Consider the following 72,089-nt stretch of genomic DNA (forward strand, 5'->3'; position numbering starts at 1 on the left):
GACTATACCTACTATTTATATTGGCTGAATTGGCAATACCACACAAGCTAATTAGACTCATTCATTAAAGCCACAATGGATGAAACTCACGGCAGGCATGTGTACGAATACAAAACCACCGGAGAGACTTTCAAAATCTAGCAGGGACTGAAGCAGGCAGATGGGCTAGCCCCAACATTATTTAACCTGGAACTGGAGTATGCGGTCAGGCAAATGCAAACTGGACGAGGAAACCTACTGACTAACAGAACGGTTCAACTGGAAACTTATACTGATAATATTAATATTAAGAGTAGATCATCAACAGGAGCACATGAAATATACGCAGAGTTAAAAACGCAAACGAAAAGACTAGGTCTGAAAATTAACACAAAAAAACAAAAATAATGATACAGACGAGAAGAAATATAGTCCCACAAAACATTATACATGAAGATGAGATTGAAACGGTTGGAAAGTTTACATACGTGGGAGTAGAAATATATGCCGACGGATCAGAAGATGGAGAAATATGGAAGAGAATAACCCAGGCAATCAGAGCTTATTTTGCCCTCTCCCATATATTTTGGTCTAAAAGTATCCACGGAAATACAAAGATGAGAATCTATAAAACCTTAATTCGACCAATAGCATGCTATGGCAATGAAGCATGGGCCCTGAAAGAAACATCCGAAAACAAACTCGACACATTCGAAAGGAAAGTACTGAAAAGAGTATACTAGAACTTGTGAAGGAAAACGGAATCTTCAGAATTCGATACCTACAACAACTAGCTTTATCAACTTTATAAGGAAACATACCTCTGTCAGACTTCATTAGAATACAAAGATTGCAATGGTCCGGATATATGATAAAAATGGGAGGATAATCTACCAAAAAGACCGCTAAACGATAGAATAAACAGGGAAAGAGGCCGGTTGGAAAGCCAAGAAAGCGCTGGGGAAACACAGTAAGCAACGATGCACAAGCACTTTAAGGAGTCCTTGTATGGCTATATAGGAGGCCTTGTTGTATATAGAAGAGTAGCCACAGACAAATAGGATGGAGGTAAAAATAAAGGAGGCCAAGGCTTATTTGGGCTGTAGTGCCGTAGAAGAAGAAGATACGGTAAGTATATACAGTAAAACCTCCATTAACCGAAACCTTTTTAACCGAAACATCGTTTAACCGAAAGGGCTGACAGTTTCAATACTTTCGTCAATAAAAAGTAAATTTTTATCGCAAAACGGAAACAATTCGATGTTAATTTGTCAACATCGCCAACATTGCTTTCATACAACTAAAGAAAGCAATTAAATATACAAGACATTATGAAATCACCCCACAGTATTTTTAATACCAAATTTGACCAAAAATACTACCTAAGTAATTTGATACACGAAGAATACAAAAAACAATATTATTTTTAACCAAAATTCTTGTTATCCGAAACAGCCTCCCCCCAATTATTTCGGTTAATGGAGGTTTTACTGTATAATATTAAGATATGTAGAATAATACCTACATAATTCGTCATGTGTAGGATTATTCTTATTTATAGCCCTTAATAAAGTTTAATTGATAATCTGTTTATTTTAATCAGCTTAATCAATTATATTTTTAGATCTTATCACAATAATACTTTCTCTTTATCTTGTAGAATTAATAGGAAATGTATTATCGAACTTATCGAAATAACTTAGACATTCTGCATTTATATAGGATATTCGAATTATTAAACTGATAAAAATATGTATTAGGATAGAAGAAAATGAATGAAGAAAAAATAAATACACTGGGTTCGGAATTACGATTCCGATGGTTGGAAACTTAGCCATTTCAAAATGATCCAAAAGAATATATTTGATTAACAACATTAATAGTTGTCTTTTTTTATACAATATAAATACTATGCGCTCTATTTCCGTCTAACCAAAAATAATTAAAACTCAGGTGAAAATACTGATTCGCAAAGTGATGGCACTGATTGCTGTACAGCTTTTCTCTGTCATTGTCATTTACACCGCGCTAAAAAGAGACAGCGCCAACATCGATTGACACACATAACGGACTCCTCCGATTAAAAGACCTCGCCAAATCGTCCACAGCAACACGCGGTACGCTACACAAATCTCTCGTTTTTTTTTATTAACCGAAAGAAAATCAACCCCAAACATGACGGATAAGGTAGAACAACCCAGGTGAGTCTTTACACAATATAATTTACGTTAGAAGAACGAACAATTTCGATAATTGGTATAATTTCATTGTCTTGGGCGGCAGCGTTTAGCGGCATAGAAAATGGCGGGAGAGAGAATTTACATTGTTTTAGTGCTTTTGTGTAGTTTTAAGTGTGTAATAAACTCGTCAGAGAAAGATTAATATTGGAATGTGTGGTTGACGTCTAGTGATCATAGTTTTTGATTAAAACAATGATACTTTTTTTCGATATCAGTGTGTTTCCATTGTTTCACTAATTATTAACATGTGGTTTCTCAAAGCAACTTTCTACTGTTTTAATTCTAGACCTACTTCATTAATTTACTGAGTCTTAATTTACTTTTAATAGTTAATGCTCCTTTCAACGTATATCATTTCGTAACGTAAAGAGAAAATCAAAAATATTTTTGAAAAAAGCCGGTTTGAAATGACCGATAGTTACGTCATTTCTTTATTTGTATTGACTCACAAGCAAGAATAGATGACAGGTAAGCAATTAATTCATATTTAATGTATCGTGTATTTAGGTTTCCTTTAACTTGCGGTTACGCGGTCTTTTTAGTCAATAAATTCTGTATGTAGAAAGCATTGTATGTTTTGGCCAGTGGCGTTTCGCTATAATAAAAGGGATATAAATTTGAAGTTTTATACGAGAGTATGAAGTGCAGAAAAGTTATCAGATACATGATTATAAATATACAGGGTCTTTTAGAAGTTAGTTCTTAATAGTTTTTAAATGTATAAGATGATAGGTTCTCATTTGGTACAATCTTCCTGCCTATACATGCATTCAAAAAATGAGTCTGGGTTTTTCTTCTCCGTTATAAAAGTGTTTTTCTTTTCAGTAAGCTATTTGATATTGAGAGGTAGTTATGAACTCCAATTATGCATGTCAAGTCTATGAAATTTGCAAAGTTCTTTAATACAGTTCTATAAACGTGTACATTGCTTCTCTCGTTGCTATTTCCTTGATAGGCTTATTCCTTATCTATCTTCCAATGTTTTTTATGGAAAATTTTAGTTATTCCATATTTTTCTTATTTTTTTCATTTGGTGATTTATCTCCTGCTCTTTTTACTATTTTGTTCTCCCATTCTAATTTTATCTTTTTCAAGATCTCAAAGATTTATCTCAATCAAACAACAAAGAAATCCGAAAAGTTATACTATGCATTAGCCCCAATACCGGGAAAAAGAACACTTCCAAGAGAGACAAGGATAAAACAACTGGACAATTCTGGAAAATCATAAGAACAGGATAAATGCAATGGAGATGAGACACTTAAAAAGGATAGTTGGAAAGGGAGTGTTCAAGTATTATGTAACATGGTTTTTGAAGATTTTTGACCCCCCTTCCCCTTATGTAACTCACCTTAATGGGGCGTTCATGTATTACGTAACGCAATTTTTGAAGATTTTTAACCCCCCCCCCTCGTTACGTAATACTTGAACGGCCCCAAAAACAAAATGGGATAAGCAACGAGACTATTAGGAGAATGAACCAACTAAGAACCATCATCATCATTCTCTTTGCCTTATCCCTATGTGGGATCGGCTTCCCTAATTGCATTTATCCACACAATTCTATCTTGGGTCATATCAATGTGAATCCCCTTTACCAATTACCAACATGTCCTCCTTATTGTCTCCCCCAGGTCTTCTTTGGCCTTCCTCTCCTACTCCTTCCAGGAATCTGCACTTCAGCTATTCTTCGTATTGGGTGATTAACGTCTCGACATTGAACATGACCAAACCATCTTAACCTCTGCTCCCTCATTTTGGCATCAATTGGTGCCACACCTAGACTTCCCCTAATATACTCATTTCTAATTTTATCCTTCTTTGTGACTCCACTCATCCATCTAAGCATTCTCATTTCTGCCACATGCATTCGTTGTTCCACTTCTTCACTGTCCAACATTCAGTTCCGTACATCATAGCAGTTTCGTACATCTTATGGCCGTTTTATAGAATTTTCCCTTCAGCTTCATTGGAATTTTTCTGTCACACAACACACCACTCACTTCTTTCCACTTCATCCATCCAGCCCTAATTCTACTGCCTGCATCTCTATCTATTTCTCCATTACTCTGTAATACCGATCCCAGGTACTTAAAACTATTGCTTTTTACAATCAGTTCACCATCCAAAGATACCATTTTATTTGTAGTAACTCCATCTTTAAATGAACATTCCAAATACTCTGTTTTTGTCCTACTAAGTTTTAAACCTTTTTCCTCCAGAGCTTGCCTCCACTGTTCCAGTTTTTGTTATAAGTCTCTCACTATTTCCTACTAACACATCATCAGCATACATTAAGCACCATGGAATGTTACCCTGTAGTTTTGCTGTAATTTCTTCCAAAACTAATGAGAATAAATACGGACTAAGCATAGAGCCTTGGTGCAATCCTACTTCACATGAAATTTATCAGTCTCTCCCACACCTGTCCTAACACTAGTTGTTACTCCCTCATACATATCCCTCACGATCTTTACATATTCACCAGGGACTCCTTTCTTATTGAGTGCCCACCACAGAATCTCTTGAGGGACTCTATCATATGCTTTCTCAAGATCAATGAGTACCATATGAGCGTTTGTTTCTTTATTTCTGTATTTTTCCATCAATTGCCTTATAATGAAAATTGCATCTGTTGATCTGCCCTGCATAAAGCCAAATTGATTCTCGGATATTTCGGTCTGTTCACATATCCATCTATCAATCCAACTAAGAACCAATAATGAATAAAATAGCAAAGAGGCATATGAACTGGTATGGGCATTTGATGAGGATGTAACCCAACATAATTCTAAGAAAAGTCCACGAGGCAAAGAACATCCTAAAAAGAAAAAGTGGCAGACCGAGAAAAAAATGGATACAGCAAGTAGTAGAGGTGGAAAAGCTGAAAAAAAAATAACTTGAGGAATTAAAAATAATTGCAGAAAATAGAAAAGAGTAAAATACCTAGCCTAAATCCAACACCCTGATAGGGTAAAAAAGGAAGTGGAGAAAGAAAGAAGGAATTGTGACTTTCGATTATGTTGTTCCATCCGTTGAAATGTTTAATTTTTTTTATTTCAGTAATATCTTCTTTTACTCTACCCAAATCTTTATCTTCTTTTTGTGTTGATGATCCAATTATCATGGCAATTTTGACTTTTGTTTACAGTTGCTTGAAACAGTTTTGTAAAACAGTTTTGTAATTGTCATCTTAAACCAAGTTCTTAGGCTACGGTCACATGAAATATATAATCTTCCGAACCTCTCTTACGAAACAATGTTTACATTTTTAGTCTTACTGGTCCTGTCCAGCAATCTCCCATTGTTCCACCCCCATCTTATGTAGATCACTTGTTATTGCATCTTCCATCTTCTTGAGCAACTAACTAACCTGCCATCTAGCCTTTCCCAGCTTGTATTCAGTACATGTCCTGCCCATCTTATGATTTTCCTTGCCTTTATGTACCATACTATGTTTTCGTCTCCACTCTCCTTATATCTCATTTTTAAAAGACCCAAATATTGCCTTTAGAATTCCGTTCTAAGACTAATATTTTATTATACTGTTGTTTTAGCTATCTTTGAGAGGAATTTTGATTTAAGTAGCTTCACCACTGAGTAATATGCTCTATTTCCTGACATGATTCATGCTGCTACATCTTTTTCATAACTTTTTTCAGATATTTAACTGCCCCCAAGTATTTCAATTCTTTGACCACTTTGGTAACACAATATACATGTATCCTCGTTGAACTTACGTGGTCTAACTTCAAAAAGGCTAAAAACTTTTTTCGCATCTGTGGTGGATTATGCAGTTGTGTTGATATCGTCAGCAAACACTAACAATACCTTCACTCTCTGGGCAGCGAAGCCGTTTGTTAATTCTGCTTGTGCTTTCCTACTGCATGTTCTAAAGCAAAGTTGAATAACAAAGGGAAAAGTTGATCACCTTGTCTTAGACCCGTTTCAATTTGATCGAGCAGTACATCATTTGATGTACCAATTTGCCAATTCTAATACAACTACATCAATCGTACACACACTTCTGGGCTAGTCCTACCAGCTTTCTGGGTATTCATATTTCCACCATTATCTCCACAGTGTATTCAGTGTTTACAGAGCCCCATACAATTGTTTAAAATTACAAAAATTTGATGTACAGCAGTTCTAAGTGATGTTATTTTTGGTTAAATATTTACCAGAGTCTACCACCTCATTATACATTTCGTTGTCTGGGCTGCAAAATATTTGTCAATCTTAATTTTTTAAGTAAACATACAATTTTCATGCACCAAAAAAATTATCTAGACATGTTTATTCATACACTTTCATTAGGTATGTAAATATAAAACGATTAACATATTTTTTTTATGGTTTTTACTTACGCAAATTTGTTATCTTACATTTTTGGCGGTAAAATTTTTTGGTTTTAAGATTTCGGACCCGGTCTTATACAGGGTGTCCAGAAACTACCGACAAACGAAGACAGAAGATTCTTCAGATAATTTTAAGACAATTTAACCCAATTCGCTTAGTCAGAAAATGCTTCCTTAAGGGTCGTTTAAACACAGCGATAAATCAAACAACTTATCAAGGTCAATCGAGTTGTTGCAACTTATCATTGTGTGTAAACGGTGCATCGCACAACTTATCAAAGTTGGAGTTGGGTTGAAGGTGGTATCGCATTGAATCGCAGCGTCTAAACAGTGTTTCAACTTGTCATCACAACTAGTTGCTGTGACTTATCGTTGTGTTTAAACGACGCTTAAGGGAGCTAGAGCTCTTTGAAGATGGCGTCTTGTAATAAGTTTTTCTTAAATACCTCCAGAACGCCTCTATTTAGAAAAACAAAAATTGGTACGCGTATTTATCTTCTAGAGATAACTCTATTACATTGATTGCGAATTTCTAGTACCGATCATAGGCGTCCGTTTTGGGTAGGGCAATGGTTATTTTATCGCCCAACTTATTTGTCTTTACTTTTTAAGCATTTTTGACTCTGAATTATTAAATTGTAAGGTATTCTAGTACTAAAAGCTATCTTGCTTTAAGTGGGTAGGGTGCACCGTTTTCTAGAAAAATCAATTTGAAAATTTTTCGTTTTTTGAATTTAAAAAAAAATTTCAAAAGAAAAACTATTTAGAAAGACGAAAACTGGTACATTTATTTATATTCCAGAGATAAATTGATTTCATTAATTGAGAATTTCTAGTACCGGTCATAGGCGTCCGTTTTGGGTAGGTCAACAGTTATTTTATTGCATACCTTTTTTGTCTTTAATTTTTAAGCATTTTTGGCACTAGAATATTGAGGTATTCGAGTACTAAAAGTTACTCTTGCTTCAAGTTGGTAAAATACATCGTTTCTTTTTGAAAACATTTTTCAATTTTTTTTCAAATTTCCAGAACGAAAAACTTTCAAATCGATTTTTCTAGAAAACGGTGCGTCCTACCGACTTAAAACAAGAGTACCTTTTAGTACTAGAATACCTCACGATTTAATAATCCAGTATCAAAAATGCTTAAAAGTTAAAAACAAAAAAGTTATGCGATAAAATAACCGTTGCACTACCCAAAACGGACGCCTATGACCGGTACTAGAAATTCGCAATGGATGAAATTCATTTCTGGAAAGTAAATATGCATACAGATTTTCGTTTTTCTAAATAGAAGCGTTCTGGAGGTATTTAAGAAAAACTAATTACATGACGCCATCTTCAAAGAGCTCTAGCTCCCTTAGGAAGCATTTTCGGACTAGGTGAATTGGGTTAAATTGTCTTTAAATTTTCTGAGGAATCTCCTCTCTTCGTTTGTCGGTAGAGTTTCTGGACACCCTGTATAGCCCAATAAACGACCGTTTTGGAGGGTCATTTTCAGGGACAACTCCTAATTGCATGAAAATTTGAATTTAGGTTCTACTTCCCCTTCACTTCAAAGTGGAATTTGTGCCGTTGGTTGCTTTTACTTGGGGGTGAGTCACCCCTTCACGGGGGGTGAGAAACGCGTGTTTAAAATAAGCCCGGAAATGGATAAATTGACAGATTATAAGCCAGTCTCGTTCTATAAAGTTTTTTACGTAAGTCAATACTTTTCGAGTTATTCGCGATTGAAAATGTTGATTTTTCGACAAAAAAACTAGGTTTTCAGACCGTTTTTCGCAAATAATTCAAAAAGTAAATATTTTATCGAAAAAAAATATTATTTCGCAAAAGTGTAGCTTATAAAAAAACGAAAAAATGGTGTATCAGTAAAGTCTAAATTGAGTAAAAGCAAAGTTGTAGCTCATGAAAAATACATTCTTATTCGTCTAATTCCAAATCGAATAATTCAACGCGAAATCACCGAAAAATTAAGCACTTTTCGGGAAAAGCTTATTAACATTTTTAAAGTATCTAAAAAAAGTTATATACACTAAGCGTCAAAATTAACGTACCACCTTAAAAATTGGACATTTTTAATGTCTCATATTTCCTAAACCTGTTGTCGGATTTTAGTGATTTTTTTAATATCTTATAATAGCTTTATTCTTCAAGATTCAAGGATATCGATGTAATAATATTGTTGCTAATGAGATAAGTGTCATTGTATACCGGGTGTAACAATGATAGTGTGTTTTTTCCTTAAAGTTTGGAACACCCTGTGGAAGATTCTAGCGTATATAAAATATTGAAATTAAAACTCAACTGTAGCCTTAGGCTTTCTTAACATTTCGCTTTTTGATTTATTTGATTATGTTGGATAATAAAAAAGTTAGATACTTTTCGCATCTTTTATTTCAGAGAGCAAGACAGTAGGTTCTCAAGGGGCATTTAGACGGGCTAGTTTTTAAAGCAATATGTTGCCGGCAATATATATTCGGTATGTTGCTGGCAACATTGCAGCATCTAATGAAAATATCGCCGTAGGGCCGAGCCACGTGGCCGAAATATTGCTGGTATTTGAACACTATTGCAGTTAGTGGCTGATGCGTTGCCGATAAGTTCCGACTGCTGTGGAAAATCTTGCATGTTGCTCGGCTATTCTGTAGAAATTTAATTTGGTTTTGTCAAAACATACAAAGAAAAAATGAAACGTGTTCAAATGAAAACACAATAAGTTTTATTAATGCAGTACATTTACGTCCAGAGTTGTGGGATGTAGAAAATATATCACACAGACAGAAATGCACAAGAATTCAATATAACACCACACGAAGCTTATAAAAAATTCAGAAGTTTCAGGACATGCGAAAAATGAACACAAAAAGGTAATTCAAAAGAAAAGTGGAAGTCAGTGTGGCAAAATTGTACATTGGTTTGCATATGAAGCAATTCAGTTTATTTTATCTCGGGATATACCAGAAACGGGTATTGATAGTGTAAACATTCGTCTCGTCAATACTTCAAGGGTATTTTTCGTCTAAAACGGATATATAATGCAACAAGCATGGCTGGAAATATTGCAGTAAATATTTTTTATTATTGTTGACAGGCCATACGTAAATATTTCTGTTTTTACAAATATCGCTGAGCTGAGCAATATTTCCACTAAATATTGCCGAAAATATGCAATTTTAGTGGCCCGTCTAAATGACCCTTAAGGTAGTCGGAGGGCCGTAGATTTGTTGTTAGGATCTCATTATTTTTATATAAATCGCTATTATAATTTTGCCACGTATCGCAACTTTCCTTTTGATCATGTTTTAAAGTTGTTCCTTTATACATCTCAATTAAATATGTCTTGTTGGAATATGAATAAACCACAAATTATAAATTTTATGTAGTGTTTTATGATGTATGCAATGTATTTTTGATTTTTCGTGACCCTGAAATTCGTAATACTCATAAAACTGCTCAATTGAATATAGGGACTGTTCAATAATCATGTGCAAAAGACGTTAGTTTTGTTTTTCAACAAAAACGATTTTTTAAATCTAATCAGCTGTTCAATTATATTCCAATGTCGTCATCGTAGGTCATTGAATCGAAATACTCAAAATAGCTATTGGCGTCAGTTGTAACTTTGGAACTAGTCTGGGGAATATATGGCAATAATTCAAAATCCAGTTTAGGAAACTTAGTAATTACAGTCACATACGTGTGCGCCAGTACATTACTCTGATAGAAAACAACTGTTTTCTTTATTAAATGAGGACCCCTTCTCTTTGATTTAGTCGCTAAGTTGTTGCTATAATTTTTTTTATATCTATACAAGGTCATCATCATCAATCAGCCAATCGCGTCCACTGCTGTACATAGTCTTCCTCAGTTCTTTCCAGTGTTCTCTACACTGGGCCGCTTGTAGCCAGTTTCTCGCTACTCTTTATATCGTCGCACAGTGGTTCAATATGCTGAAAACGTGGTCATGAGGCGAAAAAAAAGTCCCTATCTTGGGATTTTCATGTGTACAGTTGTTTTCTCAAACTATCGTAGAGTCGCAGGTAAAAGGATCCTACTAGATGTATTCTGGTTCATAGCTCAGGAACAAGTGAGCCATGTCCGAGGTTATTTTAGCCGGCAGAGAAAGTGAATACTAACGCGTATATTCAAAACGCTGTAAAACGTTTTGTACTTTATCAATTTTATCGCTGTAAAGCAGATTCTTCTTTTTTAAGTATGTATTAATGTAAGATGTAAATTAACTAAAGATTTAGTAACAATAAATGCCTTAAATTTGTTAATGCATAAATAGTGAAAATATACTTGAAATAATCAAAATTTTGTAAAGATACATTTAAAAAGTACAAAATTCTGCATAATTCTGCGACTAATGTTTATTAATCTTAAAATATATAGTAAGAAGATACAAAATCACTTTGGTTTAGCTGCCTATAACTGTCTATGCGTTGCTGGCAGTTGTTTGAATACAAAAGTGGGAAGTGACGCATATTACAGATTCTGGCGATTGTTGAGTATGTATGGGCGGTTGTACATAAGCAATAGGTTCTGAATATTGTATTTCATAAAGAAAATGTATTGGTAATCAACAATTTCAAAATTGCCTTGTAATATAAAATTTTAACCCTTAAGTACTAACACCTCCGACGCCCCTAAGGAGCATAAGGAGTTTCGAGAAAGAAGGAGAAGAAGTACTAACACCCCGTCTCTCAGACGGCATCGCTTGTCGAAAGTGGGATATTTCCCTTCCTAGAAAATTTTGAAGGTCACCCGTTTATGACTTTTCATTGAATTCGGCAATTTGCGGCAGGTTGTTATTCGAAAGATATTTAGGCTCAAAATGTGATTTCCGTCTAATAGACGGGGTGTTAGTGTTTGTGCCCAGTTCGTCATTACACATAATGTGCCCCAGTTCGCCAAAAAACATCAAATAAGGGAATAAAGACCCTGAGGAAACTCTTTTGAAATGGTTTGATGAGGTAGAAGATGATAGAAGACGACATAAGCGAAATGAAATCAATTTGTGATGAAAATGTTGCCACTGACTACCATTGCTACACTGTACTAACTATAGTACCTGTCAGTTTTTTTTGTTTTAACATTTTCTAAAAACCTTTTTATTTTCATTTTTCTTACTCTTTGTTTAACTCGATTATAAATTTTTAATAAGATTCTTTAATTTGTTTAATTTTTATCACACTTTTTTTCAGGAGTAAAAAGGTACAAAATCAATCCTTCCATTCTTGTTATAATGTTTTATATTTTAATAAATACAGAAAAACTAGGTCAATTACTGTGTTTTTTAGATAATCAATACTTTCAGTACGTCATCGAGATATGTTTTTGCATTAAAATATTTAACAAAAACTAAAATTACCACTAAAATGTTAAACCCGTCTGTCAGGCGGTTAGTTAGTGTTTACGTCATTGATTTAAGATGTTAGTACTTAAGGGTTAAACAAATTTGCGTTTAAAATAAAATTTTCGAATTTCTTTCGACCATATTGGATCCGCCATTTTATTAAAAAAAAGTAATGTTAGATTTGTAATCAGCGACCTTACCAAATTTGACAAAAAAATTTGCATTTTGATTGATATTTTCAATTTCTGACCGCTAGGTTGGATCCGCCATTTTGTTTTTCAGAAAAAATAATGTCGATTCATAATCAGCGATGCCAAAAACCCTTGAGAACGAAAGTAATTCCGAAATTTATAAACAATATACGCTTTTGAAGGTTCATGACCACGTTTTCGGCATTTGGAACCACTGTGCGTCGGTCCATCTAGTCGGTGGTCGTCCTCAGCTTCTTTTATAGTTTCTGGACCTCCATTCCATGATTCGTCTTATCCACCGTTCATCTTGTGTTCTAGCAAAGTGCCCTGTCCAGTTCCACTTAAGCGACGTAGCTCTTTCGATGACTTCTTGAACTCCTGATCATTGCCTGATTTGTTGGTTTGTTATGTGGTCTCGAAGGCTCACGTCCAGCATTGCACGTTCCACGGCTCGTTGTGTAACGAGTTAATTAGCTGATTTTTATATCAGTGTTGTTAAACGTCTCTGCTCCATAAGTTTGTACAGGCAAAACACATTGGTTATAAACCTTTCGCTTGATAGTCTAGTCCAGTGGTTCCCAACCTTTTATGTCTGGCGACCCACCTTCCGATGTTTTTTCATATTCGCGACCCATTCCTCACCCATGATGATATATATTATGTACGTTATTCAGCTACTGTAAGAGCCACGCCGCGACCCACCTGAAATCCGCCCGCGACCCACCGGTTGGGAAACGCTGGTCTAGTCGCATCATAGGGGGTCCCGTGGACACTTTTAGTTCGCCGCGATTTGATGGTAGTATTATAGGTTTTTTGGGTCGCTGAATCCAATGGAAGTGGTCTGGAAGCCCAAATGTGGTGCGTTTAATTGTTATCAACAGATTATGGCAAAATTAGGGGTTTTTCAGGAATTATTAGAAGCCCTGTAAATAAATTGATAGTGTTAAGGTCTTCTCTGGTGTATTTTTGGTCGCTGAATCGAATGCGACTAGTCGCGATTATTGAAAATATGTTCTTATTTTGTTAATAACAAAATAATAGTTTATTCGCTGAAAAGCTCAAAATGCGCTATCTACAGTAAGTTTGTAGTCTTTTTTATGGGGGTTTTGTTCCCTTAAACCCCCCCCCCCAAACTTTTATGTACGTTTCAATTAAATTATTATTGTGGTACCGTTAGTTAAACACAATGTTTTTGAAACTTTTTTGCCTCTTAGTATTTTTTAGATATACCAGTTTTAATCGAGATGCGGCTTCTTTTTTAATATGTTAACATAACAATTTTATGGAGATTTTCTGCCTTTACACCCCCCAAATGTTTGTGTACGTTTCAATTAAACTATTATTGCGGTACCATTAGTTGAAAACAGTGTCTTTAAAACTTTTTTGCCTCTTAGTATTTTTCCGATAAGGCACCTTTTATCGAGATGTGGCTTCTTTTTTAATATGGTTCAAAATATATTTATAAAATCTGTAATTTATAAATAAATTTTCATATTATTATAGGGTCTCTATAATCGTACTTAACAGTATACAAATATGTGGTGGAATTGACAAATATTCAAAATATTTCGATAAAAACTAGTTAAAAAAATTACTAAGAGGCAAAAAAGTTTTAAAAACATTGTGTTTAACTAATGGTACCACAATGATAATTTAATTGGAACGTACACAAAAGTTTGGCGGGTTTAAAGAAACAAAACCCCCATAAAATTTTTATGAGGTGCAGATTCTTTTTTTAAAGATTTTCCTGTCATAATAATGCCACATGTCCGTTTTCAATAAGAAAACTCAAAGAGTTTTCGATATATTGGAAAAAATCGATTTTTATTTTGTAACTTCAAAGGGCTGTAACTTTTTTTTGTGTGTATATTTGTATTTAGGGTAAGTTAGGTTCAATCGAACTATTTTTGGTTCCACAATATGTGATTTAATTTATGACCTGTATTTTTGTTACACCCTGTATTTTTAGAGTGTATTATCAAGACTTACTAAGTAACATTTTAAATTTTTTTTGTGTTTTGTGTACCACCGCAAGTAATGAATTGTACCACCAGTGGTACATGTACCACAGTTTGAGAATCGCTGGACTAGACTATTATAGTGCTATTGAGAGGTCTTTCAAATAAGTAAAAAAATTTGACGATGTCTCACATAGTTTGTTTTATTTAAATATAGAGATTGAAAGATGTTCATTAAAGACAACTAGAGGTTGTTTTTACCCAACAGTACTCTTTTTAGAGCTTTTCAGCGAATAAACAATTGTTTTGTTATTAAAATAAGAACACATTTTGAGTAATCGCGAATAGTCGCATTCGATTCAGCGACCAAAAATACACCAGAGAAGACCTTACACTATCAATTTATTTACAGGGCTTCTAATAAATCCTGAAAAACACCTAATTTTACCATAATTTGTTAATAACAATTAAACGCACCACATTTGGGCTTCCAAACCACTTCCATTGGATTCATCGACCCAAAAAACCTATAATATCACCATCAAATCGCGGCGAACTAAAAGTGTCCACGGGACCGGCGGGACCCCCTATATTGCGACTAGACTATGAGATACATGGGAATTAAACTTTTTAGAATATGGCTTATTTTGACAAATGCTGCTTATGTCAGACCTGTTCGCCTCTGTACCTCATGTGTTTGATTGTCTCTGCTTATTTTGATCTCGTGTCCCAGACGTTTGTAAGTGTCTGTTTGTTGTATGATATTGTCAATAGTTCGATTTGTCAATAGTTTAGTTTTCTCGAAAGTTTATTTTTTATCCTGCTCTTTCAGACAGTTTTAAACAAATGTATCATAGAAACTGCATTTGGCTGACACCTGGTTTCTACGCTCAGCAACATTTTTCGCACTTTTAATTATATTGGCCAATTATATTAGTCCGGGTTACTGGATAATTGTCAAGGCCATAGTCCAAAAAAATAATAAGAAAAATAATATTCAGGTTATGTTATTAAAACGTAAACAATAGCGTGTAGTAAATAAAATTAGTTATTAAAATGCAGTACTGCAAGCAATATAATACAATTATTTAAATTTACTTTTATATAATAATTGCTTATCATATCAATATTGTGGAGCAATATATAATTTTTCTTCTTCAATGACAGTAGGTATGCAATATACGTAAATTTGACAATATGAATTATTTAAGAAAGTTGCAATATTTCTCCGCTATTCGCGTACGATCGTTTCTCGTATCCCCTCCAAGTACTTTTGCACACCTCAAATATCACAAATTCAACACTGAAACTTCGCTGTTTGAGAATAGGTGTGCGTGGTATACCTACTATGTTTTTCAGTCTGAGACGTTTTGGGATTACTTGGGATCTTCTGTTTGTTGCTGTGTGTTGCCATGGAGAAATGCTATTTTTAATCTGTCTTAGTTTCGAATATCGCCATTCCCGGTTCCAGACAAAAACAGTGGTCAGTCATTGTTTTCTAAGTAGCTAACAAAGATAATTCCTTGGGATTCCAAAACAGAGTTGGCAGAGTTCTCTTTGGTAGACGATCCAGTGTCCAGTGTTTAAATTGTGTGAGGTTTCAAAGGCATAACCGTGGACCAACGTTTCATCTCTCGTTTTTTCATAATTTTTCAGTTAAAATTTTGTACACATTGTCCTTGGGGACAATTTTTATACAAATTGAATCTGCTATCGGACGTAATCTTGTCCGATGGTTATGAAATAAGATATGGTGGACCTTCAAGTATTAAATTCAAGTTTGATTCAACTTAGCTTTTTCCGTTATTCAATTACACAAAACGTTAATTTTGGCGTATTGTCAGAAATATAATAGACATAATAATTTAACGACGTTTTACACCTTCGGCAAAGAATTAAGGATTTGCATGAAATTTTAGTATGTTATAGTTTACTTAAAAAAACTAAGACTTGATTTTTTAAAAATTGTTTTACCGTGCCGTTTAATTACTATTAAGGGTCAAAGTTAAGTTTTAACACGGGCTCTTATGGGAATTCTTAAAAAGTTAATAACTTCTGACCCAAATTTACGATTTTTAATTATTTGTGCTTAAATTAAAGGTTTTTTTGTAAGGAATAATAACATATTAAAAAATGAGGATTGTTTACCGTACCATTTATTTTGAATTTATTTATTATAATTAATTCCGTAATTTAATCCATAATTTCCGTAATTTATTATAATTTATTTTTATAAAGTATTTAATACTGAAACATGATTTGAGCATTCTGCTATAAATGCATTGTTACCAACTTTCGCTTGCATATAAGTTTCCCCCCTTTCCTCTGAGAGGCATACCCCGCAACGAAGGTGTAGAACGTCGTTAAAAGGAAAACTTCAAATTCAGTTTATTTTATTAGGCCACATACATATTATAATGAATAACCTTACAATCTGTTGAGAAAATATCTTAAATTTATAATTTATGAATTTATATTTGAATCAAAACAACCTGTACCTATTACAATTTTAATTTGTTGGAAAGAAATGTCACTTCCTATAACATTTCCTGTCCCCCCCCCCCCCATTGTTGGTAGTGTATGATTTATTAATTATTTTGCAAGTGATTTACTTGAAATCGATTATTTACGTAGGAAACTAGTTACAAACAATGCATTGTTTGTGAGCAAATTTCCATGTGTGGAGGCCTTGTATTTCAAGTATGTATATTAGGAATTATCATCTACATGTATACGGGGTGTTTCAATTATTGATTGCAAAAAAGAAGTTTCTTTTTCTAATTACGTTACAACTCCGTGGGTCCATTGTTAAAATTATTAAATTATTAAATTTTTCAACAAACTTCCAGATAGTTTAAAGTGTCTTCCATTAAATCAATTTAAGAGTACAATTAAAGATATTTTGTTAGAAAATGTTTTTTATAGTAATGAGGAATTTCTTGCATTTAAATTTTAGGATTTTATGACTTTAAGCAATGTCCATTGTTAATGTAATCAAATTTAATGTGATTTTAATGTTAGTATTTAATGTTATTAATACTCTTAGTCGTATTGTGCATCTTTTTAATTTGTATTGCGTCCAAATCTTTGTGTAATTTTATTTGACATGTGTTAAACACTTGTGTTATTGACATGAATAAACGAATCTGAATCTGAAAATCTGGACATCACGGGATTTTTTTTATTAGTCCAGTCCTCGAGAGACGAAAATGCCAAAAAAGTTTGCCGCTTCAACCTCCGGGCTTCCCTATAGAAACCCTCTCGTAGGGGCACACGCCAACTCGTAACTTTTAATGACAAAAATTTTCAAATCAAAATGTACACCGGCCAATTCGTAACTTTTCTATTACATGACCTACCAACTCGAAACTTTCTTCAGGTGATTTCGAAACCATTGATTAAATCTAATACCTTAAATCTAAACCGAATGTTTTTGGTTTTTATCAAGTAATTGTAAATTCAATATTTAGATGTTTAGCAATGATAAATTATTTAAATCCATCTGATAATTTAAAAGCAAAGAGATTTTCCATATGTTTATTTCAAGTCTAAAAGATTATACCTTTATTTAGTTACGAATTCACCGGTAGTTGATTGGTTACCGAAAAATTACCTGAGGGTCTAGAGTTACCAATTGGCCTATAATTAGGATGGGGGGATTAAAATAGTTACGAATTCACCGGGACCCTAGTAGGACGGTAAATCAAACATCGACCTAGCAAGAATCTGTACGGTGTAGAAAATTTTTTGGAATTTTCTGCTGAATGACCTTTTTCGATGTTCCTTCCTTCGCTATCACTGTTCCTAGTTATTTAAATTCTTTGAATTTTTTTATATCTCTCATCGAGAGTTGTGGGTCTCTTTCTTTGTCCTTTATTCTATATTCCGTATTGTTAATGTTGATGGTGAGTCCCCAATTTTAGTATTCTTCGGTTAACTTTTGAATCACACAATCCATGCCTTCCTCATTGTTCGCCATAATTACTTAATCGTCGGCGAAAACAAGATTTGTTATGTACTTGCTCCAATCCCTATGCGTTTTCTTCAGTTGTTTAATGCTTCCTGAATATAGATTTTGAATAGAGTTGGAGATAAAGCGACACCCTTGCCTCAAGCCTTTTATGGCATGAAATGTGTCCTGATATTTTGTTCGCTATTTTAACGAAATTTTTGCATTTATGTACCGGGTGTCCCAATAAGAATGGCTCTCGGCCATATCTCAGGAACCGTTTATAGTAGAGCTTTGAAACAAAAAATTTTATAACAAAAGTTGCCTCAGGAAAAGCCTGGAAATTATTTTCATAATTGTGGGACCACCGCTAGAAGGCGTAATTGAATATCAAAAATTAAAAAATCTAAATTTTACAAAATTTTCCTAATGAAAGGGCACTGGAGATCCGATCGTTGTATTCCTCATAAAATTCTACGCATATTTGATTTGACAAGTTTAGGTCTACCTTTGAAAATAAGAGGTGGGGTGAGTGGGAACCTTGTTATGAAAAACTGGCTGTGAGTCCGGTTCTGCTTAATCAAATTTTGCAAACTTGGTCTTGTTGAAGACAGATCTTTTTCGTCAATGTACAAGTTATGATTTCGAACCAACTTACTTAGTAAAAAGCCAGCTAGAAGGCGTTATTTAATTTTTTTCAGAAATCTAGTGTTCCTTGGAAAATATTAAATACAAACATGCATTTTTAATACCATATTACAAAATTAGACAAAATTAGCAACAGAATAGCGAAAACCGCATGTTAATACCTTTTTTCTATCTCGAGATATCTTACAAAACGTGTAAATTTAAAAACATAACTTCCTGTCACCGGTAAACGAAATTCATTAAAAGTAGTGTGCTATGGAAACAACAAAGAAACATTTTCCAGCTATCAACGTATATTAGGTCTTTTCAACGCTTCTCATTTGTTTCGAGCCTCGTTCATATCTCGTATATTAATTTTATACACGGATTATAAGGCATATGACAGAGGCTCGAAACAAATGAGAAGCGTTGAAAAGCCCTATTACAAAGAAATAAAAACAACTATTTAGTGATGACATAAACGTTCAAATTTTTGCCCATCATTTTCGTTGCAAACATTTACTCTTTCAAGAGTAAATTGAACAGCAGTCTCAATTTCTGCTCTCGATATGCTTTGAATGGCGTTTAGTATTCTCTGGATAATGTATTCTAGAGTAGTGTATGATGGGCAACAATTTGAATATTTAGGTCGTCACTAAGTAGTTCTTTTTGTTCTGTGTTATGTTTAATTTTAATAGTATTGTTTCTCTTTATATTGTTGTTTTAATTAATTATATTTTTATACGTTGACATCAGGAAAATGTTATTTTGTTTTTTTCCACAGCACACTACTTTTCATTAACTTAGTTTACCGGTGATAGTAACAGTTATGTATAAAATTTACACGTTTCTCGAGATATCTTGAAATAGAAAAAAGGTATCGACATGCGGTTTTCGCTATTCTATTACTAATTTAATCTAATTTTATAAAGTATGACTAAAAATGCATAGTTGTATTTAATATTTTCCAAAGAAAACTAGATTTCTGAAAAAAATTAAATAACGCCTCCCAGCTGGCTTATTACTTATTAGGATGGTTCAAAATTATCACGCTTACATTGAAGAAAAAGATCTGTCTTCAACAAGACCCAGTTTTCAAAATTTGATTTAGCAGAACCGGACTTACAGCCATTTTTTCATAACAAGGTTCCCACTCACCCCCACCTCTTATTTGCAAAGCTAGAGTTAAACTTGTTAAATCAAATATGCGCAGAATTTGATGAAGAATACAATAATCGGATTTCCAGTGCCCCTTCATTAGGAAAATTTTGTAAAATTTAGATTTTTTTATTTTTGATATTTAATTACGCCTTCTAGCGGTGGACCCACGATTATGAAAATAATTTCCAGGCTTTTCCTGAGGCAACTTTTGTTATAAAATTTTTTATTTCAAAGCTCTACTATAAACGGTTCCTGAGATATGGCCGAGAGCCATTCTTATTGGGACACCCGGTACATGTTCCCCATGGCGTTTATGAAATACATTACTCAGGCCTGCCTTTGTCAACTTTGTACTTCGTCTATTGGATCTGTTCTAAAGTCTGTAATTTATTTTGCAATGTGTTATTGCTTCTGTCAATAGGGATTTGTAATATTCTTCCCACGAACATACTTACGGGGTATAATCTACCCTTTGTGATCTTTTCTGAGGTTTCGTATATACTCCTATGCTTCTGATACTCGAGTTCCTCCCATATATTTATGTATGTGTAATTCTTCATTCTTCACATGTTTTGTCCTACGTTTAGTTTTTTCCTTTGTCACAGTTGTCTTATCTTTCCTATTACAGTAAGTGTATGTTCTTCAGTCTTCTGGATTTTGTGTTTGTAGGTAGACAAACACAAAACCTAATAGCCAAACAATATAGCCAATTATATTTTTTTTGTGAGATGTCGATGATGACGACGATGGCAGTAATAAAATTGTGTGTAATAGCATAAAAATAAATATGTTATATTCGCAACCGTTATTTTTAGACATGTATTAACTTTTATTGTAATATTTTAATTTAATAGAATATTTATTAAATTTTAATAAATGTTAATACCTACTTCTTTTTCTAGTAGGTTGTCCATTTATAGTTGAACTGTTGTATATTACAAGCTGATCATTTAATTTACTGTAGGAAATAACCGTAAACATATTTTTATGAGGCAAGAGTTTTCATACGAAATATGTGTTTTAGTGGGTCGTCTATTTTAAATATAAGCTGGAGTACGTTCTAAATTCTAAATAATAACTGCATGATGATAATAACCTAAAAATGATTCCATGGTCACAAGAGCATTTCTTGCAGTTGCAGTCTTGCAGATTTTTCACTTGGTCATTTGTAATTTTTTGTTTTATTGACAAACTATCAGGATGATACAGGATATACACGTGTTTTATAATATTTAGTCAATATGATGACTACTTACATAGCATACGTTATCTAATAATAATATAAAAAACAAGTAAAATTCTTTATACAAGGTATATTTATTAACACGTTGACGGACTATGCGCCAAATTTATAAGCGAGTCTTGTGACACTATATGAATTTTGCAAGGTAGAATAGGGAAATCGCTGAATTTCTTTTAGCGCTTGTAGTTTATAGAAACAAATAAGTTTTTTAAGATTTTTTGTAAACATGTTGACGATGACCATGGATATCGTGTCACATTTCATATGCATCTGTAGATGTAATGTGACAAAAAATCTACCGACATTTTGTCACAACTCCTTATTTTAAAAATGTCGTCTATACACGTTGTGTCACATTACATCAATGGAAATCAGACGCCTATAGACGTTTTGTCCGCCAACGTGTTAAAATTCCCTAAAAAGGGCTACATCACAGAACTAGTTTTCGATCTGAATCATCATCAGTGCTGACATGCTAACCACCAAAAAGGAAATATTAGGGTAAAAACCCTTTGAACTTAGGGGGGGGGGTATGGTTTGAAATCAACATATCAAACACATTTTTGTGAATTTTTTTCGAAGCTATGGTAGAATTATTTTATTTTTAAATTAAATAAACATATTAAGTGCAATTCAAAGAACATTTAAGAAAAAATTTAATCCAAAGTATTGAAAAATAAGCCATTGGTGACAAATTTTGACAGGCAGCTAAAAAAATGGATTTTGCGGTGGACATCAGAACTCGTCACTGGATCATACGAAACAAAAAATTCAAAAATATTTAATTAGCTTATGAATTTTACGAGGTAACAACTTTTTGAGTTTTTTTTTATTTTTAATGATTTTTGAATTTTTGGTATCACAAAAGTCAAAAATACGAAATTTTTGGTAAAATTTTTGTGAAAATCAACAGATTTATTATTGTTAAACAAAAAATAAGCACAAAACGAAAAATATCTCGACGTTGTTACCTCAAGGAATATCTAAAGAAAATCTGTGCAAACTTGCATGTAGATCGGTCAAGTAGTTTTTCAGTTACAATGTCCACCGCATTTGAAAACGCAGTTGTGAGAAAAATGCGTTTAAAGTTTTGACAACTGCATCTTCATCTTCATATTTGTCTACCAAATCGTAAAGTGATTCACATTGGAATATGTTTTTTGAATCGCGGAGTAATCTACAAAAGAGACGGCGAACAGTTGTTTAACATTTCTCACTACGCTCAAGCGTGCTGGCACGAAGCCGCGGCAAAGCGAGTCGAAGGTAGGGATATTCAACACTCTGTATCTCGGGTAATTTTACTGCGACCAATCTGAAATTTCCAGAGAGTATTCTTGAAAGTATGAAAGTAAGTAAAAAATTAAATATTTCAAACCATACCTCCTCCCCCTTAATCAGTCATGGAAATATTGACTATTAATTATTAAATTAAACATGGATGCACAAGGACAAGATATCACATGTTGAAGGGTTGTTGGCAACTTGGAACGGGAGTTCCAACGATTTATGAAGTGCCGATTGACTATGTTGACTATGATTTAAAATATTGACTATACAATTGATGTATGTATAATGTATGTCTGAATTATCAATATGAACGAGTCGGGTAAAATTAAGTTTTAGAATTTATAAGTAGAAATCGAAAGGTCAAAATAAACTAATTTTAAAGTAAACTTCGGGCTTATTCCCAATAAAAATAGTAAATTGCATCAAGATGACACAAGAAAATAGCTTCAGAACATTTTTTAATAATATATTTTCCACTATTTCATAGATATATTTTTGTAGTATTTTGAAACTTTATTTTGTTGTCCCATTAAACTGTTTTCTCGTTTATTCGGAGGCACTTTGCCAAAATTTTAACGAATTTAATATTTTGGCAGTTTTTAATCGCAGATGAAATTAAGGTCCCTAATTTTTTTTGAATTAATTTATGAACATACTTGTGAAAATATATTTATTCAATGTGTTAGTACATAAAATTTGTTATAAATGTGTGTAGTCAGTCGCAAGGTGAGGCCTGGGGTCTGTATAAAATTAGGAAGTCAGTGGCAATCAAAATGTTTGGGCAATCAATTCTAAAACACTAGTTTTTCTCGGAATAAATAACTGGTTTGTGTTTAAAACTAACACTATAGGTCTTAGAGGCACTTGGCATGATTATCTAGACTAGTGTCTTTCAGTTTTCTGGTACTTCACTTGTTTTTTCGAGTCCCTTGTTCTCATTTCTTCTGCGTTTGGGTCTCTTATAATACATCTCCATTAGCTCCTGGTTTGTTTTTGTGCGCCATTCCTCGTTTGCCTCCTTTATACCACCAAAAACATTTCTCAAGATGTTCCTCTCCCAAATCTCAACTTTTTTTTCTTCTTTCTGATTCATTGGCCAAGTTTCCCATGCATACAACACTGTTGGTCTCACTATTGTTTCATAAGTCCGAACCTTGGTTGCCCTGGGCAGGTTTTTAGTCTTTAACTCGGCAGTGGTCGCTATATGAGATTTTCTCTCACGTTTTCAGAAAATTGCGCACAACTTTTTTTCTGGGAAATTATACGCGCTGTGGATCCTTCTAGTCTCATAACTATCCTCCCTCGACAATCTAATAGACTCGTCTGCTCAAATAGTGACTCAGTTGACTTAGTATCACCAGATTGGTGAGTCAGTGCGCTTCATGTGAGAGATTCTTTCATCGCGCGACCATCGGCGCCACCAACTGTGTATAAAAATTAATTTACTTTGGCACTTAAAACCTTATATAATATCCTTTTATAATGTAACAAAAGGCGCCGTGGATGTGGTCGACGAACTGAAAACCCTATATTCTATTTCACGGGTTAGTTGTAGATAGCCACTTCCATATAATATATTTTTCAATACAGTGAAACCTGCCATATCCGGATCAATGTGGCGACAGACCGATCCGGATATGAAAAAATATGGATATCAGGGCCACTACTTCTTTTATAGTCTCTGAAACGTTTTCTCCTTCATACATTTCAGTAATCAACGCCGTCAATAACTTTCGTCGATAGACACGTTTTATAGATTCTATAATACATTATTTAGCCATTTTTTAGTTCTTCTTTTAGTGCGTTGTCCAACAGCAGGACTGCCTTTCTCGGTAGATTTCGGTAGATCCGGACGGCGCAGAACCGTCCGGATATGGGGAGGTCCGGATATGGCAGGTTGTACTGTACTAAATATTGGCGGCATTTAGCGAAGCGCCGCACTCCACTTGCGATTTGTAGTCGTGCGATTGTTTTGTCGCGAAGATTGAACACATTGTTTCAAATATGAGTCAATCCATTTGCGACTAAATAATCGTGGATTGACTTGTATTTGAAACAATGTGTTCAATCTTCGCGACAAAACAATCGCGCGACTAGAAAATCGCAAGTGGAGTACGGCGCTAACAGTCACGTTGTATATAAAGGTAATAATAATAAAACATAAGTCGTGTCTTTTTAAAAGAATTTACTTTATCCTTGATGAAACTTCATCTTATAAATCGTTCGACAATTTCAAACTTAACTTAAGCCTTCGGAATTCTATTGCAAGAATTGCCAAAATAACATTACCGAACTCATCACAACCTGAACCATCGGGTATTCAGTTTTGTTCATTTTGCCCTCACCGCAAAAATAGAAAAGTAAAAGAACTAATTCTTGGCATCAACCAATTTGTCCAGAACATTCTTGTTATACTTTAGACCAGGGCGCATCTGTAAAAATATTAGTACATTTGGACGTTGAGAGGAAATTGCAGACGTTGCAGAAATTGCTTGAAAATAACTCACATAATAATATTTGAGTTATCCTCCCACTCAAAAAGGTCCGGAACATTGTTTGAATAATCAAAATGTCAAAAAATGAAGGAACAATTAGATTTTTTTTTCGTTTTTTGATTATAACTTTGAAAGTATATATTTCTGAGAAAAGTTGTACTGACATAAAAGTTGCGCAATTAAATTTCCTACAATATAGAATTCGTTAAAAATTTTAAAATTTGTCACCCTTGTTGCAAAATAGCAATAATTGCGAAAAAACGATAAAAAACAAGTACGAGCAAAAGTTTTACGTTTTTCACCATTTATACCACACTTAGGACCTTCGTATTTTACCAAGAAAAACTTTATGATATAAGAAAACAATACTGTGAATTTCATTAAGATCGGTTGAATAGATTTTGCAATCCAGCTTTCGCAAAAGAAATTAATTTTTTCAAAATCTTGCAGGACTGAATAGGTATAAAGCAGACAGCAAGTTTAATTTTTTTTACATATAGAAGAATACCGTACCTTTCATTTGCAATTTGCAAAATTAAAATCGGTTAACCATTACGGCGGCGTCAGGAATTTTTTTAAATACACATTTTTTTTGGTGCTTACGCGCATGACAGCGGATAGTTTGCTCTGATTGGGCATTCCAATGACCTTTGATAATGATTGACAAATTTTAATTTTTAGTACATTTCGATATAAATAAATAAATTTGTTTATTGCAAAATAAAAACACAAACTTTTTTGGCAAAAACTTTCTTTGTTCATATATTTTAAGTTAGAGAATAAAAGTTTATTATTTTTAAACATATGCAAATGTGTAAACAATATTTCACAAACAATAATCAAATTAGTTTGATTTTTGTGGAATTAAAATATTAAAATACAACAAAATATAGTGTAAGAAAATAATATATTAGATAAAGATTGGAAGAAATTTTGGTGGAAATCAACTTGTGTGAATCGAACACCGCTGTCCCGCGCGTAGCACCAAAAATTAATGTTTATTTAAAAGAATTTCTGACGCCGTGGTAGTTAATGGATTTTAATTTAAAAAATTGCAAATGAAAGGTGCGGTATTCTTCTATACGTAAAAAAATTCAACTTGCTATCTGATTTATTTTCAGTCCTGCAACATTTTGAAAAAATGAATTTTTTTGCGAAAGCTGGATTGCAAAACCTATTGCACCGGTATTAATGAAATTTACAGTATTGTTTCACTATATTATATAGTTTTTTTGGGTAAAATATGAAGGTCCTAAGTGTAGCATAAATGGTTGAAAAACGTAAAATGCAAATACTTGGTTTTTTATGGTTTTTTTCGCAATTATTGCTATTTTGCAACAAGGGTGACAATTTTTTACATTTGTAACCAATCCTATATTGTAGGAAATTTAATTACGCAACTTTTATATCAGTACTTTTCTCGAAAGTGAATACTTTGAAAGTTATAATCAAAAAACGAAGAAAATACTCGAATTTTTCCTTACTTTTCATTTTTTGACATTTTGATTATTTAAACAATGTTCCGGACATTTTTGAGTGGGAGGATAACCCAATTATTATTATAGGAGCTAATCCCAAGAAATTTCTGCAAAAACATATGCGTCACCTCTCAACGTCCACCTCAAAACAGATGCGCCCTGGACTACTTGTGTAAAGTGCGGTGCCGTAAATTATGAAGATACGGAGATTGATTAATATTAGTTCAATTCCGATCATTTTTTTGTATCTTATCATATTATTATCTACATTATGTTATATTATTATGTTCTTAGTATTAGGTAATAAAAAAAAGTTTTAAAAATTTTATTTTGTAGAAAAACGCAAATGTTAGATATGTGAGAGAAAACCTCACGCGCGACCACTCGCGTACTAACCTACCTAGCGACCAGTGCCGGGTTAACGGTGCATTTAATGATCCGCTACATTTCAACAATTGTTTATCTATTTGTCCCTCTCTCTCTCTCTTTCTCTCGTTGCCTCCTCTATTTTGTAACTGTTACTCCAAGGCACTCAAATTCTGTCAGCATCTTAAATTTATATTCTCTTTCATTTTTGTTCTTAAAACTCAGTTGTCGAAATTAGAGTAGTCTTCTACTTCTTATTCAATTGTGCCTTGTAATTTTGTTCCGATCTTTTTCTAAAACTTTTGGTTTTATAGCTTCTTTTTTATCGTTAAATCGTACCATATATTTATTATTAATTTGTTATGTTACGTAAATAAACTTCCTCTGTAGGTTTTTATACAATTAGTAAGAAACCTCTTTTTTGTAAATCTCACGTTTTAATGCGACCCAGCAACTAACCGTACAAATATGTTGCAAATCCAGCAAGTTTATAATATTATAGTGTAATGTTTATTTTAATTAGAATTTGTTAACTCATTATTATTCGTGTTGCAAATACATTTTAAAACAACGTAAGGATAGTTTTAAGAAGGCAGCAATAAGCACGTAATCAAAATTTTCGTTTTACCAGTTTCTTATTGCATCCGGAAATATTATCTACACATTTGTACCGTAAAATATTTCCTCTGTAATGTTTTTCCTAGAAAAAAGCTATGTAAGCTGTATGTACATATAAATGGCAACGGAAATGTGTTTTGAAATACGTGTATTGTATGTATCGGTTACTTAAATAAATTTACCTTTATCTGTAATCCCTGACAGGCCTTTTAGAGCGACCATATGTCTCACACGTAACCTATCAAACCAATTAAATTTTACTGATGGAATTTTACTTTAAATCACCCTGATGGAAAGCTGTTACTTTGTTTTATATACATAGTGTGTTTTGCCTTTTCGTCAACCATTTTTGTTGTAGCTATTGCTATTAGTCGATTTGCACCGATCCGTTTAACCCTGCTGTCCTGTTCGGGTCTATTTGACCCAAAAAATAATTTATTTCTTATTTTACAACTTATTACGCCGCGTAACGATTTGGTGTTTTGTGACTTTATTACCTAATATGAGGTCTTTCAATTGCTTATGAGATAAACAATCAACTTCCTGATTTTTTTGATAAAAATCAAATTGTTACCTAGGGTACGTTCGGGTCAATATGACCCGCGTATTTAAACCGTTAAAAATTATCTGTGTATGTGTGTTTAGTTGGGAGTATTCTATATTGGCAGTACCTGTGTGTTTGTCAGCCGGATAGGTCTGTAAATAAAAACAGGTTTCTGCAAGCTAGAACTTGTAAAATAAACTGTAGTTTAGCTGGACGATGTTTCAAACCAAATTATAAATATGACCAACATGGACGGTCTTTGGAACCAACTGGAAAGACATGAATAACGTTGGATTCCAAGCATACATTGGTCTTTTATTTTTAGCTCGAGTTTATAAGTCCCATGGTAAATCAACTAAAAGTTTGTGGAATGAAGAAACGGGTCGTAGTATATTTCAGTCAACAATGTCGCTTGATATATTTACAAAAAGTTTGCAAGTAATACGTTTTGATAACAAAACTACTAGACAGGATAAGAGACGTTTCGATGAACTTGCTGCAATACGTGAAATTTAGGAAACATAATGTTTTAACCCTGATGAAATGTTACCGTTAATAAGCAATTAGTTGCCTTTATGATACCGCTCTCCCTTCATATGGTATATTCCAAGCAAGCCAGCAAAATATGCACAAGGTTTGGGCTTTATGTAAATTATGAACAGTAAAACTTCTTATGCTCTAAAATTGCAGATCTATACAGGAATTCGTGCGATGTGTGACTTGATTAGTGATTTGGAAGGCCACAATATTACGTGTAATAACTTTTTTATATCGTAAAATTTAGGACAATTTCTTCTAAAACAAAGTAGATACAATGCCGGGGACTATAAGTAAAATAAACCGGAGCTTTCAGCAAAAATCGCGAATAAAGAAGTTCATAGCTCATCTTTTTTTGCTTTACGCAAGATACCACTGTTGTTGACAATATTCCTAAAAATAATAAAAGTGTTGTTCTTATGAGTACTTTACATCATGGATCTATGCATCATGCATCACTTTCATCACATGAAAAAGCCCCAAATTATTTTAGATTACAACTCCCATAAGGATGCAGTGAATACTCTAGATTAGCTTTTTGGCATGTATACATGTGAGAAGAGACAAATCGCTGACCAATGATTTTCAACGCGTTCGTGTTATGGACATCAATAAATATCCAATGGAATACCAATAAACTGGCAAAACAGCGAATTTTTCTTAAGGAATTGGGAAAAAACTAATGAAACCAGTCATCATTTCCAGAAAAAATATACCAATAACTAAAGGCTCTCACGAACTGGTAAAAAGGACACGAGCAGAAAAAAGATGGAAATGCTAGTGAGTCTATGGACAATCTAACTCCGCCTGCTAAATGAGCACGCTGTAAACTTGCCCTAAAAACGATAACAAGACTAATTATGTTGTATATATTATAAACATATGTGTAAAATCCATTCTTTTTATTACTGCCCCAGTTGTAAACTGAATTAAATTTTTGTAGATATTTGTTACCAGGTTTTTTGAACAAAAAATAGCTTTTATTTTTGTTAGTAAGGTTTTATTTATATTAACAACATAATTTTTGCTTAATTAACCATAATTTCTTGTTAATAAAGTTTTATTTATCACCATTAGCTTATTTTATTTCGACTAAGGAGCGTAAACCATAGTTGGGTCATATTGACCCGAACAGTACATTTGTGTAGTTGATTCGAACGGGACAGCAGGGTTAATGGATAAAAATTATTGGATATGTAATTTAGCATGTTAACAATTACAAAAAAGAAAGGGTTGCCCGATCTAATCTTGTTCTAACTATAATTAATTAATAATTAAAAAATGACATTTTTTTATGAATTTAAAAAAAATTGACCCGGGCAGATTTTATTTCAGATTGTTTAGGTCATTCTAAACAAAAAAGGTCTTTTGTAATTTTTCTCTGAAGTTGATCGTTTTCTAGTTATAAACAATTTAAAACTGAAAAAAGAACGAAAGATGACGATTTTCAAGGATCAAAAATAGAAGTATAAAATATCATTTTTGAAATTACGAAGTACCTAAATTCAAGTTATTCTTTAAGTTCTTGATAAGTCTTTTGGATTTATTTCATTCTGAAACCATTGTTGTTAATGCCCGTCTCCCCCCAAAAGAAACCTTCCTCACTAACAATTAAAAAAATATGTTTTAAAATAAAATATGACTAAAATTCTTATCGAGACCTAATAGAAAAAGGTTTAAACTTTAATTTATGTACTTGATGATTACAAAAATGATATATGATTACAAAAATGATATTTTTTACTTGTGTTTTTGAGCCTTGAAAATTGTCATCTTGTTCGTTTTTAGTTTTAAATTGTTTGTAACTTGAAAACGATCAACTTTAGAGAAGAATTACAAAAGACCTTTTTTGTTTAGAATGACCCAAAAAATCTGAAATAATATCTGCCTGGGTCAAATTTTTTTTTAATTCATAAAAAGTCATTTTTAATTATTAATTAATTATAGTTAGAACAAGATTAGATCCGGCAACCCTTGTTTTTTGTAATTGTTAACATGCTAAATTATCAGTGTTACAAGAACATGGTGAGCCAACCAAAAATTACAAAAGTCAAAGCCTTTCAAAAAACAGACAAGTCTTATATAAATGAATACATCGAAAAATCCAAAGGATGGATAAAATTCCTGAGGATACGGCCCTAGGGCAACATATGACTGCCACACGTTGTAAGTGGGTCAAAAGGTAACAAGGTCATTATGTTGATAAGAGGTGGCAGGCAACAACTTACAACGTGTGGGAGTCATATGTTGCCCTAGGGCCGTATCCTTAGGAATTTTATCCATCCTTTGGATTTTTCGATGTATTCATTTATAAGAATTTTGTCTGTTTTTTGAAAGGCTTTGACCTTTGTAATTTTTGGTTGGCTCACCATGTTCTTGTAACACTGATGATGCTCTTGTTACAGAGCGAAAACGTTTTGTTCATATGTTTGTAGCCCTTTAGGGCTTTTTAAACTAATATACCTTTTACCAATAAGAACATTTTTTATTAAATTTCACTTGTAATTAATGGTATACAGCCAACTACAGGAAGTTCTTCCTTGTGGATGCCAAATTACATATCCAATAATTTTTATCCATTAAACAGATCGGTGCAAATAGACCTTATATATTTATATCGGATCCTATTATTTGACTCATTACTATGATTTAGATTTATGTAAGTAATCCATCAACTACTATTAAGTTACATTTGGATATTTTTTTATATGGTGTACAGGCGCCAAATAGAGGCAGTAGCCAAATAGTAGCCTTACAATTCTGATGGGCAAACTCAACGGTTTCTTATGGAAAAAACAAACAAAATGGCGTTTACCGATCTTAAATTCAATAATAATTAGAACACAAGATGTTGTAAAATTAGTGCCTAATGCAAATTGCAAATTCCAAAAGTATTTTCGAAGCTTTTTCGATCGCAACTCAGCTTCTACGCACGCAAATGAGCTTTACAAAGTCCCATTTTGAAGCTTAATTCATAGACTTCCAAAGTTTGTTTAATTCCGTTATCTTTATGTGTGTTTAAGTAATACCCGTTTAAAGTTCTAATTTTCTTTAAAAATTGGTACATTAATTTGTTTATAAGGGTTTTAAGCAAATTTGCGCAATAAACATTTGTGGAGCTGCTACATGGAGCGGGGTTCACCCTCGTATGGTACGTACCTTTAGAAACCGATGAAAATACCACTTAGGAAGTGTCTTCAAATGTCTTACTTCTGAAACATTGCAATTATTAAGGCTAAGCTTATATTATACGCTACAATCTACAATGATCGTCTACACTCTACACTACAACGATGCAAAACATGGAGTGTTTTCACTTCTACTTACAAAATCAAATGTTGCAACAACATAACAAGCTTTTCTTCAGTACAGTCGAACCCGCTTATTGGATTAGCCTTCGTGCCAAGAAAAAGTATTCCTATAACCGGGATATTCTAATAACCGATCATTGGTGCTTAGCAAAACCGTTTTGGGCCCTCAAATTTCTATTACTTAATGCGGGATATTCCTATAGGAGGTATTCTAATAAGCGGGTTCGACTGTATATCTTAAACCACGTTGGGCATGGTGTCGTCTGGACGTTCACAGAAAGCATCGTTTGCTGTTAATTTCCTTTTTTATATTTCCTTTGTTTTCTTGAGTACTCTAGCAAATTTTTCTTATCATAATTTTCGCCTTTTAGTATATATTTTTTATTGATGTGACGCTTTTATAGAGACATCTTCACTTTTCTCTATAGTAAAATAGAAATCGTCACGACACGTGAAATATATGGAAGAGTCGATTTACTCAACAAGGGGAGTCCGTTATACAAAATGTAAAAATTTGATTTAATTATAAAACACAACTATATAATACAGCAACTTGGCGGTCATGCACTTTTTAAACACAATATTTAACTTGACATGCCAAATTTTTTTTAATGTTCATCAAAATTAACAAGGTCAGACAAACTGGAAAATAAATTATTGTTTTTATTCTTTCTTATCCTTTGTAATAGCAAATAGCGCGCTTATGATAAGATAGTAAGCATTTTCCGAGTAACCTTCTCCCTCGATTGTAACTTTCTCTTCTATATGATTACAGATTAGTGTTGTCTAGCCCATTATTATATTTTTTCGATTTCTATGTAGTGCGTGAATCGTCACCGATACTATACTCGATGTTTAACGAAATGGAGGTAGTAGGAGACAATATTTTATAATGTTGTACTTTCTCGCAACATAGCTTGTGAAGGATATATTATAAAATATTAGTTTATTTATAGGCCTGGATTCGGCGCACCAAAAAAAGTTGATTAATAACAAGCTGAAAATTTGTTAATAGCTTAACGGTGTCTAGTCGGACAAACTTTGATGTACGGGAACACTGGAACAGGGAAAGTTTTAATTGTGGAACAAGTTACAGGTTTCGAACGTCAGACTACGAAAACGTCCCATGTATTTTGTCGGACAGAACTTCCAATTGATTTGTTACCCTTTCATTAAACTCGTGCAAAAATCAGACTGCTATTTACTACCAACATAATTCCTGTCATTTTACATGTTCTACGTTTCGGACTTATTAAAATGCCCAACATATTTGTCGGACAACATTTTTCATATTATATTGTTTGCTATTGAATAAACTTAAAAACAATCTGCTATTTTTCACAATCATACACTTGTCAGGGTGACACGTTCCACAATTAAAACTTCCCCTCTTCCATTGTTCCCATGCATCAAAGTTTGTCCGACTAGACACCGTTAAGCTATTAACAAATTTTCAGCTTGCTGTAATTAAACTTTTTTCGGTACGCGGGATCCAGGCCTATTATACCAGAACTGGCATATTAGTATCATTGCAATTTCCTTTTCAGTAATTTTTTAGGCAACATTTACACGCAAACAAACCTATTATATTTTGTTTTTGTAGCATTTTGCCTTATATAACCTACGGAATATTTTAATTGAGTTATTTCAATATTGCTTAATAAATTATTAGAATGACATTGTCAGTCAATAAATAACTAAGAGAAACAATTTCGAAACGCCAATAAGATTGTGTAAATTTTAAGTACAAAAAACATGATATGCATACAGTTAAATCCTAAAAAAATAACTTAGAACATGGAGAAACTGGTCTAGATTTTACGAGTGTCTCTACAATAGAGTGTATTCACTTCTAATTTGTTTAAATTGATTTTAGACCATTGCTCAAAGTTTGTACTTCTTATGTGAAGCCCCAACATCACCTGTTGTGATGAACATCAGTTGATGACCCAACTTGAGTGATGGACATCAACTTCTAAGCCCCAACGATAGCTATACTATACCCCATTCCACGAATATACAACCCTCTTGGATTATCGCGACAACGAATATTTTACTGTGTAAAATATGAAGAACGAAAGTAAATTGCAAATTATATTGTTGTTTATTGGAGCAATTATTCTAGCAAAATACTTTCGTACTTCTTATGTTGCACACTAAAATATTCGTTGTCGCGATAATCCAAAACAGTCGTATATTCGTGGAATACACCATAATTCCCATTTTTTACGTTGAATCACCGTGATCGTCTCAACGAGGATCGTCTCTGTACGTTGTACTAGGCATAATCATGGTTATTGACGAAATTTGTTGTTTATAAATCTTTAAAAAAATCATATATTTCAACCTCCAAGATTTAAATGTTTATCTTTGCAAACAAAATCTCATGCCTGAAAGGGTTAAGACTTTATTTTTGTCAATTATTATTCGCCCAGTTGTTACATATGGAAGTAAAACATGGACTCTATATCAGCGGAAAATAAATAATCTGCTGGTACAGTAAAACCTCGATAGAACGGACCTCTATTTAACGGACTTCGAATATAACGGACAAAAAATAAGATCAAATGTAAAAAAAAATTAAATGCAAAAAATATGAAAAATTGAATTCTAGGAGGAAAAACAACAAGGAGAGGATCTCGGCACTGCTTTGTGCTAACGCCGATGGATCACATGGATTTATTACTATAATTGTTGGTAAATCTCGTAAACCTAGTGTTGTCAAAGATATCCACAAGAGAAGAAACTGGTAATACCGACTAAAGAGGTGAAATGTTTATTGATTTAAATTCCTGAAAGTATTCTAAATTCAGAATGTGGCAACTTTAATTGTATGTTTTGCCAAAAAATACATTGCTTATTCAATTCGTTTGTCAACCAAATGAGTATGCTGCAGAAAGTTTTTAGATGAAGTAGAAAAGTAAAAAAGTAGCGAACAAAACTTTATTCCTTTTTTAACTTACATATTTGTACACTGTATCTAAATACAGTGCCTACATAATTAAAAAAAAATTGATTGATTTTAAACCTATTTTTATACAACGGACTTTCGGCTTTAACGGACATCCCGTTCCCCCAATTAGTCCGTTATATCGAGGTTTTACTGTATTTGAAAGAAAGGTTCTCAGAATGATCTTTGCCATCAAAGAGATAAATTGATAGGAGAATGAAGAAGGCGCCTTAATGCTGAATTGGTGACTGTATGGTACTGAAAACATCTTCAGACATATGAAAGCTAACCGGATAAAATGGGCAGGTCATGTAGTAAGATCAGAGGAAGACAGGAGTGTTAATAAAGACAGTATTTTTTGAGAGACCAGTAGTAATTACACGAAAGCTCTAAAATTATCGATTTGTATTCCGAGTGACACTTTGACAGTTTTAAGTTCACGACTCGAAGGGGAGGGAAATTATGTCGAAAGTGCCACAAGGGCAAAACAAATCGGTAATTTTTAAGAGTTCGAGCGTAATTCGTTAGATTATTTAATGAATAAAACTACTGTTTTTTTAAATAATTTTAACTAATATTTTTTTGATATCTTCGCCTGAATATTTGCTAAAGCTGTTCATGGTGTTCTCTTTGACAAGTTGTAAAACATTAAGTGTCATTAATGTCACTAAATGTTCATTTTTGCGTAGCAACGAAGGACATCTGACGTAATACTTGACGACGAGAAATTATCGGCATTAATATCACAAGAGAGTGAGAATAAATTGACAATAATGCGACAAGTTTTCGAAAACTTGTTGTCTGGCAATAGACACGAGAGCCCGCAGGGCTGGAGTGGCTATTGCCCTATGACAACAAGTTTTAGAAAAAGTGAAGCATTATTTTCATATTTATTTTTACTGTCGTGTGATTTCGTAAGGTTATTTTTTAATACTTACATATAAAATTCAAGTATTTGTAGAAAAACATTTAGTGACATTGATCTCAATTAATGTGACACATTTTTCAACTTGTCAAAGTGAACAGCACAGTTTAGCAAATATTTAGACGAATATATTAATAAAATATTAGTTAAAATCTACTCTGCTCTAGAAGAGAAGATAACAGGACGAGAGAAATCACAATAGAAAACTACACTTTTGAAAGAGTCCAACAATTTAAATATTTGGGAGTAATAGTGAATGGCCAAAACAAGAGAAGTGAAGAAATAACGGAACGAATACTAGCAGGCAACAAAACATACTGGAGATATCATAGGCTTATGAAGGACAAGAACTTATCCAAAAGTACAAAACTGAAAATATACAGAGTTGCATTCAGACCAGTAGTTACGTACGCAGCTGAGACAATGTGCCTCACGGAAAAAGATGAAGAAAAATTGAGAATATTCGAAAAGAAAATCCTCAGATGGATTATGGGCCCGATAAGAATGGACAACGGAGAAATGAGAAGAAGAATGAACCATGAACTAAGAGACATAATGAAGGGAGAAGATATAGTTAGATTTATTAAAGCACAGAGGCTGAGATGGCTGGGACACATAGAGAGAAGGAAAAACGACCTACTGATTAAGATCACCAGATGGAAACCAGAAACTGAAAGACCAAGGGGAAGGCCCAGAGAGAGATGGGAGGACCAGGTCATGAGATATCAAAATTCTGGAAGTGAGAAACTGGAGGGAACTAGCACATATTGAAATAGTGGAAGAGAATGGTAACGATTCACCGCAATAAGCGAATCAGAGAGCTCTAAGTAAGAGCGCCAAACATTCCACCCGGAATGAAAAGCCCTGATGATGATGATTAGTTAAAATTATTTATAAATACAGTTTTATTCATGAAATAATCTTACCGAAGTAAATCGAGCGCTTAAATTTGCCGATTTGTGTTCTCGTGACAATTTGACATTATGCAGAACTAAAAGTTTATTATAGGCCCGTTCCAAGTGACATGAAAACCGCCCTTCTTACTGCCCTCGTCATGCGCATTATAAAAAATGCGTTCCAAGCGAACATGAACGATGATTCGTATCGTTAGTATCATGCACTGTGTTGTTCCAAGCGAGCGTTTCGAAATCGGTAACTGAACGGTCCTTTTGATACATGCCTTCAAGCAGAAACTATTTGTACTGACTTGCGCAGTTAGGATTGTTTTCATTTTTACTGGTCACTGCTATGTTATGAGGTCAGCTTATGATTCAATAATAGAATAATAATAGATTCAATAATAATCCACAATCCACGCTATTAGTACCGGTGAATCTTGATTTTCGTTTAAATAATTATTAATTCTTTTTTTTTTTCAAATTAATCTTAAAAGTATGGATAATTTATTATTTTTTTTTTTTCATAGAAGACAGCGATTTTATGTCAGATATCGATTCTGATTCTGAGGAAGATTTTGAAGTTAAAGTGATGTTTAATGAACATGTTAGAAATGATAATTTCTAACCATCTAGCAAACTACTAGTGATACTCGTACTGAAAATCACTCAGGCGCAACTCGAACTTGAAATGGTACACAAATACGTTCCAAGAGGGTCACGTACCGGTAATCGGTTCGGGATCGAAAGAAATCCGTTCAAGGGCGATTCTGCGCATTAAATCAGTCCAATCGATTTCGTGACGATTCAAGGGATCGTACAACGTCTTGGAACGAACCTTATGTATATATATTTTTTTTTAAATATGACAGTTGTTTTTCTTGAATGTGAGAGTTGTCAAAACTAGGAAACTGACTGCAATTAAACAGAAACAATCTACTTAAAAAAATTCCCACTGTAACTTTCTACAGTAGAAAATTACCAATGTAATAATAATCTGATTGGACAGAATTAAACACATGATAAAAATCTTACTATACGATTTGAAGTTAAAATCATTAAAAACTAACCACTGTAATTTTTATCCTAACTCTGTGAAGTGCACAAATGGTTTTCGTGTGAAAATGTATTTGTAAAATCCTTCCAAGCTTCATTTTTGTGCATTTTGATGCACAGAAATTTAAATTTAAACTGGACTTTGGCCGTTTCCATTTCGCGATAGACTTCTCCGAGATTCTAGGAAAAATATAAAGCGATTACCGTTGCAAATTAAACAGATCGCACCTTGTCGCAACCGAGCGTTAGAAACTCGATTTTTATTTCCTATGGGTATCAAAAATAACGTATTTTCTTATCAGTTTACTTCCTGTTCTTGATTCAGGTGGCAACCTGGAAACGAGCTAAAAATAGACTAGAACGTTGCCGGTTATGATCGGATTGCTATTGAGTTCACAGTTTAATTATAAAACCATACACCGAGTTTGTGTGGGCTAGTTAAAAAACTCAAAATTAATGACTGAATTTATTGTTCCAGATTAATTAAATTACACACTCTATAAAACGTATGAATAAATTACTAAAAAATATAATTAACTATAAAACTAAAAACAATTAATCGCTTACAGCTTACAATGTTCATGGACATTGCGCAAATATTACAGTTTTTTAATATATAATTTTAAACATGTGTGATAATCTAAATAAACTATTCAATATGGTATTGAAACTACAAACATTAAACAACTGTCAGTAAATTATTAACGAAACCTCTGTAAAGAAGAACTGAATAATTTAATTATTTTCAGTTCATTGGACAAATAAAATGGGAGCACTGGCAGAGCTTCTTAAAACAGATAGAATATGACTTCTATGGAACAGATCAGAGAATAAAGAACGACACAAACGAAACACATTCAGAAGGAAACATGGTCAAACTACTTTCGAACCCTATTTGCTAAAGGTGACGATAATGAACCACGAACACACTAGTGACGACAAACGAAGAAATATACATTGAGGGGGGAGAGGTAAAATCACCAGGAGAGGACAGAATATAGAATGAACTTTTAAAGTACGGAGGACAAGATCTGACCAAATAACTATTAAATAATAGAACAAAACAGAACACTACAAGAAGGGAGATCAAGAATCCTTATACCTCCCTTCAAAAAGGGGGACAAGTTGGACCCGGAGAATTACAGAGGAATTAACTTATTAAACACAACATTAAAATTAACAACCAAATGATCAACAAACAAACTGAATGCAATACTAATTATATTAGTAGAAGAACGGCAAGGTTTTAGGTCGGGAAGATCATATACCGATGCTATATTTATAATGAGGCAAATGCAAGAGAAATCATTAGAATACAACAAACCGCTTCCAGAGATCATGGAAGAAATATTAAAAAAGGTAATCTGAAAAGTAAACTAAACTTTTAGTAAACTAAAAGAAAGGTTGAAGTAATCTGTTATGCAGACCATGCAATACTAATATCTCAAAGTGAAGATGCTGCACCAATTTAATATACTAACTGCCAGAAAATTTAACATGTTCCCCAAAAAGGGCAAAATGCTTGGTTATATGTAACAGCAAATCTAATATCGATACCTAAGGGGCCGTTCAAGTATTACGTAACGCAGGTGCGGGGGGTCAAAAATTGCTTTACGCAATAGTTAAACGCCCATTAGAGTGCGTTACGTGGGGGGGGGGGGGTCAAAAATCGCGTTATGTAATACTTAAACACTCCCTAAACTCCAAAACCTTTCAACTGGTTTTATTCGGTTTTCACAATTTTGGTCTTTATATACAGTAAAACCAGGCAATAACGGTCACCAAAAATGACAGAACTATTGGCAGATATAAAGAGGTGGCCGCTAATACCAGGTTTTGTAGTCCACAAATTTTGGTTTGGGAACTTTTAAACTGGCCGGCTAGTTCAGGTGGCCGGTTTTGACAGGTGGCCATTAACACAGGTTTTACTGTATTATATAAAACAAGACCAAAATATGAAAACGAACAAAAACAGTTGAGAGGTTTTGGAGTTTAGGTATCGATATGTAAATTTGAGCTGGAGGCTCAGATAATATAAGAAGTGATGGAGGTGTATCTAGGCATCACACTATTTATCTAAGGAAAGCTGGAAACAGAAGCAGAAGGGTAAGATCAAGTAAATAGAGCAAACAGAGCCGCAGGTTGCCTGAATGAAACAATCAAAATTAAAATATCGAAAATTTTCTTACCAGAAATTCTAATTATAGAAATAGAAAATATAGTTGTCCCTACTAAAACATGAATTTATTACTTATAAATACTTCTACTTCAAACTCAATATAATGGACAAGCTGTACGAATAATATTACAAACTGGATAATTAAAAAATATTCCACTGAACTACAGTGGGTGTCATTTTATTAGAGCCACTTCAGAAAATTTTACTTTTGTTTAATAATGGTATGTAAGTTTTTTCTTTATACGGTGTCCATGTTTCTGTTGGAGTGATTAGTATTGAATATTAAAGTTTTTATTTCGGCTATTTTCCTTGGTGAGTCTTTGGATTTCCCATGATGCTCTGGTACCACTAGTGTAACGAACGCTCAATTTTTACTAGATTCATAAAAAATAGTATACTCGTAGGCCTGTCAGAATATCACTAGAGAGCAATGGAAACTAGCAAAGTTTATTATAACTCTAAACACCAAGAATACAAAATAATAGGCACACGAGTTGCAAGCTAGGCTGGGTAGCACTGACAAACAATGGCATCTGAGTCACACATTGCCACACATGCGTGTTGCCACTATTGTCAGACTATTTATTGCACTTTCATAAAGTGTAACAAGACAGCCAAATGGAAACAAATCTATATAGAGCTCAATTATATACCCTTCCTCTAAAACATTGAATTTTACTAGGTGGCTCTAATAATATGATCACCCACTGTATAATAAATCATTGAATTATTCCCTTAAAACAAAACTTGTTAAAATAGATTCCGGATTTACTAAGAATTTACAAATTTGTAGAAGTCAGCAGTAACAAAAAAAGTTATAATATACTAATACTATTGTGCTAAGTTTCCTCCATGTCAAATTCCTTACACTTATTTTCTTCACAAACTTAATATGTACATACAAATTTTGTATATGTTGCAAACATGGTTCTGTGATCCCTGTGAGGTATACTGTGATAAAACATAGCATCCTGAAGTTTTTTATTAGGTGTCAACATAAATTTTTAATTAATTAATTTCCTTAAGTAGCAATTTTTAATTATTGCATTGTTCACAGTGTTGAAGTCACTGAAGAAGAACCAAAAATCAAGGATGACAAAGCCTCCCCAGTGAAACCCGCAGAAAAGGTAGAAAATGGGGATGCCAAAGCAAATGAAGATGAGGAGAAAGAAAAATCATCCGAGAATGGTGCTGAAAAAACAGAAGAAAATGGAAGTTCAGAATCTGAAGGTATGTCACTTAAAAATATATTTTATAGGTTCTGTGCCAATCATAGTAATATGTACAACTGGTTCCTAAAAAAACTGATACGACTATTAGTAAGATTTGATCATTTTGAGCAGTGTATGATAGGTCTGACGTCTGACATTATATTATTTTTTTATGACAGACAAATTATAAAATAAACAAACAGCCATTTTTGAGGTTGAACAGAGTAAGTTATCTGACAAATTTTAAGATTTGACAGTGACAGCATGTAAATAATAAGTAGTTATCCTTCAAAATACACTGCTCAATTTTCTACAAAATACGCTTTGAGAGTTGTATCAGTTTTTTTTGGAACCCGCTGTACATGTACATTATATTATTAAATATTGTTGTACATATCTCTGTACCTCGGAAAGATACAACACTTTGTCCATTTTTTTTCAATTATGACATTTTTATACACTAATAATCTAGGAGTTTTAGGTACAGATCTATTAATATGGAAACATGCAATATTTTCTAATACTCATACTTTATGAACATTTTAAACAAGAATTCCTGTTCCTCCCGACTTATATTTTCACTAATTAAGTTTTTGACCTACTAATCTTTAGTCCTCCCTATCTCTCCTAACTCTTCTCCCATTTCTTTACTTTATACTTCTCCCAAATTTTCCTTGTGTGTGACATTAATTGCGCTCTATAGGTTTTCAGTTCTGAATGTAGTGTTTATCTACAGTGATACCATAATGCTCTTCCTTCATCCACAGGACATCCTTTCTTCCACATATGTACTACTCATCATTTGCCACAACACACCAATCCTTCCTGTCCTAGAACTGTGCCGTCAGGTCCTACTGCCATAACATTCTTCATCCTATTAGCTCAACAACCTCATATAATATATGAGTTCAATTACATTGAATATTCTAGTGATGGGATGTGATTTTACTCCCAGTGATTTAGTCAGGGTAATTGATGAATCACTGATAACTGTCGTTCCTGGAGACCTTCAATAACAGTGATCAGTGACCAGATATTTATATCCCTATCAGATATAAATTTCAGGGTCACTGTCTCACAAACTGTTTTTATATAATAAACATTATGCTATTTTCAGTGATTGTGATTTGTGGAACAGGGATTATTAACATCTGGGCATTTTCCAACACTGAATTTTTGTAAATTGTGAATTTATTAACCTTTTTGCCGATATACTCTAATCTGTTGTAGTGATGAAAATTTTGATATAGCCATTCAAAAAATTAATACTATTTTAGATATGGTTAACAAATACTTGATAATTAATAAACTTAAGTTGAATGTTACAAAAACAAAGGAAATGGTTTTCACTGCTAAACATAAATATAGCTTGCTCGATTCGGAGAACATGAATTTAAATATTAATAATGAAAAAATTGAAGTGGTTACAACAGCTACAGTAGGGAAAATGAAAGAATACCCATGAACGAATATATAAAACACGCTGTATTTTCCTGTCACCGTGTCACACAAAAAGTTGGCCAGCGCAAGTACATGTAATAATTATTGTTACATGTACTTGCACTGGACAATTTTCTTTGTGACACTATGACAGGAAAATACAGTGTGTTTTATATGTTCGTTCATGGGTATTCTTTCATTTTTCCGACTGTAAATATTTGGGATTCCAACTTGACAATATTTTGAATTTTGACAGTCATTTCGAGTATGTTCATAAAAAAAATATCAAAAAAACTATACTTTCTGAGCAGAATATCTCAAAATTTGTCAATGGAGTCAAAAATTACAGGATATAACACAATTATTCAACCTCATTTTGACTATAAGCTTCCTTAAGTTTAATCAGTTACCTGCAGCTGTAAAAAATGTACTAGTCTCAATAATTTCAAAATATTGCTTAAACAACATATCAAAAATTTATGGTGTATGTATTTTCTTTTCTTTATATTGTATGTATATTAGGTTTTTTTTATTTAAATAAAGATCTATATCTAATTTTAGGAACTGTGAAATATGAGGTATTTTATGTTATTGCAAATGTATTGACTATTTTTTCTTTCATAAAAACATTAGTAAAGTATATACAAACAATTTACTTAATATTTTAGTGTTATTTAGTGACTACATGTTACTGTACATAAAACAACGGCGATCGCGGTCACTGTTTAAAATCACCGTTATCTAAAAATCACGGTTCAGAACAACACTAAAAATCACGGTTATTTATCACGGCGTGATTTAATAATCACCACGTTCACCATCACTAGAATATTGCCCTCTTAATCTGAAACAGAAGTCCAGTTAACAATCTGTGATATGCAGACGACACAGCTGAATCGCTCTAAGACCTACAAGGCGCTTTTTAATGTAATTGTGAAAGCTAATGAAGAGTATGTTCTCTAAACTGTTCCATTATTTTCAGAAAAACCTGCCGTAAAGAGGAAATCTACAGGCGGTGGAGATGCAACAGACAGTGTGGACGTTGAGAGCGCCACACCAGAGAAAAAAGCCAAGCTGGATGAAAAAGAATCAGCGGAAGCGAAAGCAGATACAGAAGTAGAAGCCTAGGTTTCTCTTGAAAATATATTCGTGTTCAGAAGTTTCTTATGTTTTTATATATGTATGTAATTAAATAATGTAAAATGTAGGGGCAAACCTGTGTGAATATTTTGATCTAGCCCTAACATTCGACATATTTTATAACATAACACAAATAATTTTAGAAAAATCGCATTTAATTTTTAGTTAATGTTGCACTTAAAAGTAGTGAAAAATAAAGTGTCTGTTGGTCATTCTACAAAGTTTGGTTGATTTTAAACGGTAACAATAATCAATCTTGCCAAACATATCATTCTTCGGATATTGCAAATAACGTACTTTCGTTTTGATTTCACCGAATCTAAACTATTCGCGTTAAGTGTATTATCTGTTGATAATTTAACACTGCCTACTTTTAGTATTTGTTTTGGGGGCCACAAGGTTTGTACCTTTTCTAGAAAGTGTCCCATATTCTCAAATCAATTTTAGTGTAATATACATTGACCTATACCTGTTGTAATCAATATGTACAATAATAGTAGTACAAACGGCAATTCAATAAGTTTTATATTGTTTTTATTATAATTAATAAAAGTATTTATTTGTGCATATGTAGATAAATAGAATTTTTAAAGTTATACCTACCGATTGTGGCAAATAAATACGTTGAAACCCACACAGAAACAAATCCTGTATAGAAATATATTTTTATATTACAACGTTTTTTAAAACACACAAGGTCCTTATTAAAAGCCAAGACATTCTCAGAATAAATTAGTGACAATCTTCCACTTCTCAATCGCTAGACAAAATTGGCGTTTTGATTTTCCATTATGTTAAAATTTTCCTAAGACAGTTTAATGTGCAGATTTACTACATAAAATAGTAGACCCAGTTTTAACTGAACATAACGATCAAGAAACTGACATTCAAAATAAAGTTACTCCTGTTCGAAATGTCACTAATTCGTTCCGAAAGAGTCACCTGGCTTTTGCAACATGAACTATGCTTTGTAGAATGGCTAAAAATTTCCTTAGGTGTTGATGTGGGTGCCAAGGTTTCATGGTACGTTTTATGTACTTAAGTTTTCTATTTGTAGTAATGACTATTCATTTTTTCAATAAATACCACGTGTTGTGAATCACTGTAATATATAAATTACCATTGTGTTCTTTAAAATGTTACAGTAAATGGTGGCGTTTCAATTTGACTCTTTTTTATCCCAACTAATATTCACCATCCTATCCATCCGTCATATGGGCCAACCCATTGCAGTGATGGTTCGTGGAGAGTTAAAATGAACTATGCTATGAGCTGGATGAATTAATGCAGAGTGCAGATATTGTTAGATTTGTAAAGTCACAAAGACTAAACTGGCTTGGTCACTTACAAAGAATGCCAGATAATCGAGCTGTAAAAGTAATCCAGAGATTTTACTTTTATATTGGAGTTAGAAATTTTGTAATTTATGTTATTTTAAGATAAATTTTGAGGACTTAACAAAGCTAACCTCATTGTTGACACTGTTGAATGCTTGTGTTTACGTTCCGCCAAAGTGAATAAAATAACAAAAAGAAAATATGTTATTGAATTTTTTTATAAATTGTTTATTTATTTATTAATCAATGATAATAAAATAATTTATTAAGCTACTTCAAATGTAGCTGTAATGAGGCACCAAAATTTTAAAGCAAAACTTAAATTTGACATTCTATTTATTTGATAACGTTAAATTTTATAATAACCCGTGATCGGAATAATATCCATTTGCCGTTGCGTTCAGTAAATTTCCGACATTTCGTATGCTTTAAATGATGACGCACGGGTAAAGATTCGCGGACTCAACTGTATTTGTTCTGGGTTTATTTGCATTGATGTATCTTTTACTGCGTTTATTTTCTTTCGCTTTCCTCCTCATGTGTTGTATTGTCCAAAAGTTTCTATTATTTATTACACATCCTTGTAGTTCTTCTCCAAATTCTTTCCATGATTTGCTGTTGCATTAGTGATGTTGATTATAGTTACTTTCGAGTATTCTTTACAAATCGTTACTTTTGTATAAAGTAATCATTTAAAGTATTCGTTACTTTGATTATTTTTGTATTTGAGTACCGGTAATCATATCGAGAATCGCATTTCTCAGTATTTCGTATAAGTATAAGATCCGATATAATGACCTGCACCGATCTATTTAATGGATAGAAATTAAATGATATGTAATTTTTCTGTCATTGCTGCTCCACAATCTCAGTAATCTCGAGTAATCTGTTTGCATCAATTAAGTGCCAAAAACAAACCCTCGAAACTCTAGATGACGTACCTTAGCAGTAACCCTGGACACCCAGGTGCTTCGGAGGTCGGTTCTGATTGCAAATTTGTGTTCAGTGACCCCAAATACCCCGAAATAAGAAAATCTGGCCCATAATATACTGATTTTACCATGTTTATGCATTTTTCGATGCGTTTTATACACTTTAAAATGTAATAATGCATTTCTACCTACATATTTTTATATTGTAGACTTTTTTCCAGACGTCATCCTAATCCTAAATACAATGCAAAAAGTTGCAAGTCTCTATGTACCTACTATATTTAAAAATATATTTATTCCTGTGTTAAATGCCCTGCTCTAATAAAAACAATGCCATACCTACATGTAAAATTAAAGTTGATAATCATAGTCTAGAAATATTATCATTTCTACATATTTTACGGTCAATCTAAGCTATTTTTTTCTAGACCTGATAAGAATAGTGTGTATTTATTATTAAAATCTGATGTGTTGCATTTTTATTTTTAAAAGAACTAACATCTGAAATTCTGTGAATTATCTTCCTCGACAAATCGTATAAACATCTGTTTCTGGGTGCATACTTTGTTAAATGATATACCTCCCTCTGTTTCAGCTACTCAGAGCCCTGTAATCCTGTAAAACTTTTCATAGCCTTCGCCCTTCATAGATACAATTTTAGTTAACTGTACTGATTCTGAACACTCGTGGAATACCGGTCCGACTCCGATATCAACCGAGTAGATACAATACTCAAAATCAAAATAGATACTCGCTCCGATATGATTGGTACGAAGTAATCAAAGTAACGACTTACCTCTCTGTATAGTAATCGTTACTTTCGTAACGAGTACTTTGTAATGAATAGTTACTTTTTCAACATCACTATGTTGCATCTCTCTTTTTTACCCATCGTCTCTGCCTGCTATCTCCTAATCCCGTTTCGATGTATTTTACCATGCCATTTTCTTTTTTTATTTCTGCCTTCACTTCTTTATTCCACCACCGTGTCCTTTTCAATAATTGTATATTACTAAAAAAATTAATACTAATAATTACTATTACTTTTAATACTAATTTTTTAGTACAAATATTTTTGAATCCACATACTTCAGCTGCTGTTTTCTTTAATACTTCACTGTAAGTATCTCATCTTTTGTTTGTGGCTCTCTTGTCTCAATCTTTTGTTTCCTTCTTGTAAAGTTCTCGCACACTTTCTATCTCAAGTTTGTTTACTTTTACTTTCTTGTACTCTTTTTTTTTTTCATCCTTCAGTTTTGCAGTAACAAGCCTGTGTAGTGTGGACAGCTCCGGTTCCTTTTCCGTTAAGATGTTTTGGTTCTAAGTTTCTTGTATACAGGGTGAGTCATGAGGAACTGTACATACTCATACCTCGTATAGAGGCTCATATGGGGAATAACAAATTACCATTAAAAAGGGTCTACTCCCCTTGTTTAATAATATATAGGGCTTGTTTTGCATTTTGACAGAAATTTATAGTCATAATTTTTGAACGGTCAGATCGATGTGTCTTATTTTGGTCAATCGTTACACTATTACCACCTAATCAACTGATTTATTCAGACTAGAAAAAATCAGGTTCGGCTTCAAAAATTAGTTTGTTTGGGTCTTAACAGTGGTGTCATGGTGTGGGAACGCCGTTCCCACACTGGTTAAGAAAAGAAAAATAAATAGAGAATTTAGGTTTTGTAAACAAAAATTAGCAATGCGTTCCGGTACTGCTAATTTTGCCATGACACCACTGGGTCTTAGAAAAAATTTCACCCTGTATACGTTTTTTGAAATATGAATTTTACAAATTAGACAAATAGGCAATTAAAATGGCGTATTTATTTTTTCCCCACATGATTACTTAATTTTTTATAAAAAAAATCAAATTTGACTATGATAGTAATTAAAAGTTTGGTAAAGTGAACCATAGATTTAAAAAGATTAATTTTATTACAAAAATTAACTTTTTTTTAACAAATATTTAATTTATGTTACCACCCAATCAACTGATTTATTCAAATTAGAAAAAAATCAGGCCCGGATTTAAAAAATTATTTCGTTTTGGTCTTACAAAAAATTTCACTCTGTATACGCTTTTTGAAAACTCTAATATGAATTTTACAAATTAGACAAATCGGCAATTAAGAGGATCGGTACGTATTTTCGGCTACAATGCTATTCAAATGGGGATTCATTTTTTTCGAATCCTGAGAAAAATAAGTATTTTTGAAAAATTTAAACGCAGAATGAAAGATGACGTTATTAGCGACGGCCGAAAGTCCCTGAGAACTTCTATGTTTATTTTAATAAGTTGCAGCGGTGAAAAACTAAGAGAAAATTTAGTGTGATTTTTAATTTCAAATATATCACTCAAAATAAACTTAAGGGACTAAATCCTCTAAGGGACTTTCGGCCCTCGGTAATAATTTAGTCTTTCATTCTGCGTTTAAATTTTTCAAAAATATTTATTGGTTTTTTCAGGATTCGAAAAAAATGAACACAATGCCGTGGTAATATTTTCCAAATCTATTTTTGTCTTACAACGCACTCAGCCGAATATAATATTGTCAGCATATATTGTCAGTCAAACACTGACAATCAGTGACAATTTTAAATATTTGACATTGCATCGGGAATATGTTGAGTTATTGATTAAATATTATTATTGATATATAGTGTATTTGATAATTGATTTAAGACGTGAACTTAATAAAAAGTTATTTATTGTGTATTATTTGTGGAAGATCCAAGCAGAGAATACATCAAGGCCCCGTCTCACCATCAAATAATTGACAGTTAATTTGATCAAACTTGACAGTTAGTGACACAAAGTGACAGTTAGTATGTATAGTTTGTGTCACTAGTCAAGTTTGATCAAATAACTGTCAATTATTTGATGGTGAGACGGGGCCTTCAGGATAATATATTCAGTGATCCAAGTATTTTGTTGTTAAAGATGTTCAAAATTGTAAGCGTTCCATAACAATATATTAAAAAATCACTTTAACACTTTTCCTTTTTTCTCGATTGAGTATTAGTCTTTGTTGTACAAATAAATTATTATAATCACTGAATACATAGTTAGTGAAAAAATTATCAGTAGTAATTGCACAAGAGCTCTAAAATTATTGAATTTTTCCCGAGTGTCACTTTGGCAGTTTTAATTTCACGAGCCGAAGGCGAGTGAAATTATGTCGAAAGTGTCACGAGGGCAAAAATTCTATATTAATTTTAGAGTTCGAGTGCAATTTGTTGCGATTATTTCATGAATAAAACTGTTCAAAACCAAAATTTTATTGTAATTTATATATGTAAGTACCAATTAGTGAAATTAAACACACATTTGTTATAAATATGTATTTGACGGTTGAAAGTCATCACTTTTATAATTTTTAAAACATTTGTCATTAATGTCACTGAATGTATTTTTTTCGTAGCAACGAAGGGCATCTGACGTAATATACTTACGACGGGAGATTATCAAAAATTATCACCTTAATTTGCATGTCTGTAGCTTTCTATTGGTCAGAATTTCCTATGAATGAAATAATCGTATAATCAGCCCTATTCTGTAACTTTTAACAAATCGAATAGAAATGACCAAGTCGAATCGTAATTACCCAAAATCGGAATGTTTGATATCTATCGCGTCATTTTTGTGTTTGGATCGGTATTCTGTAACTCATATCGTAATCGGAATCTCTGACTTCTATTTCACGCGGTTCTGAGGAGGTGGCAGCCGCGCAGTAACCAGCGAAATTGTGTTCTGTGACCTATTTTGTTACTTGAGATATGACACCGTTGCCATTTCCTCAATGTTTTCATACTTTCTTCATACTATCCTCAAAGTTTTGAGAAGTAAATAAAATATTCGTGTAAATACTGGATGCAAAAAGCTTAAAAGAGGATAAATGGTTTTAAATTAAAGTTAATTAAAATTGATATAAAAAAGAAGATAAACTGATAAATAAAAAAGATAAGTGAAGATAAGAAGTATAAATGCTTTAAAATCAAAGATATTTAAATTGATGTTATTAATTCATTATTATTAATAAATTATTTAAAATTGATATTACTAATAATATGCAATCTTTAAGATTCGATTTCAGTTGAAATAACTGCTAAACAACTTTTCCCAAAAATGGCATCTTTTCTATAATTTGTTCAGGCTATGAGCGTTGACTGATAAATATACAAGTATACTGGTATAATATTTATTTATCAAGCTATTCTTGTGCATTATACCATTGATTGCAATTGTACAAGAAATATACGAACAAAATATGGCAACAATGTGAATGGGAAACATTCAGACGCCAAGTAGCAAATAAATAAGGTTAGGTCCAATTATTCATACTCGTACAACATGTCTAAATGAAATATATATAGTTCTCTAAACAAATAACACCACAGACTAAAAATTAAGCAGCTAAAAAAAGGTACAAATACTATAAATAATTATAAATAAGTAGTATCTAATTAATTATTTTTATATATAAAATATAAACGTCAAAACAAAACAAAATGCGCTTGCGTCAACCACAATTCCGATAATCGGAATCTCATCTCGACAGGGTAAATGCTGTCGAAGTGATTTCTATTCACATTACGATTGTAGAGATTCCGAAGTAGTTATGGAATACGGATTTGGACTATTTCTATTCGACTTGGTCACTTCTATTCGATTTTACTGACTTCTATCATCGAAATGAGTTACAGAATAGGTATTATCACAAGAGAGAAAATTTTGCCGGCAATATTTTCGACTGGTAGGTATGAAGTTTGTTGCCTGGCAATTTTCGCGAATTAAATTTTGACTTAAATCACGAGACGCCAGTCGAGTGTTTTTGTCAAAATTTCATAAGCGAAAATTACCAAAAGGCAACGAACTTGAATGAAACCAGGAGAAAATTTTGCCGGTGAGAATTTTCTCTCGAATGATATTCGACAAGACTATTTCACGAGACAATTAATGCACAATATCAACGAAATATAATCTTTATTCATTTATTTATCTTTATTTATTATCTGTCATAATTTTGTCTTTGAGATTTCACGTCGTTAAGGAGTTTTGTCAGTAGGAAATGAAGCGTTGCTATGCCGTTTTATCAGTTAAAAACAGTCTAGTGAAATAGTCACATTTATTAACTGAATTAATAATTTGCAATTATAAAAATAACAGTTATCCAAGAACATTCAAAACCCATCTCTTTAAATTAATGATGACATTTTCAAGTAGAATGACATTCTAGTAATGTTTACATATCCATAAAAGTGAATTTTACTACACGTAATTTGCCGCGTAAAGATAGAAAAGTAGGGATACACGTAAAATATTTGCGAATTATGTACCCATAGCCTTAAAATGGCATTTTTCTTTTTTCCCCACACGATTACTTAATTTAAAAAAAAAAAACAAATTTGTCAAAATCGGAATTTTAACCTAAAAATGAAAAAAAAAGATGACTTCACAACTCGCTACAAACGTTCCATTTAATTTTTTTTTTTTATTTTTACAGCACATATCTCTTACCATTGTGAAGACTATGACAATGGACCGTGATAGTGTGACGTCAAAACGTCAAATTTTTTCCAAACACGTGTCTAGGTATACGCTAACGTGTACGCAAATAAAAAAGTTAGGTAGAATTAAACGTCATAACAAATATTTTTCTATCAAACAAACACTAAACATATCAAAATAGCGTGTATCAAAATATACAGTCGCTGCCCACGCTAAATAGTCAATAGCTTGATGAAGTTTAACTTTTTTATTTGCGCATACTTTTTTATTTGCGCATACTTTTTTATTTGCGCAACTTTTTTATTTGAACATAATCAATAGCCTAAAAGGTTTATTCCAAGAATAAACTTTTACGAATATTCTAAGTAACTACATATATGAATGTGCTCAGTATATTTGGTCCGAGAATATTCTTCAAAGTATATGCAAAAAACATGAAATTTAGAATGTTTTTATAGTACATGCTATGCTTCTACTACACACATACTAAAAAGAATATATTCCGACGAATGTTGGTAGTGTATGCTTCGAACATGAAAGGAAAATCATTGTTATGTAGTATAATGTTGATAATTTTATTTTTATTGGACCGCAGTTTGTTAATAAATTTATAAATAAATAGGTATATTATATTGGTGACTGATTTGATTTTAAGTATTTTATTATTAGCAATTTATAAATACATGATATTGGTGTTTGATTTTGAGTATCCTTTAAAATTTATTTTATATCTCATTCTGTTAAAAGGCCTTCCACAACTAGCAAAAATGTATGAACAAGGAAGTTATTTTAAAGGACAAAAATAATAATAGAAAAATTAGCTTTATGGTGTTTTTTTTATTAATTTTTTTGACAGTATGTTTAAATAAACAAATGCTGATGACATGAAAATGAAAGTGTAATACATACTTTTGGCTCAAAACTTTATAGATTATGGGACTTATGTCCCCGTTAAACCTCGGTTAGCTAATCGGGACAGAAAAGTACCTCTTTGGGCCTCTTGCGTTGTAATATCATGTATAATCATAATATCATCATCATTGGCTCCGCAACCCATGGTGGGTCTTGACCTGTTCCAGAATCAGCTTCCTATCCCTCACCTTGGTTTTCCAATTTCGCACTCCTAATCATAATAATAAGTACAATTGTGGGTGCTACTTCGGTATGCGGTCTACGGCAGAGTTTCTAGTTTGGTATGCGGTCTACCGTCTGATATGCGATCTACGGCAGTTTAGCTGATTCGGCATGCGGTCTACGTACAAAAACAAATTAGAGAAACTATTACAAACTTTTTATTTATTATTTATATATTATTTTATTTATTACAAACAAATTTATTATATTACTTAAAAGTTAAATAATCTTTGAAAAACTTATTTGTAGGGTCAACTGACAATACATAAACATTTTAAATGGTTTATACATATACATCTCTAACATCGTGCAGAAAAGCGATAAACTTATCTTCTACATTCCTTCGTAGAAACTTCCACGCAACATAATCCAAATGGGACTGCAAAGTACTGACAGGAACACCTCTCATTTTTTTCAAAATCGTAATTTTACCCTCCAACCAGGATCTTTCTATCCCTTGCGTATGTGCTCCTGTTTGTGGGTCGACATAATTTTCCTGGTGGTTAATGGTTGAGTGCACATAGCCTAATTGGCGCAAATTGCCGTATGCTGGCCATTCGTCCGAGTGAATTACTGACCCAGCTTCAACTTCCCTTTGTATGATGGGAACTAGGGTCGCTCAACATAAAAATATCGGACCTCCTCTTTAATCCGAAGACCCACCGACCGTCAATTCGGCGTCCATGATTCCGATTATTTTCCGCTTCAGCATCGCTGTCTTCTGATTCTGCTGGATGGTCTCCATTTAATATTCGTCCTCTGTTGTATTTCCTTCTGACCGCAAATCTGGCTTCCAAAAAATAAATCCGATCAAAGATGTGACAGTGACAAATACAAAATACAATTGAAGTTAGACGCGTTTCTTCTTTCTCAACGTAATTTGTCCTTCAAACTATCTCGGAAACGGCTTCTTCTTCTTCCTTTTTTTTTGGGTTTCGATTTTTTTTTAATCATTTACCCAGTACATGTTATTGGTTATGCGCGTCTTGCTCAAGGCAATGCACAACCAGGTGTCCTGTCAACTTCAGATCTATTTTTTTTTTTGGTCCTATGTGGTCCTTGTCCTTCTTCTTGTTTTTCCTGTAGATAGAGGGGGAAAAGTGTTACAACATTTAAGGTTAACTTAAGACTTTTCTCGTTTGGGGGTAGCTTCCAAACATTTTCACATAGGTTTAGGGCTGGCTACCTTCGGTTAGGATTAAGGATTTTAAGGATACCAATATAATTTTTGACATTTTAGGAGATTCCCTGTATTTTCTGAAGTATTTATTTATTGTTATTGTTATTATTATTATTTTTTGAAAATTCTATAGATCTACTTGAAAAAATTTGATAAATTTATTGATTATCTTAATAACTTTATTCGAGGGTTTATATAAAATGCTCTGTAAAGATATTGGACTGTCTATTCCAGCTTTTATTAGTTCTAGATACAAATCCATATCTTTATGTTTATTTATGGGGCACTCAAAGATGATGTGTACCAATGTTCCCATAGTACCGCATTCGCATATCGGTGTTTCCGTTTTGCCTATTTTGTGGAGATAACAAGGAGTTTTGCAATGTCCACTTCGTAAACGATTAAGGTTAGTAATATTGTTCCTACCCAAATATCCACATTTGTTATACCAAGGTTTTATAGGGAAACTATCCTGCAGTCCATAATAGTCCGGATATTTACCTTTAATTTGGGAATACCAGTTATTGTAAAATTGAGTCAAGATGTTCTTTTTTGTAACACAAAAGATATCTGTGCTGATGTTTTTTACATCATATGGTACTCTTAATTCTCTCCCAATATTGGCCAAGCTATCTGCCACCTCGTTGCCTTTAATCCCCTGATGTCCCGGTACCCATTCTAATCCTATTGAAAATCCCATATTATTTGCATCTACCAGTAGTTTTTTGGTCATTATAGTTACATAATCCATTTGGTCCCATTTGTGACTAGATATTTTGGATAAGGCACTTTTTGAATCTACAAAGATCACTGCTTTCATGATTTCCTTTTCAATACATACCGACATGGCTTTGTATACCGCTATTATTTCAGTTGTGCAGATTTGTGTGTAGTTATGGAGTCGTGACGAATATTTATAATTGATGCTTGGGATGTAAATTCCAAATCCCGATTGATTTGTTTGTGGGTCTATTGATCCATCTGTATATACGTGGGTATGATTATTATATATTCCACCATATTTAGCTATGAACCTTTCGTTCGATTCAATTTCATATTTTTCAAATTCTAGACTTTTAATTGTAATGGGGTATAGAAGAGTTTTTCTTTCTACCTCATATATCGGATTGATTTTATATCTAATTATGTTTTTTGTTTTTTTGAGTATATTTGTATATGCTAGTGAGTAATCTGGTATGACCTTGTTCCTCCAGAATCTATTGTTTGCATTTATTGCTTCGTTTAGCTTATTTAGACTCTTTACTATGATATTGTTTTTTTCCGGCATTTGTTTGAGTATATATTTATGTGCTAGTATCTCCCTTCTAACTTGTAACGTTGTTACTGAACATTCTGCTTGCAATATTAAGATGGGTGTAGAACGTAGACAACCCGTTACGATTCTCAAGGCAACATTCTGTACTTGTTCCAACCTCATCATCAAACTTTTACTGCAGGGGTTTAAAAGATTGGCTGCGTAATCTAAATGAGATCTAACTATTCCTTTGTATAAACTCAAAAGAATGTTCGGGTCAGCTCCCCATTTTGTACCACAAATTGCTCTCATGACATTTATTCCTTTGTTTGCTTTAGTTATCATGTCGTTAATTTGAATTGTCATATTCAAATTGCACTGTAAATGAAATCCCAGATACTTTATTTCATTTTTCCATGGAATTTCCATATTTTGATATATCAAATGTGGGAAGTTATAAGCCTGACTTCTTTTTCTAAATATTATTGCTTTTGATTTGTGTGCTGAAATTTTAAAGTTGTGTTTCTCAAACCACTCCTGTAAATTTATTATATGGGTATTTAAGGAATTAATTAGCTTGTATATATCAGATCCTTGCACCAGAATTACAAAATCATCTGCATATTGAAAACACTCCATCTCATGGTTTATTAAATCATGTAGGGATCTAGTATAGAGATTAAATAATATTGGACTGAGTGGAGACCCTTGAGGCAATCCAGTGGATGCTTGCATTGGGCCTAATATATTATTTGATTTGTCTTTAACGTAGATATTTCTGTTGAGCAAAAATTGCAAGATCAAGTTTGCATAAGTTATTGGGATGTCATACTTTAATAAGTATTTATATAGCAAATATATATTGACTGTATCATATGCCCTACTGATATCCAAAAAAATTCCAATTGTATTTAAATTTTTACTAAATCCAGTTCTAATATAATTAATTGTTAAAGCTAAGTTATCGTTGCACCCTTTGTTTCTTCTGAAACCTAACTGCTTAGGGCTTAGTATCGATTTTTTTTCCGTTATTTGTTCTATTCTTAATTTAATTATATTTTGCAAAATTTTGCCTACACATGACTCTAGAGCTATGTTTCTATAATTATCCTCACATAAAGGGTCTCTATTGGGTTTTAAAAAGGGAATGACAAGGGTGTTTTTCCATTCTTGTGGAAAACCTGTGTTTCTTTTAACTATTTGATTAAATATTTTTGACAATGCATCTAGCGCCACCAGGGGAAGTCTGTTTATCATGCTATATGTTACAAGATCTAAGCCAGTAGCCTTATCCTTTTTATTTATGGCACTTATTATTTCTTGCCTTGAAATGTCCTCCACATCCTCGTTAGTTAGGGTAACCGTGAACTCAGGATCTGTTATGTCAATTGCCAAATTATTTAATATGTTCTGAGCTATGTTTTTGTTGGGAAGTTTAGCAGGGATTACAGCATTTTGATATGTGGAGAATAGCTTAACTGTTCGCCATATTTCAGATAGAGGAGTGTCCCTTGTCAATCCATTGCAAAAGCTTTTGAAGCTATTTCTTTTTTTTGTTTTAAATATTTTTTTACTGTATGCAAATATTTTTTTGATTTCAATATAATTTTCATTGCTTGCTTCTTCCTTATATTTTTTAATTTTTTCTTTTCTTGTTTTTATTAAATTAGAGCATTCCTTATCCCACCAGGGAGGGCTTTTCTTTTTTCTTATAGATTTTTCTGTTTTCAAGAGAGGTATTTCCTCATCACTCACCATTTCCATAATTTGTGTAAATGAATTATAGTCTTCACACCCATTCTTCATCAAGTCTTCCATTTTTGAAGCATAATTCTCCCAATTGACATTCTTTGTATTTCTTTTATGACTTTTTTGTGTTACTATATTTTCATTTACAATTGCGATTTTGCAAGAAGTTGGAAAATGATCACTGCCTCCAGAATCCTCTAACACATCCCATTGGCATATATTTGCAATTTCCGAGGAAATTAGTGTTAGGTCTACCGCTGAGGCATTCTGTCCAGGTAGGGTAATCCGCGTGGGTCTCCCATCATTGCAGCAAACTAGATCCAAATCCTCTAAGGATTCAGCAATTATTCTTCCATTAACATTAACAGACACTTGACTTCCCCAAAGTGCATTATGTGCATTCATATCTCCCATTAAAATTTTATTTCCCCTGATTTTATTTATGCGTCCAACCCAACTATTTAAATTTATTTTTGCCCTAGGATGGATATAAATGTTAATAACTGTAATGTCCCAATCTATTATTTTTATTGCTAAAATTTGAATTTTATTAACATTATTATTATACCTATATACTATTTTGTGATCCAGACTATTATGAACCACAGTAGCTAGGCCACCATAACCATCCCCTCGATCCAACCTATGTATTTCATATCCTCTTAGATAGAAGTGATGATTATTTTTTAGCCAAGTTTCATTTAATAGAATTAATTTGGGTCTATGTTCGCTTATGAAATATTTCAGACTGTTATAGTTACTGCTTAAACTTTTTATGTTCCATTGGATAATAAGTGGATTCTTGATATCCATCTAAATCTAGCAACTTTTGATTCGATGAGCTTTCATGTATAAATAGCTGGTTCAAGTAATTGATTATATGTTCCTTATGTTTCCAATCTAGTTTTTTTAATATCGCATTCAGTGTTTTTTCTGTGTCCCTCTCTAGTTGCTCTGTACGGGAACATCCAGGAGTCTCATTGTTTACTGCACGAGCTCTCTCTTCGCTTCTCCCATTTGGAGATAATAAATATTGATTGTGTACTTCTTTATTGTATGTCTTATTTGTTTCATTAGCCTTTCTTTTATTTTTGTTTGAGTTATTCTCAATTTTTCTACTAAACAGGTGTTCAGGGTTACTCTTTACATTTTCTATCCATCGCATATTGATGGGAATTGTCTCTAAATTATTTGTTTGAGTTTTATGTAATGTTGGGAATTCCTCCTGGCTCATTCTGAATATATTATTCTCTTGCGATTTTCTAGTAGAAACATAAGGAAATCTCTCGCATGCCTCGTAGTATGAAAGATTGTCCAGAGACATGACAGCCTTAATATTCCGCTGTCTCACATACTCTGGACACTCCTCATAGGTACTTATATGAAAGCTGCTATTGCAATGTAAACATTTCATCGAACAATCCCCTTCATGTATTTTTTCCGCGCAGTTTTTGCATTTTTCTCCCCCTCTACAAAGATTTTTTGTGTGTCCAAAAAGAAAACACCGATAACATTGAACCACTGGTATCATGTATGGTTTTACCCTAAAAGGGATCCCATATATATTCACTTCCTTCGGGATTACTTTTCCCGAAAAGGTAAATGCGACCGTTTCTGTATCAATATATTTCTCCGTGTCATATTTAGACTTCCGTTTAAATCGTCTTATTTCTAGTACTTTAATGTTGGCCGAAGCCAATCCCGAAAATTTGATTAGATCTGCATCCGATATACTAGTATCTACATTATTAACGACTCCCCTACATGTTACGTTATTTGCCGGAATAAACAATTCATATCCATCATTTCTGACCACGTCATTTAAAACAAATTTATTAGCATCCTCCCATTTCTTGAAAGCAACGCTAATTCGGTTTTTTCCTTTTTTGCTAAGTTTAAGTACATTCTCGATTTTTTTGTCATTTATGTATTTTGCTAATTTCAAAAAACTATAATTACCGACGTTATCGCCTTTTGACTCCATAAATACCTCAAAGGGACCGGTATCAGTGTACTGATAATAGAAATGTTTTTTTCCTTTTTTTATTTCATTGTTATTATTAGTGATTGAATTAGCATTGCTATCAAGTAATGGTGTATTATTTAAACTACTATTCTTTTCAGTGTTTTCTATATTATCTAACATCTCCTCATCACCGGGGGGGTTAGCCCCCCCGGTAGTATCCCCCATAATTAACCGTGTAATGCAAAGCTGTCTCTTTTTTACCTAACTAGATAATGTATAATTTATTTTATTCAAAGAAAGTACAGGAAATTTAGGAATTCAACAGATAGGAAATTTGTTAGTTACCTCTATTATGTAGTTCCTATTTTGTTTTTGCCGCCTGCGTTTTTTTTGAATTATCACTTCCACACTGAACTGTCACACACCCGAACGTTAGGAAAGCTCATACAGAAGTATCTCGGAAACGGCAATGTTGGAGTTGAGGACACGCACGCGCAAATTAGGGAGCCGCACTGTATCTTTAGCCGCTCCTCTTTGTTGTACCATGGTGTGGAGACAAGAATCTACAGGTCGAGCAAGTCTCGTAAATTTCACGATTGCGAGCCACGCTTCACGCAACCGTGTTTGCGTACTTGTGTTTCGAGTTGCGTGGTCGTGCGGAGTTATATTTACCAATTCGCGCAATCCTACTTGAGACGCTGTGTCAGGTGAGGTGTTTGAAAATTTGTGTAACTTGATTGCTTGATTCTGTGGTGTGAAGGTGGTTAAACTTTTGTTTTATTTTTTTTTTGTTTTGTGTTTTTTGAAGATAACACAGAAAATACAAGAGGGCAGCATACTTTGCAAAACAACTGTTACAATTTGAAATCAACAATTTGTTAAGTTGTTGTCTTGCAGGTAAAAAAAGTGACTTTTTAAAAAAATTATATCTTGGAAACTAAAAATTATTTTTATTTATAATTGAAACATGTAAAAGTATAGTACTCTCAAAAAAATTTTAGCCAAAAATATTAATTTTTGTAGAGTTGACTGCAAGTCAATGCTCGAAAAAGGTACTCGATTATGAAATAACAAAAATATCAAAAAACACGACTGAATATCAGCTTTTTATGGTGACACAAACACATCACATAACCGACCATAGGTTCGTTCCAAGACGACACATTTGTACGATCCCTTGAACCGCCACGAAATCGATTGGACTGTTTTAATGCGCAGAATCGCCCTTGAACGGTTTTCTTTCGATCTCGATCCGATTACCGGTACATAACCCTCTTGGAACGAATTCGTGTACCATTTCAAGTTCGAGTTGCGCCTGAGCCATTTTCAGTGCGAGTACCACTGTACCACTATAATAGTAGTTTGCTAGATGGTTAGAAATTAATATTTCTAATGTCCACTTTACATCAACAATAAATTGAATAACAAATTGACAAAGTTATTCAATACCAAATTTGACGAGTACAAAATGTATGGTTTGTAAAAGAAAGTGAAATAATTTGATGAAATAGAACAATTGGATATGTTTTATTTTGTCAATTTTCTTTTTATTCACGGCAAAATTGGATGTAGAATTGTGTTTTGTATAAGCCAAATTTGACCTTAAATAACTTTGTCAATTTCTTGTTCAATTTATTGTTGATGTAAAGTGGACTTAACATGTTCATTAAACATCACTTCAGCTTCAAAACCTTCCCCAGAATCGATATCTGACATTAAATCGTTGTCTTCTATGAAAAAAGAAAATAATAAATTATCCATTTTTATAAGATTAATTTGAAAAAAAAAGAATTAATAATTATTTAAACGGAAATCAAGATTCACAGGTACTAATAGCGTAAATTGTGGATTATTCTATTATTGAATCATCAGCTGATCTCATAGCAGTGACCACAGTAAAAACCAACATAGTAATGTAAGTAGGATAGGAATAGCGATCACAATGTTCTGCTTGTGGGCGCGTCCGCTTAGCGGTGCTAGTAGTCATGACATGACAGTAGAATGACATGACGCATGACATGACTTCGTTGCGCATGACACATTTGCTGGCGGGATTTGTTGATTTGCTATCACAATTTCTATTGTAATATGTACGCATGTACGCCATTACAAATTGCTTTGTGTTGATTTTGTCTTGTTTTGTTTTTTTAAAAATTGAGCTAAGACAGAGTTTTACCATTATTGAAATGGAACAACATACAACAAGACTTAAAAAATGTTGCGTTCCTGGTTGCACCGATTCAACAAGCAAACGATTTCGTTTTCCAAATCCACATGATGCGATGGACATGTTTTTGGAATGGTTGAAACTAATCAAAACGAATCGATTAAGTAAGTATACACCACTACGTGTTTACAAGAATTTTTGTATTTGTTCTAGGCATTTTAAAGAAGAAGATAGGGTACCAGACGTGAAATCTGGAAGGAGAGGAATTATCAAAGGGGCCATCCCGCGCTTATTTTTACCGCCACAAAGTAAGAAATGTACCTCAGATTATCAGGATGAAGAAAATTATTTAGGTTATGTCAGGCCTTCTACTTCCCAGCAAGACAGAAATATGGAGCAAGACAGAAATGCCAGGCCTTCTACTTCCCAGCAAGATTTATCTAGTAATATGGAGCAAGACAGAAATGCCAGACCTTCTACTTCCCAGCAAGACATAATGGAAAGAGATATTGAGGAAACTCCAGCCAAAAAGAGGTTTATTGATCATGGTAATATATAAAAATGTGCCTTAACTAAATTCTTAATTGTAATAATATTCTTATTTATCTAGATTATGCCAAGTCTCCTACTTCCCAGCAAGACCTATCTGATAATATGGACCAAGACAGAAATGCTAGGCCTTCTACTTCCCAGCAAGATTTATCTAATAATATGGAGCAAGACAGAAATGCCAGACCTTCTACTTCCCAGCAAGACATAATGGAAACAGATATTGAGGAAACTCCAGCCAAAAAGAGGTTTATTGATCATGGTAATATATAAAAATGTGCCTTAACTAAATTCTTAATTGTAATAATATTCTTATTTATCTAGATTATGCCAAGTCTCCTACTTACCAGCAAGACCTATCTGATAATATGGAGCAAGACAGAAATGCCAGGCCTTCTACTTCCCAGCAAGACTTATCTGACAATATGGAGCAAGACAGAAATGCTGGTGGTAAGTAATTAATTATTCTAATAGTAAATACCCAAGGGTGGGTCTAACCCTTAAATGCCCAAGGGTGGATAAAAAGTCCACTTAATGTACATTCCCTTGTAACATATTTATTAGGTGTTCCAAAATTTTTCAAAAATTATTTATTGTTAAAAAGTCTGCCCTATATGGAATGTAAATTGGGTTCTACCAATATTTTTGAAAATAAAAGTAATATTTTTAGTTAAATATGGGTGGGCACAAAATGTCCACCCTGGGTTGGTAAAACTTATTACTAAAGGTTTCTGTATAATTTCTCGTTGGCAGGAACATAATCCACATAATTATTGACTTACACTTACATAATCGACACAATTATCTGCCACACTAATGAGAAGGCTGAGAGGAAGAATGTGGAGAAAATCGACAGATCTGAATTACTGATTTTTACTAGTATTTTAATTTTGATTTACATTGTAATTTTGTTGAAGGTTTGTACTTATATCGTTTATATTAATATTTTAGGAAATGCTGTGTCTACTAAGCATAAGATTCTTAAGTTTAATCCATTTGTAACAATTCTCAGTATTACAGTAAAACCTGTCAGTAACGGCCACTAAAAATGAAAGAACTATTGGCTGTTATAGCAAGGTGGCTGGTATTACCAGTTTTTGTAGTCTACATATAACGGTTTGGGGAATTTTTAAACTGGTCGTTAGTACAGGTGGTCGATTTTGGCAGGTGGCTGGTAACATAGTTTTTACTGTAGCTATTTTTTAGGTGGACATTTTTTACCCACCCTTACGCATACATGGAACCTACATAAGGTTTAGGGTTAATAGAGAGTTATCAAGTAAAATTCTATCCATCCGTTATTTTGACACGTAAACGCTATTTTTATACGGTATAAGTTTTAACGTATATGTAATTTTAGAGTTATCAAGTGGTAGAATTTGTGCTTGACGTTCACGTTAAAAGTTGGTAGCTGTCAGTCACTAAATGTTGTATTTGACAGCAATATAATTAAATTTGTTTAATTTTTTTTCTATTTTTGGTTTGTTTTACCCAAGATACATATGGGCGCGTTCACCAGATGCAAACGTTGGCAATCAGTTTGCGCTTTATGGTTCTGAACGACTTGCTAACGTCAAACATGTTTGGAAAGCGGTTGCCATTTTTGCAAACATAAGATATTTAAGTTGAACTTTGCAAACGTGTTGAACATTGAAAAAATATGGCGGGAATTTAAATTGTATATATTGTTCCGTATTGACAGTTCATTGGTTGGCACACAAAACTGTTCTTAACCTAAACTCAATGTAATTATTGATTTTTCTTATTTGTTTTTTGTCGTGATTTTGAGGTAGTATAGTATTTAAAGACATTCATTAGATTAATTATTTTATAAACTTTACGTTTTTGGTGATTTTGAGTGCTGACAACGTGCCTGTGACTTGTATAGTAGTGAACTGTGGAGGTCCAACTGATCGGGATAATGTTAATTTTAATTTGTTTTTTGTCCTGATTTTGAGCTAATATAGTATTTAGACATTCAGTAGATTAATTATTTTATAAACTTTACGTTTTTGGTGATTTTGAGTGCTGACAACATGCCTGTGAATTGTTATAGTAGTGAATTGTGGAAGTCCAACTGATCAGAATAATGTTAATTTTAATTTGTTTTTTGTCGTGATTTTGAGCTTAATATAGTATTTAAAGACATTCATTAGATTGATTATTTTATAAACTTTTCGTTTTTGGTGATTTTAAGTGCTGAAAACATGCCTGTAACTTGTATAGTAGTGAACTGTGGAAGTCGAGCTGATCGGATAATGTTAATTTTTTTCGTGTTCCCTTGTAGGGATTTTTATTCACAGTCATTTGTTGTGGGCTTCTGTCATGTGTCGTATAATCCGTTTATAGTAATATTATACACGATTATACAACATCTAACAGAAGCTCGAAACAAATGACAATCGATGAAAAGCCCTATTAGAAACTCATTTACGTTTCCTTGCTTAACTAAATTATCAAAAAACAGGACGCACTCATGCTAGGAATTATGGTTTTTATTAATATTATTACAATTATTTATATGTGACACTAACGTAACTAGTGACATTAATTTTAGGCCAATGTGACAAACTTTATTAATACTAAATTTTAACATTTATCCCCTATTTTGTTAAAACAATATTATTTTGTTTTTCATTCTATTCAAAATAAATGCAGTTTTGACAGGGAATTTGTTTTGTTATTTATTTATTCCATATAGACCTGGATCCCGCGTACCAAAAAAAGTTGATTAATAGCAAGCTGTAAATTTATTAATAGCTTAACAGTGTCTAGTCCGACAAACTTTGATGTATGGGAACACTAGAAGTTTTAACTGTGGAACAGGTTAAAAATTTGGAACGTCAAACTACGAAAATGTTTATGTAATTTGTCAGATAAAACTTCCAATTGATTTGTTACAATTCATTAAACTCTCATGCAAAAACCAGACTGGTGAAAAAATCGCCAACTGGGCATTTTAATGAGTAGAACACGAAGACCATGTCAAACTACAGGAATCATGTTGGTTAGTAATAGCAGTCTGATTTTTGCATGAGAATTTAATGAAAGGGTAACAGATCAATTGGATGTTCTGTCCGACAAAATATATGGGATGTTTTCGTAATCTGATGTTCCAAATCTGAGTTTCCAAACTGTTTCACAATTAAAACTACCCCTGTTCCAGTGCCACAATACATCAAAGTTTGTCCAACTGGACACCGTTAAGCTATTAACAAATTTTCAGCTTGCTATTAATCAATTTTTTTGGTACACGGGATCCAGACCTAATAGGTTTGTTCATAGTACGACACAAACGATTAGCAACTGCTGCCAACCATAAGATGCATGAGCAGTTAACAGTTAGCGTTGTGCAGTTAATAGTTAGCATTCATAGACTACGAATGCACATGTGTCTGATGGTTGGCAAGAGTTGCTGATCATTCTACGAACAAACCTATCAGTAAGCACAATTTGTGATATCCATGGGTAGTTACTAACCGAAAGAGGCAGGATTCGATTTTTAAAACATTTATTTTAGAGTCAAAACATAGTCATACCTTAAACGATAAATGTATATTATCATTTCAAGTTGATACTAATTACAAAAATAAATACACATTTAAAAGACAATACATAATTACTCATGATGAAGAAGTACATTATAATTAAAAATGAATAACCATTTTCATATCGCTGCAGCCCGTTAACGTTAAAATCAGTTCCGTTATTCAATATTCATACTGCGCATGCTCCATTGCTAAAATAACGTTACCGTATTCTCCTAGAGTTACTTGATAACTCTCTAATCATGTTTTGTATGTTTGCAAATATTTGTATGTTTTGTAATGTTTTGCAAAAATGTTTGAAATACAGTGAAACCTGTCAGTAACGGCCACTAAAAATGAAAGAACTATTGGCCGATACATAAAGGTGTCCGGTATTGCCAGTTTTTGTAGTCTACATATAATTGGTAAGGGGAATTTTTACACTGGCCGCTTTTGGCAGGTGGCCGTTAACACAGGTTTTACTGTAGTTTAAAAATGTTTTTAATTGTAATATTATTGCATTGTTATAGGCAAACAGCAAGGCAGGAAGGCAAGGAGAGGCATTTTAAAAAGTATACAAATTTCAAGGAAGCAGTACTTAACACCAAAGAAAAGGAAAATGTATACAAAAATTGTTGCATCAAGTAATAGAATTCATAAGTTGGCATATAGATTATCAAGTTACCAAGAAAAATTACAGGCTGCTAAACGTTTATCAGAAACAGTACCATTTAGAAAATTGGCTGAGCAGGTTAATCCATTAACATATACATTTATTTTGTCTCAAATTCGTACCCAACAACAAAAACTGAAGGGAAGAAAATTTACCATAGATGAGAAGGTCCTGGCTCTAACACTATTTAAAGGAAGTGGAAAAGGGTACAAACTGCTGTCAAAAATTTTTTCTTTGCCATCTAAAAGAACGTTGACAAATTTATTGAATAAGATTAAATTAAATCCTGGAATTAATGAGATCATGTTTGAGATGTTACAAAAGAGTGTCCACAAAATGACGCCAAGGGACCGGCACTGTGTATTAATGTTCGATGAAATGTTTTTGTCAACACGTCTACAATACAACCAAAAAGAAGATAAGATAGAGGGGTTAGAAGATTATGGTACTGAAAGGTGCCCAAATTTTGCCAACTATATAAATGTGTTTATGATTAAAGGTATTTACAAACAATGGAAGCAGCCAATCTGTTATACATTTAGTGATGGAGCTACAAAAAGTAGAAAATTAAAAAACTTGATAATCGACGTAATTAAACAACTGCAAAATATTGGATTAACTGTTGTAGCCACAGTATGCGACCAAGGAGGACCAAATGCAGCAGCAGTCAACTTATTAATTCAGGAATCCCGGACGGAATATTTAAGAATAGGACAAGACTATCAATATTTTGGATTTCTTGTTAATGGCAAAGAAATTGTTCCTCTCTATGATACCCCACACCTATTTAAAGGCTTGAGGAACAACTTATTAAACAAGGATCTACATTTCGAGCTTCATGGAAAGAAGGGTATTGCTAAATGGGACCACATAGAGCAATTCTACCAGCTGGATGCATCGGAGCCCTTAAGAATTTGCCCAAAATTAACAGACGAACATGTGTTGAGGAACAAAATCAAAAAGATGAAAGTGAAGAACTGCATGCAAGTCTTCAGTCACCAAGTTGGAAGTTTAATGGTGAAACTTGTAGAGTGGAAAGCTGAAGTGAATCTGTGTAGTGAAGTGGCAGATACAGGTCGTATAATTTTATTTTTAGATGAACTTTTTGATTCTTTGAATTCCAATCAGAAAACTGCTCCTGTAAGCAAACCTTTGAAAGGTGGTGTTACCTTAACATCAAACCATGATCAATTTTGGAAACGATCTTTAACTGTTTTAAACAAAATGAAATTCTTTGATAGAAAGAAACAGAAATTTGTTTCTGTACCATCATTAAAAAATTTGAATTTTACCATTCGTGGATTTTTATATTTAAAGAACAAATTATTAAAAACTAATAATAATTACTTACTGTTAAGAGCATTTCAGCAAGATGCTTTAGAAAATTTTTTCGGGTTAATTAGAAGTTATAGAGCTACAGATAATTCAGTAAGTGTGTCAGATGCTATAACCACCTTCAAAGCTTTGGTTATAAATAATTTTATGTCTTTCCATTCACCTGAAAGCAATTGTGAAAAAGATGTTAGTGAGGGAGCACTAGACACCTTACGTTTTTTTTTAACTGGTGAGGTATTACCAGGTTGTACACCTTTAGTACCTGACCTTAATTATTCACTTCCTATGTCAGTTTCAAATGTTAAGAAAACTCGGGTGGGAAGGTGTACTGTAACTTATGTTGCAGGATATGTAGCAAAAAAAGTATTGAAGAAGGTTTCATGTGAGCAATGTAAATACAATATGTTATTTAGAGACAAGAAAGGAGATACAGAATTTATTGAAGCCAGGCAATATAATATGTCAAATTTAACAGTGCCTGGGAATTTGTTGACTCATTATGTATCTGAGGCCCTTGCAAAATTGTTTTACCTAATTCCAAGGGTCTGTCATATGCAACCTTTACACTCTATATTGTGTGAACAACTTAATAAAGATAAACTTTTAACATTTTCAGTATTCAATTGTAAAATACATTCAAATGTTGGTTCAAATCTGTGTAAATTTATTGTTAGACTTTCTGTATATATGTGGTGTAAAAGTGTAAATACAATTCTAAATGGCAAAGACCAGAAATTTATTAATGGTATAAAAAGTAAGTCAGAATATACTAAGACAGATCCTATAAAATTGGTTGCTTATAGAAAATATGAAAAAAGGAGAAAACAATTTTTTAAGGACCGATCATAAATCTGGACCTCAGAGGTAATCTACGCTATGTCCACATGGTGTTGTTTTGAATAAGTTCCTTTAATTAATCTATTTATTTTATTAGTTGGAATATACAAATTGGTTATATAATATCATTAAAATATGGTCACATTGTCTTTCGAACAATAATTATGGGATATATCAGATTTTTATGACATTCAAAGTGCTCTACTTCACAGTTGCTTGAAATGACAGAGTGTAGTTTACCTGCAAGGTCCAGAAATACAGATTTATCAGTTCCAATGTAAAACTAGACAAAATTGTATGTCATTGTTCTCTTCAATGAATTTTGAGAAGCTCCTTCATTAAAACTTTATGCTTATCATACTTGATACATTTTTACAAAAAGTCATCTGTTTTTGTTTGTAGACAATTTCCATTTACATTTTAATATTTCCATTTTGTTTTTAGCAAATAACATTTTGTGTGTTTTTCATTTACTGGACTCATATGAATCTCAAGCATTATTTTTATTGTTTTACATATCTAACGTGCTATGTACTATTTTGAATTTTATAATCAATTATTATCAAAATAGAAAGTAAAATAGTTAATTACTACAGTTATGAATCATATTTCATCACCATTTTGATGTTTATTTAGTTGTATAGTTATTTCAGCAATGTTAATAAAAACTTTGAAGGGCTGAAGTGAAAAATTGCCATTTTTGACTTATACTCTTAATGCATAGCACGATAGATATTTTCTACTTTCCCAACCATTTTGCTTCTCACAATTGCTTCCATCCTTTTCTATCTTGCGCCATTCTGATCCACTGTTTGCCTGCCACTGCTCTTATGTCATCTACCCATCTCTTGAGTCTTCCCATGCTTATTTCATCCTCCTTGGTCTCCATTCTAGAATTTTCTGTACCCACCAGCTATCATCATACCTGTGACTGTGAAATTGACTGTGTGACCGGCCCAACATCATTTCATTTTTTAAATTTGTTCCATGATATCCATGATCCACTCCAATTTGTATGTACAAACTGGTAGTATGCATGTGCGATGTATGTTTATAGAAATGGAGGTGCTTTTCAAGATATATGCTGGTTTACCAAAAGTGGCCCATGTCTGTTGTGTTATTTTAATTTCAGCATCCGGATTTGGTTTTCCCAGTTTGATGACATGGCCCTTGTATACATAATGTTCAACATTTTCTGTGCTATGATTTTGTATTGTTATGTTCGTCTGATTCTAGCTCTTTATTTTTGTTTTATTGTAGTTCATTTTTAAGCTTACAGCTCTCGAAACTACATTTAATTGTTGTAACATTTCAGTTAGTTCTTGAATATGTTCTAATAAAACTATGTTTTCAAATGGTTTAATTATGATACGTTGATGTTTACACATTTGTCCCATTCTAATTTCTTAAAAATATTTTCTGGAGTAAGGGGAATAGTTTGGGAGAAATGGTGCCTCCTTATCTCACTCTCTGTTGTAGATAGTTACATAGTTAGTACACTTTTATTATGCATTATATATTTTACTATATAGATGAATAATTTGAAGACATTATAATTTCGTATAGGTAATTATGTAGATACTTTTTTGTTTATTTTAATAATTCATTTGTGTCACATATAATTGTTAATATTTTGTTTAATGTGTAATTAAGACTTTAATTGTACTCTAGTTTATAAGAAATTATAGAGATTGATTTTATAATGTATGTTAGCATATTTTTTTTGTATATTTTGTATATTTGTCTCTTTCACTATTTCCTACTAACAAGGCATCATCAGCATACATTAAGCACCATGGAATGTTACCCTGTAGTTTCGCTGTTATCTGGTCCAAAACTAATGAGAAAAATTACGGACTAAGCACCGAGCGTTGGTGCAATCATACTTTCACATGAAATTTATGTCTCTCCCACACCTGTTCTAACACTAGTCGTTACTCCCTCATACATATCTCTCACAATCTTTACATATTCGCCAGGGACTTCTTTCTTGTTGAGTGCCCACCACAGAATCTCTCGAGGAACTCTATCATATGTTTTCTCAAGATCAATGAATACTATATGAGCGTTTGTTTCTTTACTCTTGTATTTTTCCATCAACTGCCTTATAATAAAAATTGCATTTGTTGTTGATCTACCCTGCATAAAGCCAAATTGATTCTAGGATATTTCAGTCTCTTCACGTATCCGTCTATCAATTACTCTTTCCCATATTTTCATGGTGTGGCTAAGCAGTTTTATAGCCCTGGAGTTTGTACATTGTTGTATATCGCCCTTGTTTTTTGTAGACAGGTACTAGTATACTGCTTCTCCATTCATCTGGCATTTGTCCAACTTCCATAATTCTATTAAATAAACCTGCTAGCCACCTTGTTCCTGTCTCTCCCAATGCTCTCCATACTTCCCCAGGAATATCATCTGGTCCTACTGCTTTTCCTTTCTTTATTTTTTGAAGCGCTTTAGCCACTTCCTCGTTTGATATTGTGTTGACCATTACTGTTACTGACTCCACAGGCTGTCTGTCAAATTCTTCATTTAATAAGCTGTCAAAGTACATCCTCCATCTCTTTTTGACATCCTTTTCGTGAACTAGTATTTTATTATTTTCGTTTCGCGATCATATCGTTTTGAAAATCTGTGTCGGATCTGGTTTCTTGTCACTTTTTATATAATTTTCCCTTCTTTTTTATTTTTCCTTGTACTTCGTTTGACCACCACCAAGTCTCTTTATCCTCGAAAATGTTTTCCTGACGTTTTCCCAAGTATTTCAGTAGCAGTCTCTCTAATACTACTGGCCATCTTGTCTACTATTCTTTCCCTGAATAGACCTTCTTTCTCATCTTTTAGCATCAACCACTTGGTGTCCAGCTTGTAATTTCCATATTGGATATATCCTCTCGCAGTTGATCTTCCCATCTTATTTTCGGTCTTCCTATAGGTCTGTTTATTACTGGCGTCCAATTTGTTATCTGCCTAATTAATTCATCCGCTCCTCTTCTTTGGATGTGGCCAAACCATTTTAGTCTTTGTGCTTGACTGAATCCCACAATGTCATCTCCTTCCATTAAATTTCTTATTTCGTGATTCATCAAAATTCGTATTTCTCCTTGATCTGTCTTAATTGGACCATGTATTCTGCTCATAATGTTTCTTTCTATTATTCTCAGTTTTTCTTCAATACTGTATATTAGCATATTTTTTTTGTATTTTTTTGCATATTTCTGTATATTTTGTTTATTATAATTTTAAGAATCAGATTAAAAGAGCTTGACAGATCTAGGTACTTTTTTGTTTATTTTAATAATTCATTTGTGTCACATATAATTGTTTATATTTTGTTTAATGTGTAATTAAGACTTTAATTTTACTCTAGTTTATAAGAAATTATAGAGATTGATTTTATACTGTATGTTAGCATATATTTGTTTCTGTAATGGGGGTAATCCCTTATATAACTAAATAAATCAATAATAAAGCTCATAACATTAACACAGCTAAACAGGCGATTGCAGGGACCAGATGGAAAAATGGCACGAAGAAGTATTGTTTGGTAGCCACATTGGATATCAAAAATGCTTTTAACTCCGCCAACTGGGATTGCATTATGCGAGGTCTTATCGAAATGAATGTACCGGCATATTTAACGAGAATAGTGACGAGCTACTTCACTGATCGACTTTTAAAGTATGACACAAAGTCTGGTCCGAAAGAATACAAAATCACTGGAGGAGTACCACAAGGTTCTGTACTAGGACTTTTAAAGTATGACACAAAGTCTGGTCCGAAAGAATACAAAATCACTGGAGGAGTACCACAAGGTTCTGTACTAGGACCTCTCTTGTGGAATATTATGTATGATGGACTATTAAAGGTAGAATTACCAAGAGGTGCTAAGCTCGTGGCATATGCCGATGACGTGGCTGTGGTAATTGTCACAAAGTACCTTGAAGAAATAAATCTCACGTTTGACATCATATTCGAGAGAATCTGCCAGTGGATGAATACAGTTAATTTAAAATTAGCTAAGCACAAAACTGAGGCAGTACTTATTACTAGTAGGAAACAGATAGAAACTGTTACGCTGACTATGGGAGAACATGAAATTACATCACAACCATTCATTCGTTACTTGGGTGTGATGATTGATACCAAACTAAGTTTCAAGCAGCAGGTAGAACATGTGAGTGCTAAAGCGTCAGTAGTCAGAACAACCTTGTCACGGCTAATGCCGAATATAGGTGGCCCAAAACAAAACAGAAGAATGTTACTGTCGTCAGTAATAACATCAGTATTAACCTATGGAATATCCATTTGGGCTGACGCCCTCGGAACTCAAAAATCACGGAGGAAGATTGCATCAGTGTATCGCTTAAGCGCATTGAGAGTTGCCAGCGCATTCCGCACAGTATCAGATGATGCAATACACGTCATAG

At 33.0% G+C, this 72,089-nt stretch overlaps 2 protein-coding genes and 1 long non-coding RNA gene across 4 annotated transcripts; 2 read left to right on the top strand and 1 right to left on the bottom strand.

The window, feature by feature from the left end:
• The first annotated feature begins 1,747 nt into the window (after nucleotides 1–1,747).
• LOC114344858 (brain acid soluble protein 1) lies at nucleotides 1,748–44,663 on the top strand. Its single transcript, XM_028295686.2, has 3 exons — nucleotides 1,748–2,180; nucleotides 40,767–40,939; nucleotides 43,343–44,663. The coding sequence occupies exons 1-3, from the start codon at nucleotides 2,155–2,157 to the stop codon at nucleotides 43,486–43,488; spliced, it is 345 nt and encodes a 114-aa protein (XP_028151487.1). The 5' UTR covers nucleotides 1,748–2,154; the 3' UTR covers nucleotides 43,489–44,663.
• A 7,438-nt stretch (nucleotides 44,664–52,101) lies between these two features.
• LOC126887643 (uncharacterized) lies at nucleotides 52,102–60,000 on the bottom strand. The gene is made up of 2 exons (XR_007699126.1): nucleotides 58,914–60,000; nucleotides 52,102–53,498 (listed from the first exon to the last, which is right to left on the bottom strand). It is a non-coding gene; the product is annotated as an uncharacterized LOC126887643 (long non-coding RNA).
• A 608-nt stretch (nucleotides 60,001–60,608) lies between these two features.
• On the top strand, nucleotides 60,609–70,935 carry LOC126887641 (uncharacterized). 2 transcript variants are annotated; one of them, XM_050655249.1, is made up of 4 exons: nucleotides 60,614–61,283; nucleotides 61,346–61,546; nucleotides 61,609–61,734; nucleotides 65,342–70,935. In XM_050655249.1, the coding sequence occupies exons 1-4, from the start codon at nucleotides 60,665–60,667 to the stop codon at nucleotides 67,666–67,668; spliced, it is 3,273 nt and encodes a 1,090-aa protein (XP_050511206.1). In that variant the 5' UTR covers nucleotides 60,614–60,664; the 3' UTR covers nucleotides 67,669–70,935. The 2 variants fall into 2 exon arrangements, with proteins under 2 accessions (XP_050511207.1, XP_050511206.1); XM_050655250.1 differs by lacking the exon at nucleotides 61,346–61,546 and having other exon boundaries at nucleotides 60,609–61,283.
• The last annotated feature ends 1,154 nt before the right edge of the window (nucleotides 70,936–72,089 follow it).

The sequence above is a fragment of the Diabrotica virgifera genome, chromosome 7 (assembly GCF_917563875.1).
Source record: "Diabrotica virgifera virgifera chromosome 7, PGI_DIABVI_V3a".
Taxonomy (NCBI): domain Eukaryota; kingdom Metazoa; phylum Arthropoda; class Insecta; order Coleoptera; family Chrysomelidae; genus Diabrotica; species Diabrotica virgifera.

Bases quoted from the DNA above. Each gene is read 5' to 3' on its own strand.
- LOC114344858 (XM_028295686.2), top strand. From the start codon at position 2,155: ATGACGGATAAGGTAGAACAACCCAG. The intron at 2,181-40,766 runs GTGAGTCTTTAC...CATTGTTCACAG, and splicing joins GATAAGGTAGAACAACCCAG to TGTTGAAGTCACTGAAGAAG. The intron at 40,940-43,342 runs GTATGTCACTTA...CATTATTTTCAG, and splicing joins TGGAAGTTCAGAATCTGAAG to AAAAACCTGCCGTAAAGAGG.
- LOC126887641 (XM_050655249.1), top strand. From the start codon at position 60,665: ATGTACGCCATTACAAATTGCTTTGTGTTGATTTTGTCTTGTTTTGTT. The intron at 61,284-61,345 runs GTAATATATAAA...TTATTTATCTAG, and splicing joins AAAGAGGTTTATTGATCATG to ATTATGCCAAGTCTCCTACT. The intron at 61,735-65,341 runs GTAAGTAATTAA...GCATTGTTATAG, and splicing joins GCAAGACAGAAATGCTGGTG to GCAAACAGCAAGGCAGGAAG.